Genomic DNA, 72,089 nt, shown 5'->3' with positions numbered 1-72,089 from the left:
AGTTCTCCCCTCGATATGGTTTCCACAGATGTTGAGGTGGATCTCCCGAAGGATATAATCTGCATCTGTTGGTCCCACACATTTTAGTAATGGGGCTGAGAATGATTTTTTAAGCAGCTCCCCTCTAAAGAGATGAATCTTGAGCTGATTCATTTCAGTTTGGAGGCTAAGTTCCGGTCTTCGGGAATTTCTCCTCGAAGTTTGTAAGCTAGGACAGGGTCCATCCAGCTCGGCTCATGTGTGACGCAGCAAACTTCAGGTGCTTTGTCCACACTTCTTTCTCGGTGCAACTCCACATATACGGATAGATTCAGCTCGGTTAAAGTTGAACTTGCGAGTTTAGAGAGTGCATCGGCTGGTACGTTCTGACCCCTTGGGATTAGCTCGACTTCAAAAGTTCTCAGCTTCGCAATTATTGTTTTGATCTTTGCAATGTAAGGTATCATTGAGGGATCTTTGGCCTCATATTTGCCTCGGATTTGATTTGCGACGAGCTGAGAGTCTGTCTTCAAACAGACACGCTCGGCTTCCAAAGATATGCACAACTCTAGGCCAGCAATTGCTGCCTCATATTCTGCCTCATTGTTCGAGGCTTAGAATGAAAATTTTAGTGCATACTCAAATGATTTGCCTTCGAGAAAGGTCAGTACTACCCCTGCCCCTGAACCATTTACGATGGAGGATCCATCCGCAAAAACAGTCTAGATTTTCTTTTCTTCGTCTAGCGTTTTTTTGGTAGGAGCACTCGGCCAGGAAGTCCGCTAGAGCTTGAGCCTTGATGGATGTTCTCAGCTAGTAGCTGATGCTGAACTCGGTGAGCTCAAAGGCCCACTTTGCTAGCCTACCAGATTTTTCAACTTTGCCGAGGACTTTTTCCAATGGTTGATAAGTTAAGACCACTATTTGATGACAATCAAAATACGGCCTCAACTTCCGAGCGGCTACCACTACTGCATATGCAACTTTTTGAGTAGGGGGTAGAAAGTCTCGGCATCCGTCACAGTGTGGCTGACGAAGTAGATCGGCTGTTGAACCTTATCTTCTTCCCTCATCAAGACTGTGCTTATAGTGGCTAGACTGACTGCCACATATAGGTACAATGTTTCTCCTTCGGTTGGGCGAGCCAACGTTGGGAGTTGAGCTAGGTGTTGCCGGATCTACTTGAAGGCTTTTTTTTGCTCGTCTCCCTAGATGAGCTCTTTAGTTATTAGGAGTTTCAGTGCTTTGAAGAAGGGTAGCCCCTTGTCCGAGGCTCTGGAGATGAACCTGGATAGGGCAGCCATTCTTCCTGTGAGGCGCTGAACATCCCTCTTTGTTTTAGGCTCGGGAAGATCGAGAGGTTGTCAGTGCTTTAGCGAGATTGGCATCAACCCCTCTTTTACTGACCATGAAGCCCAAGAACTTGCCTAACTTCACGCTGAAGACACATTTCTTCGAATTCAGCTTCATTTGATGCTTTCTCAAGGTGGCGAAGGTTTCGGTTAGGTCTGCGACATGTTCCTTGTCCTCTTTGCTCTTGACAATAGAATCGTCAACATAGACTTCCATGTTGTGGCCTTTTTGCTCAGCGAAGACCTGATCAACCAGCCTTTGATAAGTTACCCCCGCATTTTTCAATCCGAAGGGCATCATTTTGTAGTTGTACACCCCAGCGTTCGTAACGAATGTCGTTTTTGCTCGGTCGTCGGGGTGCATGAAGATCTGATGATACCCCGAGAATGCGTCCATGAAACTAAGCAGAGCATGTCCACTTGTCGAGTTGACTAGCTGATCGATCCTCAGCGAAGGGTAGAAGTCCTTCGAACAAGCCCTATTTAGGTCCGTGAAGTCAACGCACATTCTCCAAGTGTCATTTGCCTTCTGAACCATCACCACATTAGCAAGTCATTCCGGATATTGGCAGGGTTTGATGAAGCCTGCATCCAGAAGTTTTTTTACTTCGGCTGCGATGTCTCGGTTCTTATTAGTGGAGTAATTTCACTTATTTTGCTTAACTGGCCGACAGGTGAAGTAGACAATAAGCTTGTGAGAGATAAGGTTCGAATCGATCCCAGGCGTGTCTGCTGCCAAGAAAGCAAACACATCCTTGTTGTCCCGAAGGAGTTGGATAAGTTCAACATGTACGATCGGATGGAGTCCAAGCTCGATGCTGACATATTTTTCGTGGTCTCCTTTTGTCAACTCAATTAACTCAGTCTGCTGGTCCAGCTCCATTGCTTTGGAAACGGACTCTTCACAATCTGGCCTGTTGTCGATGTCAGCAGGCTTCCCAGACTTCGGCTGGCGCTCCAAGTCCTTCGGCTCGAACGAAGAACTAGCCTTTTCTTTCCCTTAAGGCTTTTCTTGCGCTGGGGTGCTTTGGGCCGAAGCACTTAAGACTTTTGGCTTCTTTGTGCATCGGTCCCTCTCTTTCTCTTTCTCCTCCTCATCCTCATCGTTGCGGTGACTCTTAGATGGCTTGAGGTAGTTGCATCTTCGGGCCTCCTTTTGGCTGCCCTAAATTCTTTCGGAGTGTCCCTCGTCCAAAACGTATATCATCATTTGATGGTACGTAGATACTACTCCTTGGATCTCGTGAATTATGGGTCTCCCCATAATCACGTTGTATACATATGGAACGTCCATGACCAAATATTCAGCCATGATGTTCCGAGCTGCTCGGTCTCTACCGATGGTGACAGGAAGAGTGATTTTCCCGTCTAGATATGTTGCGGACCCATTGAATCTTGATACCGGGTAGGGTACTGGAGTCAGGTCTTTGGTCCGCAGCTTCAGCTGCTCATATGCCTCCCGAAATATTCGCTCTACTTCCGCCGTCGACGACGGTTCACTAGACGTTGTGGTTTGCAATTCTCGTGATGACTACCACCGGGTCATCATGGGCGTATGCCACCCCCCCCCCCCGGCAGTCTTCGGCTGTGAACATGAAGTTCGGCACCGGAGACTGAGGGCCTCGGATGTTAGCATGGTAGACTTGGTGGGTCAGACCCCTCTAGTGATATTTTCGCTCGTTCCGAGAGCTCGTCCCCTCGAAAATGACAAGTATGTTAAGGTTCACTTTTCCTGCGGCTTGTCTTTTTTCCGGGAGAAGTCCAGCTGCTGCCAAGAGTCTTGCTCGGCTTTTTTCTCTTCGCGGCGGTCCGCCAGATATTTTTTCAGATAACCTTTTCGGACCATATCTTCAATTTGATCTCTCAGCTGGATACAGTCCTCGGTGTGATGTCCAAGAGATTCATGGAATTCGCACCATCGGTCCTTGTTTTTCTACTGATGCCACGTTGGTACTGGCCTCGGTTTCTTATATTTCTGCTCGTCCTTCGTTATGATGTAGATCTTAGCACATGGAAGGGCGAGAGGAGTGTACGATTCATATTTACCCACAATTTGGGTTTTTTCTTTCTTTGGCTCAGTGCCAGATGATGGTTCTGAGGCCTTTGCCTTTGCCTTCCCTTTCCTCTGACCCTGGCTTCGGACTATTGTTCTTTAGGCTTTCCAGTCCCAAATTGAGACTGGGATTTTGTTTTGTTCCACTCTTCGGCTCGAATGTACTTATCCAAAGCATCCAGAGCCTCCTCCAAGGTCTGCGGGGGATGCATGACCATAAAGTCAAGGAACTTGCTAGCTTGCAGCCCATTCCGCAATTGCAAAAACAGCTAGCCCTTGGTCCAGACTTGTAATTATGGACGACTCGTTGCTGAAGCGAATCAGATAGTCTCGGAGGCTTTCATCCTCCCCTTGCTGCAGACTCATCAGTTTTGCAGTTGTTTTCTCCCGGCGGTTTGTCGTGGAAAACTTGCTCTTGAACTTGTTGGAGAGGTCCTTACAACCGATTATTGAGTCTTCCTTTACTCCCTTCGTGATCCACGCTTGTGCAACACCTTTGAGAGTGGTCGGGAAATATTTGCACCAAGTCACTTCGGACCTGGGGTTTAGATACTTATGCCCCTCGTAAGAGGCGATGTGGTCCTTTGGTCTGAAGTACCATCATATGTAATGTGTGCTGGGATCTTCACCGTTGGCACATTCTCTTCCAAAATCTAGTCCTGGAAGGGTGAGCTGGTGGGAACCATCACGGCTTTTCCCTTGTTCCCAGCCGATGGGACCTCGCTCTTCCCTCTCAGAGAGGTGGATGTAGTTTTTGTCCTCGGCTGGGACGGTGCGGGGTAAGGTGCAGTCCCTTCGGGATAAGTGAGGTGACTGTGCACGCTCACCTCCCTTGAGCCGAGACGTCTGTGAACATTTCGACGAGTAGGCTCTCGCCACTCGGAGGTGGTGTTGCTGCTTTTGTAGCTTTGGGTGTTTTGGGTTTAGGAATTCTCGAAGAACTGAGGTTTCTTTTTCCTCACCCATTCAGTCCTCCAAGTGTTCTCTTCCCATTTGTCCCCAAGCTCCTTGAAGGATGGAGCTCGTCCACCTTCCTCTTGGTCGGTCCTCCTTCTCAGGTTTCTCAGCGGAAGAGGCGAGTGGTCACAAGGTGGTGGAAAGTTGCCTCCTTGGGCCTTCATGAGGTCCATGAAGACTGCGACAGCTCTTGCCACTTCCTCTGTAAAGGGCCCCGTTTGAGGAGTCATTCTCGGCTGAGACCAAGAATGTAAACTTCGAGGCAGACTCTTAGCATTAGATTGACTCGGCCGATATGAGCTTGTCGACTGTTGAGAATGGTGAGAAGTTTACCTCTTGGATGAAACCTTTTCTGAAGAGGGTTCCTCCGAAGAGGATGAAGAAGGTTGCGGAGATGGTAGAGAAAGTGGATTCTTCCTCACTGAAATCGGACCTTTCTTTGAGGAAGAAGGACCATTCTTTTTAGTGCTCTTGGCACTCTTACCACTCTTACTCATTTTTGCTAAAATTGGCTGATTTTTGGACTTGTTTTTAAATGTCTTCCCCACAGACGGCGCCAAATTGTTTCGGGTGAAAACAATGGGACCTTCGGAAAGGTCCTTTCCTGTGATCTGAAGACTGGACTCGGCCCAAGTGATGACTGGGACGAGTAGGGTTTCCTGCACAGCAAACACACGTAAACTAGCCTCGGGGGTTGTGCCGAAGAAAGCCCCTCCGATGCCGAAGTCAGTACAGTGTTTAGAGAAAGAGAAATATATGCAAGAGTATTAATTTCTTGAGGCTTTAGTTAAACGAATGTAGAGAGAGAAGATTGAATGCTTTTATACCTTTGCTCAATAAATAAATGGACCTTAAATCAAGTAGGCTTGCCACGTTGACTAGGCCTTGACTGACTTGGAAATTATTTGAAGAGTTGAACCTTGCTTTGGGCTTTGTAATTAAAAAATTTGTGGACCGGCCCAATTGGAGTAAATTAGACCCAAACAGACAGTAATTTATTAGTTATTTTGACATAATCTATAAGTTATTTTGACTTTCTTCCGTGATTTGCATTATAAATACAAAGTAAAAATTAATCACGAAGATTTGTGTTAATATACACTTTCTCCACTCCATTTTATTTGCAATATAAATAATATCACGTTAACCAATGCTTACTTTAAACTAACCATTACTATCTTTAATTGGTACAAATTAAATGAATCCAATAAGATCCCACTTGACTATGTTTTTCTTCGTATAAATCACGATATGATGTAATATTAGAGAGTATGAATAGTGTGAAATTCCTAATGTTGCAAGTATAATACTCCCTCTGTGTTTATTTTATATGCTTTAGTTTGGCCCACACCCTTTCCAATGCGGAACTTTAACAAAAATATATTTAATAAACAAAATTATAAATTATAAAAAAAAAACGGTCTTTTCACCATATAACCCTAAGTTTATTGTTTATTCACTATATACCCATGAAAATTTTCAAATTCACCATATACCCTTGAGTTGTTACAAAAACTCACCATATACCCCTAATGACAACAAGATGAGTAGAATTTGGTTAATTATGCATTGCAACCACCTTAAATCTCTTCCCCCATCCTCAAAACCACTCTTCTCCTTTCTTCAACCCCCGAAACCACTCCAAATCTCCATAACCATATCCGTATGATTGATTTTAAGGATAAGAAAAGGAATTTGGGGTGGTTTTGGGGGTGGGAAAAAGGAATTTGGTTGGTTTCGGAGGTAGGGGAATGTATTAGGGTGGTTTCGGGTCAAAATTAAGCCTAATGACCAAAAAAGTTAATAATCATTAGTCACCAAGGGTATATGGTGTATTTTTTGAAAACTCGGGGGTCTATGATGAATTTAAAAAAGTTCAAGAGTATATGGTGAATAAACAAAATATTCAGCGATATGGTGAAAAAACCGTAAAAAAAAATTGATATTTGAAAACTGTACATTGAGACAATTATAACAAATGTCCATACATAACTATGTTTGATCTTATGCATATAGGAAAAACAATGTTTAAAATGACATTAGCATAAAAAATGATTAAAATGGTATACTACCTCCGTGTTTTAATAAGTGTTACATTTACTAAATGCGGCCGTATTTTAATAAGTAGTGTTACACTTTCTTTTTTGGCAAAAGCTAAATTTTAATATTATAACTTTCTATTTTCATGGTGCCCACCCAAATCCACTACCTTTTTATAATTACTTCCTCCGTTAAATATTAATTGCAACAAAGGGGGTGTTCGCGGACTCCAATGCAAAACTTTTAAGGATTGTTAATTATAAGATAATGGTATGTGATTAAGTAAAAAAAAAAATAGAGAGAGGGAGAGAAAGCAAGTGGGCCTTTTTTTAAAAAAAGTGGAATGAAATCTGATTTTTGGGAGGTTGTACTTTCCCTCCCAAACTTTTCACTAAAATTCAAATTTCTTAGAGGTGATCATTGGGCGGCCCTGGCCAAGCTTCGGGCCGGAATTTTTGTGCTCAAACCCGTCCAAAATGGTCGGGACGTGTGGCTTTTCGGGCCGAGCCTAAAAAATAAACTAAATATGCATAAAAACGTATTCCCAAACCCACCCAAAAAAAATAAATTTTCGGGGTGGGCCGGGCCCAACCCGATTTCGGGCTTAAAAAACCTGCCCAAAATCGGGTTGGGCTAACTTTGATCACCTCTAAAATTTCTCCATTTTTAGCTTTAAATTTTTCCCTCTTTTTATATTTCACATGCAAAGACAGGGTATAAATAGTTCCCATTCCTTTTTTTATTCACCACTTAAAACAAACCATGTTCATTCACTAACCATATTACATCCCAAATTTAACCACCAAAATTAGCACTAATTTTATCCTATTTCCACTTTAATTAACAAAAAACTACTCCTAAATTAAATTAGTGCTAAATTAGTGACAACATCTTCATCTTCATTCTGCAGTAGTTGGTTCAACTTGAGTTGTCCAAACAAATCGCCACCTCCATTTCATCACCATCCTTGTGATCTGAAACAATTCAAGGACAAACAAAAAATGGCAGATTTTTTTTGAAGATTTTTATGGAATTGAGAAATTATTAATGGAAGCATACCTCATGGAAGAGTATGATTCAAGCAGTAATGAAGGGACAAAATATGATGAAGCAGCTGAAAATGCACACAACCAAGGTGCTACACATGCAATAGCTCCACATTATGGCAAAAAAAATCTCACAGTTGAGCAAAAAAGAAAAATTGTTGAATCCATTCTTGTTACCATGCAAAATAGGACATTGCCAATTCAAGGGGATTTTTGACCCAACAAGCCAAAACATTCAGTGTTCACATATCAACATTAACAAGATTATTCAAAGACCTAAAACAACAAATGGCTCAGGAGAATGTTATTGATGTCAGGTCAAAAGAATTGGGAAAAATATATCCTAAACTTAGAGAATATTCAAAGGAGGGGTTGAAGTCAGTCCCTTTATATTTGAGCACCACATAAAGAAGGTATGCAACAGTTTTGAAGATTTCTCATGTCCCATTGCATAATTTAAAGAAAAAGGGCAAGCTCAAGACATAGAAAGTAGCAACCATCCATCCTAACTTCTAACCACAAGATTGCAAGGATTAAGTGGGTTTTAGCTCACATTAATCTCATACCTGCAAATTTAGACCAGAAGACACCTGATTGTATATCCCCAAAAACCAAACCCAGTGATGAGTACCTTTCTTGTCTTTGATTAACGAGTTTGGTAAAGAGTTGAAGAGTCTCGTAAAGTTTACTTAAGCCTTGACTTCATTACCTTTCCTAAAATGTTTTATTCCAAAATCATTTATTTCGTGTCTTTAAACCCAAAATCATTCATTTCGTGTCCAACTCATTAAAACGTCTAAACCATATTATTTTGGTATTTAATCCTGGTCCAATTATTGCTTAGTTGTATGGGGTTTGAACAAAGCTTTACAACGATATATTATAAGCTCAAATCCGACTTAAAACGAATAAGTTATGGCCAAAATACTAAACCGAGCTCAAACCGAACCTAGGTCCACCTTACCTACGACCCAATGATCATGTGAAGGTCGAAATACCTTATTCCCAATCCTAAGCCCATTAGTATTCTTTAGGAACTTCTAGAAGTTCTCTATAAGTTTCTAATATATCCTTTCTGAAAAGATAAATATCAAAGAGTTTTAGATTGAATAAAACTTCTCTTTTAATAATCCTAAACTGACACTGTCCCACTATTTCAATCACATCTTAAATTCTAAAAAAGATATGAATTTTATTCTAAATGGGTTGGAAATTAGACTTCTAGAGCTTTCCAACGATATACTATTTATTTTATTCAAATATCTGGATCAAAAGTTATGATAAAAACAAAAACCGCAAACCTGCAGGACCATCGCACCGCGACAACTCCATCGCGCCGCGATGGACCCTAGTGCACCGCGGTAGGTCTATCGCCCCATGATGAAACCTGTTTTATTCCGATTGAAATTTTGATCTTTTCTGATCGCCTTGACTCTTTTTTTATTATAAATAGAGGTCGTTTCTCCCCGTTTCATATCACCAACCATCATCATCACCTCTAATATTCTTAATCATCTCTTCTCTCTCTTGATCCCATGTTCTAAGCCTTAGCCTAAGCACACCCTAAACACATTCTTGATACTCATCCAAATCAAACACAATACCTCTTTCACGAGACTTGAATACTCCTAGCCATCCTCGACGTTGCCTTCAACCTCGACGTGAAAGGTTGATAGTTCTGAAGGTTTGGTCTCAAATCTATATTTCAATTCATATTTGATTTATTGATTTAACCTTCTTGAAGTTTACTAACGTGTGTATTGTTTTAATAGCAAGAAGCTTGAGGCATCAAAGTGAGTCATTCAATTATCCTTATTATTATTATTTGATTTTGGAGTAGAAATCATGTTTATAATATTATTTTAATTCATAGTATAATGTTTAGGATGTTGATTATGATTTCTAGTATCATGATTAGGATGTTGGTTATGATTTCTAGTATCATGTTTATGATAACTCTCTAATCTTATTATTAGTGACATGCTAGGCTTTGTTATTAATCCGTTTAGTACCATGCCTAGGATCTTACTATTGATGATATTTTGATTATGATGATGATTGTTGTTTAGGGGGTTTTTCCCCACCACGTGGACTAGTCAGCACCTGCCACGTGTTAGCCATGAGGACCAATCAAGGGTTGCCACGTGTCATGCTCCAAGAGGTCCAGCGTGGACCAATCGTGCCACGCCACGTGGCCCACTATCTGCCAACCTGGAAAACGGCCAACTGGGCCCGAATCCTGAGGCAAGCCCAATCAGTCCTAGGTTTACCATTTAACCTAGTATTGGGCACGTACTTCGAGACTATAAATACAGTAATTAGCCTTCATTAAACATATTGAGAAATAATTAATCATCTCACCAAGTGAAGCCTAAACCCTTGTGCATACTACTTGCTAGACCAGACTTAGCACTAATTGCACACCTCGATCACTCCTCCCCGTAGAGGAACCTGATCACCCTTTTTCTTTCCGCACCTTTGACTCCTCAAACACGTTCTAACTTGATCGTCGGAGGCGGAGCTCCCACCAACCGGAGTCTCCGTTGTTTTGCACGAATCCACTCCCGGAATTGTAACTCTCCCGCAGGACATCAAAAAACCCCGAAACATTTTGGCGCTGTTTGTGGGGAGAGTACTTTCGAGATGGAATCACAGTCTGTACCGATTCTAAGTGAGAAGCGTCCCATGGACGACCCCTTGGTTCAGACGGACCAGGATACTGACAATAAAATTGAAGTAGAGACTCATACGGCCTCTGATGGGACCTTAAGAGCTCGACGCACCCATCCCACCGAAAGGAGGGAACGGGAGCACTGCCTGGCTGGATCTAGTAAACCAGCTGGCCAGCCGCTTGATCATCAACAGGCGGCCGAGGGATTTTCCCCCATCACTAGAAACGAACTCATGACCTTCATGAATAGTTTCAAGGGGGAGATCCAGGAGCTTATCAACAAAAAGGCGACCGTTCCACCAAAGGAACAGTCGGCCAGAAGACCCTCTCATTCTGGGAGGAAGAAGCTTGTAAGGGATCGGGAGGCGACTCCTTACCCTAAGCCTAGGGAGAGGGAGGCGCTAGTGATCGACCTAACTAAGTACCGTTTTCCCTCACCAGGGAAGAGAAAGCCCATCCGTCATATTCAGCCGGACGGGTCAAAGAGAACATACTCTGATGCTCGAATGTTGCTCGAGCAGAAGAAGAATGACAGACTATCGGAGTCGGCCTCTACGTCTGATTTTCAAGACAGTCTACATAATACCTCCCTGAGGTATTCAAAATCAAATTATGAGAGCCAGACGGCCGGAGCCTCCTCTCGTTCTAGTTCCCAGAAACATCATGCGGCCCCGTATGTGCCTCCTCAACCATACGTTCCGCAGTCCCAATATTTCGTGTAGCCTACTCTTTTTAGAGGACAGGCGGCAAGGAATTTCCAGCCTTTGGACTGGCAACTTAGGTTGCTCAAACTTGGAGAACAACCCTCCGCCTTCTCTAAGGAATAATAGAGGCCGCCTAGCCGGCCAAAGTAAAAAATGTGTTGGTAGGGGCATATGATGGCACTACCAACCCAGAAGACCACTTGATGGCATATACCAACCTTATGTACCTCCAAGGGTTGGATGACGCCACATGGTGCAAGTGTTTCCCGGCCACATTGAAGGGCGTCGCCCAGCAATGGTTCGGCAACCTGCCGGTCGGGTGTATTAACAATTTCAAGACCCTCGCCTATTTGTTCACATCAAATTTCGCAATGAACATTCCTGCTAAAAAGACCACCCTTGACCTGGGGGCCAAACAGCAGGGAGAGAAGGAAGGACTGCGCTCCTAAATCAAGAGGTTTAATCTGATGAGAATTCAGATACAAGGACTACCTGATGAAGTAGCTTATACAAATTTTTTCAAAGGTCTAACGGACGGGTCGAACTTTAAATTCGATCTCGTCAGAAAGAGGGTGACCACCCTCCAAGAAGCAATGATGGAGGCGGACGCCTACATTCAAGCGATTGACCTCTGCAATGTTGGAAAGCAGTCGGATCACAAAAAGTCCGACAAAAGAGAGAGTCGGCCAATAAAGAAGAGAAAAAGAGAAAAGAAATTTGGGTGGCCGACTCCTCTGAACAGCCGTCCCAGAAGAATAAGAAGGAATTTAAACCATACTCCCCAAAGTATGAGTTTAACCAGGATAGCTATGCCATCCTCAAGGAAATCAAGGACCGACTCTCAATTGAGAAGCCGACCGCCATGAAGAGTTCCGTCAACAATCGGAATAAAGATAAATATTACTATTACCATGAGGACATTGGTCATGACACCAATGAGTGCATCAGCCTCAAGTGCCTCTTGGACCACCTGGCAGACGAAGGAGACCTCAACACCTATGTCAAGAAATCAGAGGGTACCCAACACCCAAAACAGAAACAGGCGGACCGAAAGAGGGCGACACCTGCTGAAAGCTCTGATACTGACGAAGCGCTAATCTATACAATAGCAGGCGGCTTCGCAGGAGGAGGCCCAACTATCCGAGGCAACAAGGACAACATCAGGCGTCTAGATGTTAACTCCGTCGAACAGGGACGGATCTCCAAAAATTCATTTCTAGAAGTTGTTATCACTAAGGAAGACTTCGGGGGAATCAGGGGGCCGCTTGACGACCCCATTGTAATTGAATGCAAGGTGGCCAACCAGAGAGTTGGCCAGATTCTCATAGATACCGGGAGTTCATCTGATCTCATCAGCAACAAGTGCTTGGCAAAGCTCAAGTACAAGCCCGACAGCGTACACCCGGTCTCCCATCCCTTAGTGGGATTTAAAGGAGGAGTCGTACACCCAGTTGGACGGGTGGATCTGCCAATCCGCTTAGGTGAGAAAGGGGTGGGCCGTCACATGGTGGTCCGATTCTTGGTGGTCAAAGAATTGTCGGCCTACAACATGATCTTAGGGCGACCCACCCTGAATAATTCAAAAGTTGTTATCATTCCATCTCTCATGCTTCTCAAGTTAAAGAGAGATGATGGAATAGTCAGCTCCCTAAGGGGAGACCAGAAGATGGCCAGGAATGTTACCTCTCTGATATCAAGCCCACTGTGGTAGCATCCAACCCCAGTGGAGAAACTACGGACCTTGAGCAAGTCAAAAGAGTCAAGCCTCCCCCAATAGCTAAAAGGAATGGTGTCCTCCCAACAAGTGTATTATTCTGATAGAGGGTTCAGAATTATTACAGAGCTAATTCTTCAGTAAGGTCAAGTGATCGGAATGCCTAGGTGGAAACCGCTTCCGATCAGTAATATTAAGGTATAATTAATATTACAGCTTAATCTTAAGTGAACCCTTCGGGTCGAACCCAATCGAACAACCGATCCGAGACGATAAATTAATCTGAAGGATTCAATGAGTCATCGGAGTTTTACGAACACAGACATCGGATATTGAGCCTAGGGCGTCGAAACCGAGCGTCGCAAAATCACAAGCAACAAGTACGAGCATAACCGTAGCATTACATTGGCCTAGCCATGTGAGTGCTAGGCTAGGCTAGTTCATCGCATGCCTAGGCGCACCATGTGTGTGCTAGGCACGCCATGCGTGCTAGGTGCACAAGGCAGCCCATCGCAGCAGCATGCTTGCGTGTGTGCGTGCCCTCGCATGGCACAGCACCACTGCAGCATGCGTGCATGTGTGCCTAGGTGCCATCGCAAGCTATAGCACAAGCCTACGCATAGCACAGCACTATCGCATGGCTAGGCCAGTGCGTATGTGCGTGTGCGTGTAGGCCATCGCAGTAGCAGCAGCACGTTGTGCTTGCTTGCGTGCGTGCCTTCGCATGGCAGCACCAAGCAGCGAGCAGCGTGCAACGTGCTGGCAGCCTCGCACAGCAGCACCATGCCAGGCATCGCCCAGTGCGTGTTCTTTGGCTAGGCAGCAGCAGCACTAGCCTCGCCCAACGCCCAGCACCCAGCAGCATGCGTGGCTCGCTAGCAGCACGCATGTGCTGGCTGTGCTGGCTAGTGCATGATGTGCGTGCTAGCTATGCTAGATGGCTGGTGTGCTGGCGTGCTAGCAGGCAGCCAGCCCAGCCGCTTTTCTTGAGGCGGTTTGAGGAGAGTGGGGACCAAGGCTTAGAGCCATGCCTTGGGGAACAAAGCAATGGTCCCCCCCCAGGGGACATGGTCCTCACCTAACTCTCTCTCTCTCTCCCTTTGACACTTGTTGCATAGTGATTGCTTTGATTAATTATTTAATTTAGAATTAAATAAATTATCACATTTACTCACTCTCCCACATTGGTGGGAGATTGAAATTCAAGGGTTCATTTCCCTATAAATACCAAGGCTTTGGCATTTGGGAAAGAACACACTTGAGTGGAGCTATAAAGGCATCTCCATTGTTGAGAATACCTTAAGTTCGTAAAACTCCAAAGTTTATATTTTGTTTGGGTCCTGACTAACCTTCGGGACTTAGGACGATCGGGTCGGGTTCGAGGGTACGAACCGTCGAAGGCCTTGCATTTGCGAGGTTGAAGTAAGAGCTCTCTTAGCGAGCGAAGCACGCGTCTAGGGTATAATTCTTTATCCCTTCTTCTTTTAATTATGTATTAATTATATTTGCATGCTTTAATTTCTTTAGTTATCGGGGCGGGTCTTGGGGGTTTCTTTCCGCGTAGTGAGGGTCACTACGAAACCCTACAATAGCAGCCGGCAAGAAAAGAAAGGCGACCCATCTGGAGGCCGAGAGAAAAGAAAAACAATAGCAATCACTAGCCAAGGAGCAGTCATATGAATTCCGCCCTCAGCCGGCTGGTGAGCACGTAGACCTCGTCCTGGATGATTCTCGCCCTGAGCGAACTATTAAAGTCGGGACGATTGCTTTTGCTGAACTTGGTGCTGACCTCCACCAATTGTTAAGAGAATTTGAAGATATATTTGCATTTGAAGTTCAAGAGATGCCAGGCATAATCTGGATCTGGCCTTACATAAACTCGCTGTGGATCCAAAAAAGAAGCCGGTCAGGCAAAAAAAGAGGAACCATGGCGAAGAGCGAAGCCAGACAGAAGCCGTCGAGGTTAAGAAACTGCTGGACGCAGGATTCATTCGACAATGTTACTTCCCAGACTAGGTAGCGAATGTAGTACTTGTCAAAAAGTCAAATGGGACCTGGCGCATGTGTGTAGACTACACAGACTTCAACAAGGCATGTCCCAAAGACAGTTACCCGCTCCCAAAGATCGACCACCTGGTCGACTCTACAGTTGGCCATGCCTTGATGAGTTTCATGGACGCCTACTCAGGTTTCCATCAGATACCCCTGTGGAAGAAAGATCAGGAGAAGACGGCCTTCGTCACAGATCAGGGGTTGTTTTGCTATATTGTCATGCCATTCGAACTAAAGAATGCGCCTGCAACCTTCCAAAGAATGATAAATACGGTCTTCTTCAACCAGATTGGAAGGAATGTAGAGGCATTCATAGATGATATGATTGTTAAATCTAAAATCCGGACGGACCACCTAGCTGACCTCCGAGAAACATTCACCACACTCTGGCGGCACCAAGTCATGCTCAATCCCAAGAAATATGTTTTTGGTGTTGAGTTTAGGAAGTTCCTCGGATTTATGATCAATCAAAGGGGGATAGAGGCTAACCCCGAGAAGGTACAGGCGGTCATAGATATGCAGTCGCCCCGCACTATCCGGGAAGTTCAAAGGCTTATGGGGTGCCTGGCGGCATTGGGGAGATTTCTCAGCCGGTAGGGCGACAAGTGTCTTTACTTTTTTCAAGCTATCGAGAAGAAGACCATGTTTGAATGGGGGTCGGATGCAGAGGCGGCCTTCTAAAAATTAAAGCAACATTTGCACTCCTTGCCAAGGCTGGTCAGCCCTCTACCCAAGGAAGTACTATACATGTATTTAGCAGTCTCTGACCATGCTCTTAGTGTTGTCCTTCTTGCTGAGAGGGACGGCTGCCAGCTCCCGGTCTACTTTATTAGTCACGTCCTAAAGAACGTCGAGTTATGGTATCCTATGGTGGAGAAGTTTGGCCTTGCCCTTTTCATGGCAGTTAAAAAATTGAAGCCTTATTTTCTGGCACATCCGGTTGTGGTCTACACTGACTAGCCAATCAAGCGGCCACTAACAACCATGGAGTCGTCAGGCCGGATGATCAAATGGGCCATCGAGATCCAAAGTTTAGAGATCACTTTTGAGCCAAGGAAAGCAGTGAAGGGGCAAGCATTCGCTGACTTTATAGTAGAACTAACCAGGCCGACTGATCCAGAGAACTTTGAGCAAGTCTGGAAAGTCTATGTGGATGGGAGCTCTACAATGAACGGTTGTGGAGCAGGCGTCATATGTCAGTCCCCTGAAGAGGACAGGTACGAGTACGCCCTACTGTTTAAGTTCCAAGCCTCGAACAATGAGGCGGAATATGAAGCCCTTTTGGCTGGCATCCGCATGTGTAAGGCGGTCAGGGCAAGAAAGATAGCCGCTTGTTCTAACTCACAACTGATTGTAAGCCAATACCATGGTGACTATGAACCCACACACATCCGGCTATGATCAAGTACCTACAAGCGGTAAAGCAGTAGGCCGGGACACTTGAAGAATTTCACCTAAATCAAGAGCCCAGGTCTGAGAATAACCAGGTGTATGCCCTCTCTAAATTGGCATCATCAGCTTCCTGCGACACACCAAGGACGGTTTTCTGGGAAGTAATGGATAAACAAATCATCGAGGAGGACCCTATTGGGATCCCAAACAGAAGCTCCACCTGGATGGATGACATACGAGCATACCTAACAGATGGCACCCTGCCGGCTACTCACTCAGAGGCGGTCCTACTGAAAAAACGAGCGTCCAACTTTGAAATGCATAAAGGGGAACTCTTCGAAAAGGGCTATCTCCAACCTCTCTTCAAATGTGTCACCCCGAAAAAGGGGTGAGATATCTTAGAGGACTTGCACTCGGGATACTACGCCTCCCACGTAGCTGGCAGGTCCCTAGCTCGTAGAACCAGCGGCAGGGATATTTCTGGACAACCCTGGAAGCAGACGCTATGGAGATGGTGAAAAAATGCGACAAGTGTCAGAGGTTTGGCAAGCTAATCCAACGTCCGGCCACTGATCTGACGGCCATACATAGCCCCTTACCATTTGCCAAGTGGGGCATGGACGTCTTGGGTCCGTATACACCTGCAACAGGCGGCCGGAGATACATCATGGTAGCAGTCGACTACTTTACCAAATGGGTAGAGGCCGAGGCTATCAAAGGTATCAAGACCAAGGACGTTATCTCATTCATTTGGAGGTACTTCATTATACGATTTGGGGTGCCTATGTCAATGGTCTTTGATAATTGTCCTCAGTTCGAGACGCCTGTTCTCAAGAACTGGTTTGGGGATCAAGGAATCGCATACAACTTTTGCATCAGTTGACCGACCCCAAGCAAACGGCCAGGTAAAAGCGTTTAACAAGATTATCTCTCACGGTATCAAGAAAAGATTGAAAAAGCAGGCGGCCTATGCGCAGACGAACTTCCTCATGTTCTTTGGGCCATAAGGGCGACTGAGAAAGGAGCAACTGGGGAAACCCCATTCCTCCTGACCTATGGGGCAGAAGCTGTTCTACCCATTAAGCATTATGAGCTGACTCTTCGTGTCATGTTGTATGACGAGGAGGCCAATTGGGAATCCATGCGCCTAGCATTGGACTCACTCCCCGAGCGCAGGGGCAACGCAGCCCTACGCCATGAGATCTACAGTCTGAGAATGACCAGAGCTTATAACAAGAAAGTACACGGGCGTCCACTGAGAGTGGGGGACTTTGTACTACGGAAAATGGAAGCAGTCGGTAGGGCTAATGAGTTAGGAAAGCTAACTCCCAACTGGGAAGGACCCTATCGGATCTATAAGGAGGTTAGAGACGGCACCTATCGCCTGGAAACACCAGACGGGCAGCTCTTACCTAGAACATGGAATGTAGATAAGTTGAAGAAGTATTACTTCTGAATGATGTAATTGTACAAGGGTTATTAATAAAACTTGAAATTATTTCAATACTTTGTACTTTTATCAGAGGGGCATACCGCCTGTACATTTGCAGTCGGCTACTCTCCAAAATGTATATTACTCATTTGAGGGGCATGCCGTCTGAAAATACCGTCGGCTACTCTCCATAGAAGAGGGCCGCCTGAACCTAAACAGACAGCTGCTCTCCTATACTCCAGTCTAAGGTAACTTAGCATCTTACGTTCACCATGAACTAAACAAGGCCTATGGCCGGATGATCAGACCAGGCGTTAGGACGACTAATCCTATCTAAAAAATTAAATTAATACGACCTGTCCCAACAATATAGCAGGCGCCCGACGACATCCCTCCGGATGAGATTCGTCGCAGAGAGCAGCTCCCTTTTGGGTGAAATAATGCTCTATAAACCACAAACAAACGGACCCTAAAAACTGTCCTCAAGGACAACCCCGTACCCGTTTACACATGAGACAAAGATAGCTCCACTACTAGCCGAACCAATAGTAGTCAGTTCACATCTGAGTCAGATGACCGCCTGACATTACTTGGGATAAATGCAGGCGGTACCTTTTGAGTTAATAGCCAAGCAAAACTTGGCAAATCAAGGGGGACAGCCGGCCTACGCCGCCTGGTACCTCTACTACTCAAATCAGTCTAGTTTGGAACCTAAAAGGTACAAGAACGTTTGTTTTTTGGCAAACAGAGGTACTTTGCCACTATTCCAACTAGGTCCACTAATACAGGCATAGTTGTACAGTCCAGGCGCCTCGTCCACAAGAACAAGCGACCTGTTTCTACCAAACAACAGTACCCTGTACACTACCGAGACATTTTGGCATAATTTGGGTTAATAGCCAAGCAAAACTTGGCAAATAAAGGAAGTCAAGCGGCCTCCGCAGCTTGACCCTCCTACTACTCAAACAAAAGGAGTATTGACTGGATAACCAGTCGCCCTCCCTAGAATTGAACCAAAAGGTATGAAATGACCGCCTGTTCTTGAAAACAGGCGGCCATTCACTACTGTTCCCTCAAGACCTAATAAGGAAACGTCTGTAGCAAACACAGGCGGATCACATCAAAACAATTAAAATCAGACGACTGTTCCCGTTTACAGACGGCCTGTTTCCATCGAACTTGGAAATTAATTAAAGATAGGTGCCCAATCACCTAGGTAGCGCCCTTATAAGAACAATGCCAGGCCTACTAAAATAGGACGACTATTCCTTAACTAGGCGGCTATCCACAATGGACCAAGACAAACCCTGCTAAGATCTTGGTACTTAGCCCCTCAACTATGCCTGCTACGACCATTGTTCAAAACCCTCAAGACAGCCGCCTGTGCCAGAGCGTGACCAACAGGAAGTCTAGAAAGTCTGCTATCCCAAGCTTTCAAGGGAAGGCCGACTGAACTTATGACCGACTGATTGATAAAGAAACAATCAGTCGTCCAGAGGTAACAATATCAGTCGGTCGCGACACCTACTAAGATGTTCTATACTTAGCAAAATTCAAACATTCAAAAACATTGAAATGGCAAATTTTGACGCAAAAAGGAAGACAACAAGCAAGAACAGTCGGCATGATAAACAAGCGGCTATTGAAGACATTCTACACTTGGAAAAAGGAAATGACAAAATATTGTTGGATAAGACGGCCAAACAGTCGTCACATTCATATATAAACAGCCGGCCAGAAAGACCGGCAAAAATATTCATAGACCCCGACCCCTTGGTCGGGTAAAAAGATACAATAACAAACGGCTCGCAGGGCGAAGGAGAGTTGAAAAAATAAACAGCTTAAGCATTCGAGAGAGGGGTTACATTAACGGCGGCCGCCTGATCAGCTTCAGCAATGGGCGCCTGATCCTCTAGCACATTCTCTTGTGGCTCATTAGCAGGCGCCTGATCTTGATTGGCGTCCGCCTCCTCTTTCTCAGTCTCCCCCTTACCGACGTCCGCCTCATCCTCCTCTTCGTTCCCATCCTCACCATCAGAAGAGGATCCGGCCGCCTCATCCTTCTCTTCATCCTCATCAACCGCCTGCTGCATAACCTTGATATTATATTCTTCAGTGCAGGCGGCGAATTTGGATTCCTATTGCTCATAGTTAAGTCTGGGAAGAGGGCAGTCCAGGTCATCTTCATGATGGCCGAAGAGTCTTCCATCATATCCTAGGCCAGGGCCATCTTCTCGGACTCAGCCTTGGCGCTGAGTTGCTTGGTCAGGGCCACCTCCTAGGTGGACAGGCGCTCCTTGAGCTTCTGGTTCGATATTTTAAGATCTTCGGCCGCATGTTTTGCATGCTTCAACGGCTGCAACTGGTTTTGAAGGTCCTTAACTGCCTTCTCAAGCTGCAAGTTTTTCTTCTTGGCCGCCTCCAATTCGGTTTTGACCTGCAAGGTGGCATTCGCCTGATAATACAGAATGTCAGTTGTCAAAATTTCATTTTGGGCAATCTGAAACATTGCTCGGTCACAATCAGAGGCGGCCATAGCCTTCGCAGCCTTTACCTCCTTGTTCTTTTCGTTGATGGGGCGGCGGAGACCATGAACGCGAAGCAAGGCCTGTGAATCAACAAAACAGGCGTCAAAATTTTCCAAGAAACAGGCGGCACTTAAATGCCAAATGTTGCCCAATGTCGAAGAAAATTCATCAAGTTTACCTCGGAGAGTAGACCCATGATAGAGTCCAAGTCAAGAGTGCCGACTCCCCTGACTGATTCCCTGTCGTCTGAGGGAATAGCCTTAACCATGGACTTGGCCATCTGGACCAAGTCCGGCTCTTGATGGCCGCCTACAATAGGAAGCATGGAAAAATTAGACTAGGTGAAAGCAACAGGCCGCCTGATCTAAGAAAAATTGACAAAGAAATCTAAAATCAATTATACCTCTTGGAGGCCGAGTGTCCCTAGGGACGGTTGTTTGTTTTAACCCACCTTGAGGGGTCCGCACCTGCTTTTCGGCCGGCTGCTTCCTGGCGGAACCAGGCGTACTCCCAGCCGTCTGTTTTCGAACCTTGGGGTTTGGTTGTTGGGAAGGAGAGGATCTGGGTACCCCATCCTGCGACAAGAAGTCAAGTTATTAAGTATGGTAAAAAGGGGGGAAACGCAGAATTTTTACAAGTGTTGGAAGCTCACCTTGGACTTCTCCTTTGAGGGAGAGTCGGTAGAGGGCCACTTCTGGCTAATGATAGTCGTGCGTAGGAGGGCGGCCGCCTTTTTTGAGGCAGTGATTCTGTCCATGGCTTCACCTACAAATAAAGCATCTTAGAGTTAGTCAAAATTCAAGCGAAACAACAAATGCAAGAACATTAAAAAAGGGCCGGCTACCTCTGGTTGTCCGTTCACTACGGCCACAGGCGGCCAAAAAGTACTCGTCATACAGCCAATTGAATTTGGGTATGCAGTTTAAGGGGATTAACTCTCGTACCCCTGTAGCAGAGTTGGCTCTGATCTCCACTTTGAAGAGACCCTGATCAAAGATCTCCTCCTTGGCTTTACGAGGAACAGGCAGCAGGCTAGAGCCGCCTGCGAGGAGAGGTGGATCCCTGTTCCACCTGTTGTACCTCTTATTAAGAAGTTTGTTGGGGCTAGAAACAATGAAGAAGGTGTTCCTCCAGTCCTTCCACTTGTTCTCCTTCCCCCTTGTCATCAAGTAGCCCTTATGGCTGGAAATCTAGTACCACCTGGTACCGCTTACTTTTGGGGTCCGACTCAGATAGTTCATTTGGGCGAACGCTGCAAAATTCGGTTCTACCCCATACATTTCACAGCCGGCCACAAAGCCCAGAATGTTGGACCACGAGTTTAGGGCCAACTGTCAGAGCCCCACCTGGTACCCATCCAGGATTTGTTGAACAGCCGAATGCAAGGGGAATCTTAACCCCGCCTTAATGGCTGCCTCATAGCAGCCAAAACAGGCGTCCCCATAGCTGGCCCCCTCAGGCCAGACTACTGCAACATCCGGCACTGATAGAAAGTAGTCAGGACCCATTACATGGTCCGCCTGAAAGGTCCCTAACCTCTCGGCCATGGCCTTAATTCGGCCTTTGGGACATGACAATAGTAGGGAGTGTTAAACTCCCTATGAGAAGCAGACGGCTCATCCCAGCCGACTCCCTTTTCAACCGCATGAGACGCTCTCGCCTCATGAAGACGAGAATGCCTCTCTTCTGAGTCTGGAGACTATCGGCTGGATGAGCTGGACTCAGAGTCACTTGAGCTCTCAGAGGAGGCCAACTCCTCTTTCTCAGAAAGGACCGGCTCCAGTCCTGGCATATCAACAAGCATGGGAGTGACCCCCTGAACCTCCTCCGATTCTCCCGAAATTGAATCACTCGGAGTGCTTGGGGGACCAGGCGGCTGGTCCGAGAGCTCGCTCATCTGAACATAATATGAGGAGCCGTCCGAATTTGTATATATGGTCGTCCTCTTTGTTCTAGATTCAAAGACAGTCGGACTTGGAGCACAGGGCAGAGATTGGTCCAAAAAGGTGCAGGCGGCACTCCTAGTCCTAGATTCAGCCGTCCCTGGTGACCGACTAATCACTAACCTAGGTCGTGCTGGGTGCTTTTGGGATACCATATCTTCAAAAGAAAAATGTAAAGAAATGAAAAAGAGCAAGAGCATATGGTTACCTCAAGATTGGAAGTTCTTTGAGAAAAGAGATGGAAGTCTAAAGCAGTCGGTCAGCACAAACAGTCGGCTAGCGTAAACAGTCGGATGAATAACAGTCGTCCAGAAATTTCAGAGCTTAAGTTCAGAGGTTCTGAGTTCTCTTGCAAAGTTCACAAAATGTGAACTAGACCTTGGTCAACATGCCCTTATATAGGGTTATTCGAGAATTTGAAGGGTCACACCCTAAATTCGAAAAATAGGCGGGAAAAATCAGACGGCCTACCACAGGCCGACACCCGTCACAGGCTGTCGCCCAGCTACGGGCCGACACCTATCACAGGCATCACGTGATGAGTCACGTGATCCCTGTGAGGGGCAAATGTTTAGGGGGTTTTTCACCACCACGTGGACCAGTCAGCACCTGCCACGTGTTAGCCACGAGGACCAATCAGGGGCTGACATGTGTCATGCTCCAAGAGGTCCGGCGTGGACCAATTGTGCCACGCCACGTGGCCCACTATCTGCCAACCTGGAAAACGGCCAACTGGGCCCGAATCCCGAGGCAAGCCCAATCAGTCCTAGGTTTACCATTTAACCTAGTATTGGGCACGTACTTCGAGGCTATAAATACAGTAATTAGCCTTCATTAAACATATTGAGAAATAATTAATCATCTCACCAAGAGAAGCCTAAACCCTCGTGTATACTACTTGCTAGACCAGACTTAGCACTAATTGCACACCTCGATCACTCCTCCCCGTAGAGGAACCTGATCACCCTTTTTCTTTCTGCACCTTTTACTCCTTAAACACGTTCTAACTTGATCGTCGGAGGCGGAGCTCCCACCAACCGGAGTCTCCGTTGTTTTGCAGGTACAGGCGCATGGATCCAGTCCCAGAATTGTAACTCTCCCGCAGGACATCAAAAAACCCCGAAACAATTGTTTTATTGATCATATGTTGCTTGATTATTCATGATTTATTGTTATTGCTTGATCACGCCCCTTTTTGTAGGTTTAAAGGGAATTTGTACTTGAAATCACGCCTAATAAGATAATTAATAATTTAATTTAGGCTTAACATGATTTTAATTCAAGTGATCATCAATAATAGATTTGATTGTGCATTAATAATTAACCAACGTAGATTAAACAGGTTTAGGATTAATTTGATGTATGTATATTGATCGAAAAGCGCACATAAATATCATAAAAATTAAGTAGAGGCCGATTTAGGGTGGGTTCAATCTCTTTTAGGTTGGATTCGTACCATCATCCCCGAACATCCAGTCATGGTTCCGGACCACTATGGAGTTAGTAATCTCCATGATTCTGAATGGGGTGTAACCTTTACACCCGTGAACGATTTAAAAGTTCCTAAAACTTGTTGGTGACTCTTTTATCTCTAGTTTCCTTCCCTTGGAACGCCTCCATGCCTAAAAGCATGAACATAGTAGGACTCAAGAGTTGGGTTTAAAAAATTCCCTACGAGACCCTATATTATTTTTTATTATTTTTTATATGCAATAATTGATACATATTGATGAGAAATAGTTCTACTTGAACCCAGAGACAAGGAGATTTTATCTCCTTCCAAAAGAGGAAGATCCTTATAGGTGTCAACAATAAAAAAAAAAAGATTCAAGGTCAAGGTAATGTTTATGGGGATGATAGGGAATCCCTTATATGGCATAACAAGGCAGCTACTTCATTCTGGAAAGTATAAGACATTCCCTTTTGTGTTCACCCAAATGGCAAAGAAAAATAAAGCAAGAACAGGGATGCTAGGACTCTGGAAACAAAGGTTGTACAAAGTGTGCACAGTGGCATGAAAGTCTACCAAAAGATGTGATCATTTATTGGGATAATGCTAAGCCTCATCAAATCCCACAGGATGATGAGGAGTTCAAAGCAACATGTCAAGCAAAAAGATTCAACATACAAATAGTTTATCAACCAGCACAGAGTCCATATTTGAATGTCTTAGACTTAGGATTGTTTAGAGTGATTCAGTCTTTATAGATAGTACCACTCCTTCCCTAAGAATTTAGATGAGCTTATTGAGAAAGTAAAAGAAGTGTATGGCTTGCTTGTTTGATCCTACTCTTAACAAGTACATATAGATAAGTATCCAATCCTAGAGGAGGATGGTGGTAATAACTTCTACCCTCCACATATGGGGAAGAAGAAGTTAGACAGGTTGGGCATTCTTCTTAAACAATTGTAGGTACCAAGGGAGCTCATTGAACATGTTGTTAATTACCTCAACATACTTTTCATACCAACATCGGAAAGGCAATGTTGAGGACACACAAATTAAATGGAGGTGGCTGTTTACTGAACACGGTCTTGGTCAACAAAAAAGCAACAAAGGGACTGCCACACATAACTAGTCAACTATTTTGCAGGTAATTGTAACATATTAGCCAAGTACTCTGTTTTAGAAGTGTCTTTTGATTTTTTTTTTTTTTTTTTTTTTTTTAAGTGATTATGTGTATTTTGTTAATCAATATGTGTATGGTCTAAGACAGCCATATAAGAGGACTTTTAAAGTAATTAGGGTGATATGAAAGAACAAATCTGTTGCTCTCATTGAACTCTTATAAAAGTTTAGAAAACATTTATACTCCAGCACGAAGAGTGTTTATTTTCATTATAAATGTACAAGTTGCTACCTCAACAACAATTTCTTTTTGAATTTGTTTGAGCAAATCAAACTATGCCATGTATTTTCAAATGAGTCCCTTCGTCCTTTGGAGTTTTGCAAACATTAAAACTAGGGGACTCATATCATATAACTATATGGGGAAACCAGCAAGGCAATCACATAAGGGACTCAAATCATATAAGGACTGGTGAGAAGTATCCACACCAAACAAAAAGAGTTCTCTCCAATGATAGTCATTGAAAACACAAAAAAGGGGACAAACCATTCATCAATTATTGTCAATGAGAAGACGAAATGAACACACATAGCACTGTCAAATTTCAAATCGAAACCGATTAACTTTTCGAAACCAACCGAAATAAGAACCGAATCAATTAAAAACCGATTTTTTAAAACCGAAAATCGATCCAAATCGTCTTTTAGTAAACCCGAAACCAAACCAAACTCGTTAAGGAACCGAACCCGTTCTAAACTGAACTCAATGAAAACCGAACCGAAAAAGAACCAAACCGTATCTAGCCCGAAATCGTTCCAACCGCGATAAAAACAGTTTACACCACAACCTGTTTGCACCGAACCGGGTACAAACCGAACTGTTTACAAACCGCTTACTATAAAGGAAGATTAAAATCACATTTAAATGAATTTTATATGAAATCTAATTATGCACACATATTTACTACAGCTACGAAGTACATTATTGTTTTCACTGACTTTTTTATGTAATTATTGATCAAGCAAAAATAATCTTTGTCTTTTCATTAAACAACATCATCAAAATGCTAAATATATATTGTGCTCAGAATTATATTAGACTAAAGCTGGCCTAATCAAATTCTTATGATGTACTCCTATTATTGTAATTCTCAAAAATTTTAGAATAGATGATTGCATCCTTTGATCTTTCAAAAACAAATTAAAGTCAATACAAAAATTATAATAAAGAATATGATTAATTAATTCATCAATTGAAAAAGAAACTCGAAAAATTCTAGCTTGAAACCAACCGGCCCAAATTAGAACCGAACCGATTAAAAATCGAATTTTTGAAATAGAAATCTAACTCGAACCATATTTTAGTAAATCCGAAACCGAACCGATCTGAGTAATGTTAAACCGTATAAGAACCGAACACGTTAACGAACCGAATTGAAAAAAACCGAACCGAAATAGAATCAAACCGTTTCTAACCCAAAGCCGTTAGAACCAAGATAAAAACGTCCACATCAAACTGTTAACAAACTGCAACCCGTCTGCACCAACCGTTTACTACCCGAAACGAATTAAAACCGCTTAAGAAAAAACCGAAACCGAACCGATAATAATTTGAACCGATCCAAAACCGACCCGTAAGAAACTTGAACCGATTTCAAACCGACCCATTTTCAAACCGACCCATTTTCAAACCGAACTGGTTTCAAACAGAATCGAAACCAAACTTGGTTTGACAGCGCTATTACACACAAGATCATCATCCATCAACCCAACATTCCCCTGGCCATTCTAATATCCAACATACATTTGTATCCAAGGCCATCAAACAACAAGTAATCAACCAACAACAACATTACACAATCAACCAAGATCAGGTAAACCATTCAACCATGTCTATTAAGGGACTCAATCCAGGATACGTATGGTACATAACAATGACCCATAAATATATTTGGGTTAGATGATAGTTACGCTGCTTAATCAGTTGTCAGGAAACATTTCTCGGTGAAACTCCTTCAGAAAAGCAAGATAGCCTTCATCGATGTTGTCCATATCAACAGGGTAGCCAGATCGAACCCTTTTGGTTCCAAAAATAGGACCCTTGCTCTGCTGCTTTGCAGGAGCAGATTTAGCAGCCTCAAGGTCATGATTTTTAGGAACTGAAGGGGAATAAACAGCGAGAGGGGACTTCCCTTTCAGATCTGCAACCACCACAGGAGCATCAGACTTAGCTACGACCTCTTTGCCCAGATCTTGCATAGTACCCTTCTCAGATTCAACTTCCGTCACTAGATCAGATACGGTCTCCTCGTCATCGGAGACATACTCAGTCAGCTTAGCACCACCACCTTTGATGAATCTCTCCCAGCGCAAACAAGTACGGCGAATTGGTTTCATTTTACCAGTTCCTCGCTTGCATTTGTAGCGTTTGTACCCAGAAGGGACTGCATCTTCTCGTCCTTTTCTACACCCAGATTCTCATAACAGAACATACCTTCTTTTTCGTTTGGGGAACTCATATTTTTGAAGGGAAGTGAGAAGATCTGAGAAATTTGAAGTTCGAAGATTAGAGGAGAGAAAGAGCAGAGAATTTGAGGAGAGTGATAGAAGCTAGAGTGTGGAAAACGAGTGAGGGGCCAGGTGGTGGTGGTGACAGATCTAGGTTGGGGTTTGGATCCAGGTGGTTGAAGGTTGCAATAAATGTTGTAGGTGGGAAGTTGAATCAGTTTGTGGGGAAATCTGAATGAAAGAGAATGAATAAGGGACTGGGATCTAATTTTCTTTTTTTTTTTTGGTGGGAATGGTTAGATGGTAAAGTTAGATTAGAATTTTAATTGATTTTGGTTATGTGTATAAGTAGATGTTGATCAAAATATAATCAGGGTATATTGGTCATTTTGATATAAAAAACTACTAAAAAAGGAAAGGAAAAAATTTGTTGTAATGAATGCTTAGCATCCAAATATAGTAATTGTTGCAATTAATATTTAACGGGGGAAGTATTTCTTTTCTCTCACATTCATTATTTTTTAATAAATTATTAAACCCACTATATTTTTAATACTCTAACTACCTCACTTATTGTGAATCGCTAAATATTGCCCGCAAATCTCCACATAAAGCCCACAAATATGTGTTGAAGTGACTTTATTGCCCTTTTCTTTTTAAAAAAAAACACTCTCTACTTCTCTCTAAAAAAAATCAGAAAATCTACCTCTCTTAAAAAAATTAATTACGACCATGTCGAGGCGGCAAGGGAAAGAGGTGGCGGCAGCGACGTCGGAGGAAAGGCGGCGACCTGGTGGCAAGGTAATTATTTAATTATTATTTTTTTTAAAAAAAAAAAGGCGAAGGTGTTGCGTGGTGGGGCGTCAGGTCCAGCAGCCAACGCCGGTGGCGTGGCGTCTGGCTTGGAAGCCCAGCCACCGGACATGCGTCCAAACCAGAAGCCAGCCCATTGGCTGTGGCGTCCAGATCTGGCGTCTGTGCCTATGGGTGGGCGTCCAGTTCAGGCGCCTGCCCACTGGCTCTGGCTGCGGTTGCCGGAGCTGGCGCCACCGTCAGTGGGTGGGCGTCCTGGCAGGCGCCCCACCCTTTTTTTTTTTTATTTTGCAAAATCAGAAATTTATTTTTATTTAAAATAATTTTGTTTTATGTCTAATTTTTTTTGTTAATGTGTTTTATTTTTTTTAAAATATTTATCAACTTTATGTGTTTTTTTTATAAATCGTGTATATTTTATTTTTATAAAATAAGATTTTTTTTTTGTGTTAATGTTTTATTTTTTTTATGTTTGATGTTTAAACATTTTTTATGCCTTAATTGATGTAGTATGTGGAAATTGTTTGTGTTAATGTGTAATTGTTTTTTTTATTTAAAATGTGTAATACATTAGGGTATTATGTGCGTATTTGTGTATGTGTAATATATTTGTTTTTTATTTTTTATGTTTAATTATTTGAAATAATTTTTATTTTTTTTTTTGGAAATCCTAAATTTTGTAATATATTAGGGTATTATGTGTGTATTTGTGTATGCCGTATAATATTTTTCTATGTTTAATTAGTTTAAATAATTTGAAATTTTTGTTTTGTGTCCTATTTATTTATTATGTCTTTGATTTTTTATAATCTTTATTAATATTATGTTTATAAACATGACGATATGTTGGAAGTGTTAGTATTTTGTATCTGTAGGTAGTTATTTATTTTTCTAAAAAACTTTTGTATGTTTATATATTTTTTAATTTTTTGTAGAATTCACTAGGTCGTCATGGTGCGGGGAAGAATGTAGATCTTCTTAGTAGAAGCTATTCGGTGGAGAGGTCGGGGCATAGACATGTTAGATCACGTGGTATTTCGGCCTCGGCTCGTAGAGAACGGATCCACCGTCGGGATGACGATGACGATGATGATGCTGAGGAGGGTGACCAGGAGGAGGAGCAGGAGGAGGACGCATATGAGGATGAGGATGTGGACGATGGGAGTGGACCGTATGATGATTACGGTCCATTCAGTCAGAGGGTTGATGACATGTACGAGACACATATGGTGGAGGTGCGTAAGGGTAGGGGTGGTAGGTTTGTTAGTAGATCTGGCACATCATCTGCGTCCACTGTATCTAGGGCAAGCAGGAAACGGTCGAGGGCCGTTAATGATTCTTGGGTTGTTAAGAGTGAGGTGCCCGGTGGGCCTGTTGACGGGAGTGTGATTCCTAGCTTTCTAGGACACATAGTTGCCCGAATTTGGGAGGACCAGGAGAGGCCTTCAGTTACGGGGTTGTTGAAATGTCATACCCGGGAAAAGACTTGTAGCTTTTTGCGTACATGGGCTGAGGCTTGGCCGCCGGAGAGCGAGATGTTCGAGCGACTGGAGGGCACTGGGGTGAATCACGTTCCTGCCACCATGCACGATAAGATTGACAGTACGCTGATCACGGCTTTCGTTGAGCGATGGCAGCCAGATACAAACTCTTTCCACCTTCCGTTCGGTGAGATGACGATCATGTTACATGACGTCGAGGCCATTCTGGGGATTCGTGTTGAGGGTAAACGACTTTGTGCTCTGAACTCACACCCGCAACCTTTCCAACCTTTACTCTGAACTCACACCCGCAACCTTTCCGCTTTGTATCAATCCGAGTGGCTGTACGAAAATCTCTTTCTTCTCTTTTGCAATAACGGTCACTGTTTTGGGGTTTTCTGATGTCCTGCGGGAGAGCTACAATTCCGAGACTGGAACCGGACGCCTGTACCTGCAAAATAACGGAGACTCCTGAGAGCTCCGCCTCCAACGGTCAAGTTAGTACCTGATTAAGGAGTAATTAATACAGAAATTAAAGTAATAAGGTCTCTCTAGGTGAGAGTATTTAATGTAGGTAATCTGCTTTGCTAGCGAGATCAGCCGGTTATTAGTGTGTTCCGTAATGTTTCTCCTCCGTTCCGTTAATTATTCGGTCCCTTGATTAATGAGGATTAATCGAGTATTTATAGCCTGGGGAAGCGTGCAACTCTCTAGGTTTAAGGTAAACCTAGGGCCGATCGGGCTTCTAGACTGAAATGGGCCTTGATGGCCGGTTGTCCCATTTGGCATGGGTGGACACGTGGCGTGTCTTAAGTGGTCCGTGGAGGACGCGTGGCGGAACCTGGCTGGTCCACTTGTCAAACGGCGCTTGGTGGATAAAAATCCCCTAATCATTTGCCCCTCACAGGTGGCACGCGACTGGTCACGTGTCGCCTGTGACAGGTGTCGCACGGTGACAGGCGACGGCCCGTTACAGGTGTCACCTTGCAGACGGCCGGGAGATTCTCCCGCCCAAATTTGAATTCGGAAGCGACCCTTCGCCTTCTCATTTTGCCTATAAAAGGAAGTGCTGACTTCGGTCATTTTCACATTTGAGAATTTTTGCGAGAACATTCGGACCCCTGAACTTGCTCTGACATTTTCGGACTTTTTCTGCCTACCGCCTGTTCTGACAAGCCGACTGACCCGAACTTTCAGGACTTCATCAACTGTCATCCGTTCAGGTAACTCAGTTCTCTTACTCTTAATTTTCTTTTTATTTTTTGAAATGGCACCATGGAAGCACACGACACGCCCTAAGTTAGTGATCAGCCGGTCACCGGGGACGGCTGAATCTAGGACTAGGAGTGCCGCCTGCCCTTTTCTGGACCCATCTTTGCCCTTTATACAAAGTCCGACTGAATCTGTGTCTATGCAGAACGTGATGGCCAGAACAAAAAAGACTGCTAGAATATCAAACTCAGACGGCTCCTCCCAAAGGGTACTCCTTAGCGAAACATCTGACCAGGCGCCAGATGTGGAACGAGGCGACTGTCAAGCTGACAGTTCTGAGAGAGGGACCAAGGTGTTCCCTCCTCATCTAACCGTGGACATGTCTAATTTACCTTCTGCTCCTTCTAAGGGAGAGGAGGCGGGCCCCTCTAGGAGAGGGGAGGCGTCGTCCTCTTCGGACTCGTCAGGGGACGAGTCCGATTCCAGCTCTTCTGACCATAGTTCTTCTGACCATAGTTCTTCTGACTCAGAAGAAAAACATAACCGCCTACAAGAGGCGAGAAGTTCCCATGCAGTGGAGAAGGGGGATAATTGGGCAGAGCCGTCCGCCTCTTACAGAGAGGAAAACACCCCCTACTACTGCAGGGTGCCCCGGGGCCGGATCGCAACCATGCGAGACAACGTGGCGAGCTTTATTGCTAACCACAAAATGGGCCCGGAGTATTTACTGTTTGTGCCGGATCCAGAAGATACTGTCGTCTGGCCGGCTGGTACCAGCTATGGTGACGGCTGTTTTGGCTGCTATGTGGCGGCCATCAAAGCTGGTCTGCGCTTCCCATTACATCCGGCTGTTCAGCGGATTTTAGATGGGTATGATCTGGGGTTATGGCAGTTAGCCCCCAACTCTTGGGTAAACGTACTCGGCTATGTGGCCGGGTGCGAACTGAACGGGGTGGAGCCAAGTTTTGAGGCTTTCGCCCACATGAACTATCTCAGCCGGACCCCTAAGTCGGGAGGTACCGGCTGGTATCAACTAACAAGCCACAGGGGTTACCTCATGACGAGAGGTAAGGCAAACAAATGGAAGGATTGGCGGAACACCTTCCTTATTATCGAGAGTTCAGACACGGAGCTGAACAAACGTTTTAACAAGTGGAACAGGGATCCGCCTCTTCTTGCAGGCGGCCGCAGCATGCCGCCTGTTCCCCCAAAGGCTAAAAGAGAGATCCTAGACAAAGGACTCTTCAAAGTAGAGACTAGGGTGAACTCTACTTCAGGGGTACGAGAGCAAGTACCCCTACACTGCGTCCCGAGCTTCAAGTGGCTCTATGATGAGTACTTCTTGGCCGCCTGTGGCCTCGGCAGTCGGTGCTCTAGAGGTAGCCGGCCTGACGAATACTCTGTTTTTTCACGCCTTGTTTACTTGGGATTTTTACTAACTTTGCTGTTTATTTCTTTCAGCCGACGCCATGAGTAAAATAACAGCATCTAAGACTGCGGCGGCCATGCTGCGGGTTTCGCTAATGAAGCAGTCGTACGCCGACTCCCCCAGCAAGGAGGCACCCTTGGTAAGCTTTGAAAACTCTTCCCCTTTAAGTTGTATTATGCATATACTAACTCTTTTTGTTTTCAGTCTGGCACTCCAAGGGCTTCTTCCTCGCAACAGCCGGACCCCAAGGCCCGGAGAACGACTGTTGCAAGCTCTCCTGGGTCTTCCAGGAAAACAGTGGCGGCTGAGAAGCAGCCGGCCACTTCTTCAAAAACCCAGGCGGGGCCGCCTAGATGTATGGACACTTGCTTGTAAAAACTCACTCTTGCTTCCTTCTTGATTAGGTCTAACTTGTTTTTCCTTCTGCTTAATGCAGCCGGCCCCCAGGGACTTGACTTGGTTGAGGTAGCCAAGTCAATGGTTAAAGTAGTTCCTCCCTCTGACAGGGAGGCGGTCAAGGGTGCCGGCACCCTTGACCTCGATGGAATTTCGGGGATCCTAGCTGAGGTATACCCTTTTGAAGTTCCAGGACGCCTGTTAACCCTTATGATTGGAAACTGACGCCTGTTTTTCTTTGTACTTAGGCCCTGCTCCGAGTCAACAGCCTTCGCAAGCCGATTGATCGGAAAAACAAAGAGGTAAAGGCCGCAAAGGCTATGGCCGCCTCCAGCTGTGATAAAGCAATGTTTCAAATTGCCCAAAATGAAGTACTGACCATTGATCTTCTTTATTATCAGGCGCAGGCGACCGCCGCTGTTCGGGCTCAGCTAGAGGCGGCCCAAAAGAAGGTTGACGAGCTGGAGGGGACCGTCACCAAATTTAAAGCCGAGCTGAAACCCCTTCGCCAGAAAATGCACTCTTACGAAGCCATGGAGAAATCTTTGGCTAACGTAAAAGAACGCCTGGTGAACCAGGAGAAGAGTCTTACCCAAGAGCTCTCGGACAAGGCCGAGCAAGAAAAACAAGAGCTCGTCCGGGAGATGGTGGAAGACTCCGCCCAAATCCAACGCATGACCTGGGAACGACTGTTCCCCAGTGCCGACTTTGCCTCATGGGAAAGAACGTACCGCCAGTGTTCGGAAATATATAATCAACAGATCCTGGCGGCTGCTGAAGAAGAGGCGATGGACGTTGCGTTGGAGGAGGAAGAGCCTGTTGTGGCGCTTGTGCCACTTGGGGGAAGGGCATCAAAAGATGATGCAGCGAAGGCCGAGTCCAGCAAGAAGAGTGCTGACCAGGCGGCTGCTGCTGATACTGAACTGCCCCCTTCTTAAGCTTTAAGTATATTTTTTCTTTTCACGGCCTGCGTGCCGTTTGCTTTGTAATTACCCGGCCAGGGGGCCGGGGTTTTGAATATTCTGCTGGTCTTTTATGGCCGGCTCATTTTAATCAAATTTTTTGTTTTTGTTCAAATTTGTCTAAGTATTTGAAATTTGCTCACTAGACAGACTGTTGTGTATGGCCGAACGTTAAGACAGGTACAAATAGTAAGTATGCCGCCTATGCCCCTGGACGACTGGTTGTCTGTTTCCAGGATAGATGATCAGTCGGCCATTTAATCAATCGGTATTCGAACTCTTTATTCAATTTGACCAAGTAAATAGAATTACCAAGTAGCCAAGGAATTTAAGTAGGAAAACAAGCGGCGGGTACCGGTTGTTTCCCTTTATTGCCAATGTTGGCCTCTAATTTGTTATTTGTTAACCTAGCAAGAGTATTGGTTGAGAGCCTTTGTTTATTAAAAACAAGTGGACGACTCGTACCTTTTAGGCTCAGTACTAAGTTTGAGTGACTATTAAGTTAACATAGGAGTTACTTAGTCTTCGTCACAATCTTGATTGAGTAGTAAAGGTATCAGGCGGCGTAGGCCGGCTAGACCCCTTGATTTACCAATGTTTGTTGGCTATTTACTCAATAGGTTATCCAGTAGGAATAGGGGTTCGAGTGCCCTTGTTTGTATAAAACAGGCGGACGACCCAAACTTTTTAGGTTCCATACCAAATTTGAAGGAGTGACTATGAGTTAACTTTGGAGTTACTCAGTCGCCGTCACTTTTGTTTGAGAAGTAGAGGTACCAGGCGGCGTAGGCCGGCTAGACCCCTTGATTCGCCAATGTTTGTTGGCTATTAACTCAATAGGTACCCCCTGCATTTATCCCAAGTAATACAGGCGGTCATCTGACTCAGATGTCAACTGCTACCACTGGTTTGGTTAGTGATAGAGTTATCCTTGTCTCAAAAACGGCTACGTGGTTGCCCTTTGGGACAGTCGTATAGGTGCCGTGTAATTAGTTTATAGAACAATGTTCCACCCAAAAGGGAGCTGCTCTCTGCGACGAATTTCATCCGAATGGATGCCGCCGGACGCCTGCTATAATGTTGGGACAGGTCGGATTAGTTTTTAAAAGTTAGATCAGTTGACTAGGCGCCTGGTCTGATCATTCGGCCAGTGGCCTTGGTACGTTTTTGGTGAACGTATGTGCTAAGTAAAAGAAGGGTAGCCGCCTGTTAGTTACAGGATCGGCCAGGCCCTAAACTTTTTAGCTAAGTATTGTGAGTAAAATACTCGAGGGAGAGTAGCCGACTGTAATGGAACAGACGGCATGCCCCTGTAAAGATAAAGAGTGAAACTCAATGGAGAGTAGCCGACTGTAAAGGTACAGACGGTATGCCCCTCGTAATACAAAATTGAATAGTAAGTGCCAACTTTATTAAGTAGCTCTTTACTTTACATCATTCAAAAGAAATATTTCTTGAGGTTATCTACATTCCAAGTTCGAGGCAACGGTTGTCCGTCTGGTGTTTCCAGACGGTAGGTACCGTCCCTGACTTCCGCATAGATTCGGTAGGGTCCTTCCCAGTTGGGAGTTAGTTTGCCAGACTCGTTAGCCCTACCAACTGCTTCCATTTTTCTAAGTACAAAGTCCCCTACTTTGAGTGGACGCCTGTGCACTTTTTTGTTGTATGATCTAGTCATTCTCAGGCGGTAGATTTCATGGCGCAAAACAGCATTGCCCCTCTTTTCAGGAAGTGAGTCTAATGCCAGGCGCATAGCTTCCCAGTTTGCCTCTTCGTCATATAGCATTACTCGAAGAGTCGGCTCGTAGTGTTCTATTGGAAGAACAGCTTATGCACCATAAGTTAGGAGGAATGGAGTTTCTCCAGTCGCCCCTTTTTCAGTCGTCCTAATGGCCCAAAGAACATGTGGTAGTTCATCTGCCCATAGGCCGCCTGCTCGTTCAATTTTTTCCTTGAGACCGTCTGAGATGATTTTATTAAAGGCTTCTACCTGGCCGTTTGCTTGTGGACGGCCGACAGATGCAAAGTAATGTCCAATTCCTTGGTCTCCCAACCAGCTTTTGAGAACAGGCGTCTCAAATTGGGGACCATTATCAAAAACCATAGACATGGGAACCCCGAACCGAGTGATGACGTTTTTCCAAATGAATGAAATTACATCTTTCGTCTTGATTCCCTTTACAGCCTCCGCCTCTACCCATTTAGTGAAGTAGTCAACGGCAACAAGTATATACCTTCTGCCGCCTGTAGCAGGCGTATATGGACCCAGAATGTCCATGCCCCACTTAGCAAACGGTAGTGGGCTGTGAATGGTAGTGAGGTCAGTAGCCGGACGGTGAATTAATTTGCCAAACCTTTGGCACTTGTCACATTTTTTCACCATCTCCATTGCATCTGCTTCCAAAGTAGGCCAAAAGTAGCCCTGCCGCCTTGCCCTTTGAGCAAGCATCCTACCACCTATATGGGAAGCACAGAAACCAGAGTGAAGATCATCTAGTATCTCTCGTCCCTTTTCAGGAGTAACACACTTTAAGAAGGGTTGAAGGTGCCCCCTCTTGTGCAGTTCCCCCTGTATCATTTCAAAACAGGAGGCTCGTTTTTTCAGTGATGCCGCCTGTTGAGGATCATCCGGCAGTGTACCGTTTGTCAGATATGCCCTGATTGAATCCATCCAGGTTGAGCTTCTGTCTAGAATTCCAATAGGATTTTCCTCGATGCTTCTCTTCTCCATTACTTCCCAAAACACAGTTCGAGGAGTATCGGAGGAGGCGGATGATGCTAATTTCGAGAGTGCATCTGCCTGGTTGTTTTCTGATCTCGGTACTTGGATCAGATGGAAATCCTCAAGGGAGCCGACTGCTTGTCGGACCGCCTGTAAATATTTGATCATGGCCGGATGTGTTGCTTCGTATTCGCCATTGTACTGACTCACTATCAGTTGTGAATCAGAACAGGCGTCTATTTTCCTTGCCCCGGCCGCCTTACACATGCGGATCCCGGCTAGTAAAGCTTCATATTCTGCCTCATTGTTTGAAGCCTGGAAACTGAAGCGTAGAGCATACTCGAACCTGTCGCCCTCTGGAGATTGACATACGACGCCTGCTCCACAACCGTTTGAAGTAGAGCTTCCGTCCACATATACCTTCCAGACTTGGTCTGGAACTTGAGAGTCAGGAGGACGAGTCATCTCTACAATAAAGTCAGCAAAGGCTTGCCCCTTCACTGCTTTTCTAGGCTCGAAAGTAACTTCGAGACTCTGCATTTCTATGGCCCATTTGATCATTCGTCCGGAGGACTCCATGGTGGTAAGGGGCCGTTTGATCGGTTGGTCGGTATACACGACGACTGCATGTGCCAGAAAGTAGGGCTTCAATTTTTTAACAGCCATGAAGAGTGCAAGACCAAATTTCTCCACTAGGGGATACCTCAACTCGGCATTTTTCAGTACGTGACTGACAAAGTAGACCGGAAGTTGACAGCCGTCCCTTTCAGCAAGGAGCACCGCGCTTAACGCATGATCAGAGACGGCCAGGTACATGTAGAGATTTTCTTTGGGCAAAGGGCTGACCAGCCTTGGCAAGGAATGCAAGTGAACCTTTAATTTCTGGAAGGCGGCCTCAGCATCCGGCCCCCATTCAAACCTTGCCTTTTTCTTAATTGCCTGGAAAAAGTATAGGCATTTGTCGCCTGATCGGCTTAGAAATCTTCCCAAGGCCGCCAGACAACCTGTTAACTTCTGAACCTCTCGGACGGTACGAGGCGACTGCATGTCAACGACCGCCTGTACCTTCTCAGGGTTCGCCTCTATTCCTCTCTGGTTGATAAGGAATCCGAGAAATTTCCCAGACTCAACTCCAAATACACATTTCTTGGGATTGAGCATGACATGGTGCCGCCTGAGTGTGGCGAAAGTTTCTCGGAGGTCCGTCAGATGATCTTTCTGAAGTTTAGTCTTAACAATCATATCATCAATGTATGCCTCGACGTTTCTCCCAATCTGATCAAAGAACACTGTGTTTATCATTCGTTGGAATGTAGCCGGGGCATTCTTAAGACCAAACGGCATGACCGTATAACAGTATAATCCCTGATCAGTGACGAAGGCCGTCTTCTCCTGATCTTTCTTCCACAAAGGAATTTGATGAAAACCAGAATAGGCGTCCATAAAACTCATCAAGGCATGGCCGGCTGTTGAGTCGACCAGGTTATCAATTTTGGGCAGAGGGTAACTGTCTTTGGGGCACGCCTTGTTCAAGTCTGTGTAGTCTACACACATTCGCCAGGTGCCATTCGGCTTTTTAACAAGTACCACATTTGCAACCCAATCTGGGAAGTAACATTGCCGAATGAACCCTGCATCAAGTAATTTTTTGACTTCGGCGGCGGCCGCCTGACCTCTTTCTTCACCATGGTTCCGCTTCTTTTGCCGTACCGGCTTCTTTTTCGGATCCACAGCGAGTTTGTGTACTGCCAGATCAGGACTAATGCCTGGAATTTCATGGACTTCAAATGCAAAGATGTCCTTGTATTCTTTCAACAGGTTGTGAAAGTCATCACCAAGGTTTCTCAGAGCAGTCGTCCCAACTTTGACTGTTCGGTCAGGGCGGGAGTCGTCTAATATCAGGTCCGTATGCTCACCAGCCGGCTGAGGGCGGAACTCATCCGGCCGGTCCTCTGCCAATGATTGCTATTTTCTTGCCTTTCTGGCGGACTCTGTCTGGGACGCCTTTCTTTTTCTGTCGCCTGTTTCTTGAACAGGCGCACTTTCCTTGACATTGTCAAGGTCTGTTTTTTCTCCACTTGACCCAGTGGCCTTAGCAGTGGGTTTGACATCCGAGAGATAGCACTCTCGGGCCATCCTCTGATCTCCCCTTAGGGAGCCGACTGTTCCATTGTCCCTTTCAAACTTAAGCAGCATAAGTGACGGGATTATAACAGCCTTGGCACTATTCAGGGTTGGGCGACCCAGAATCATGTTGTAGGCAGAGAGTTCCTCTACAACTAGGAATCGGACTACCATGTGTCGTCCTTCCCCTTTTTCGCCCAGGCGGACGGGTAGATCAACTCGTCCCAGTGGGTGGACGACTCCTCCTCCAAACCCTATTAAAGGGTGGGAGGCCGGATGTATGTAGTCCGTCTGATATTTCAGTTTTGACAGACATTTGCTGCTGATGAGATCTGAAGAGCTCCCAGTATCTATGAGGATTCGACCAACTCTCTGGTTGGCCACTTTACATTCAATAACGAGAGGGTCGTCATGCGGCCCCCTTATTCCTCCTAGATCCTCTTCAGTGATGACAATCTCAGGAAATGTATATTTGGACGGTCGTTCTTGGTGAACGGAATTTACATCTAACCGCCTTATATTATCTTTGTTGCCCCTAATAGTGGGGCCGCCTCCTGAGAAGCCGCCTGCAATGGTGTAGACGACTGCATCATCTGTATCGGAACTGTCGGCCTGTTGATTCTTTTTGGCCGACTGCTTTTTTGAGGAAGTATTCCCCGTAGATTTCTTGACATAAGTGTCAAGATCACCTTGATCAGCCAAGCGGTCTAGGTACCGCATGAGACTAATGCAGTCGTTGGTGTGATGACCAATGTCATCATGATAAGCACAGATTTTGTCTTGGTTCCGGTTGCTCGCAGAACCCTTCATGGGGAGCGGTTTCTCAATTGAGAGCCGTCCCTTTATTTCTTTTAGGATAAACTGGTTATCCTTGTTAAACACATACTTTGGGGAGTATGGTTTGAATTCCTTTTTCTTCTTGGCCGGCTGTTTAGAGGAATCAGCCGCCCAGACCCCTTTTCTTTTTTCATCTTTGTTGGACGACTGTTTCTGTCGTCCTTCTCTATTGTCGAACCTCTTCCCGTCCGACTGTTTCATTGTACACAGATCAGTCGCCTGTATATAGGCTTCTGCTTCAATCAAGGCCTCTTGAAGAGTCGCCACCCTTTTTCGAACTAAATCAAATTTGAAGGTAGACCCGTCTTTGAGACCTCTAAAAAAGTCAGTATAAGCTACCTCATCCGGTAACCCTTGAATCTGTATTCTCATCAGGTTGAACCGCCTGATGTAGGAACGAAGCCCCTCCTTTTCACCCTGCTGAATTGTTCCCAAATCAAGGGTCGTTTTCTTCGCAGGGATGTTCATTGCAAAGTTGGAGGCAAATAAGTAAGCAAGCGTCCTGAAACTGTTTACACAACCAGTCGGCAGGTTGCCGAACCATTGCTGTGCAATTCCCTTGAGAGTTGCTGGGAAACACTTGCACCAAGTGGGATCATCCAACCCTTGAAGGTACATCAGGTTGGTGAATGCCATCAGATGGTCTTCCGGGTTAGTAGTGCCATCATAGGCGCCTACTAAAACATTTTTTACTTTGGCCGGCTGAGCGGCTTCAGTAATTTCCTTGGAGAAGGCCGACGGCTGTTCACCAAGTCTAAGCAGCCGTAGCTGCCAGTCCATAGGTTGGACGTTTTTTGCTGCAGGTCCACCAAATGGAGGTGGCTGCATAAAATATTGTTGTTGCGGCACAAATGGTAAATTTGGTACCGCCTGCGCACTATGAAAGCCAGACTGACGGGAGGTGCCGCCTGACTGACTCTCATGGTACGACTGAGTTGGCCTCATCGAGGCATTTCGCAAACTGTCCTGAAAATTTGAAGTAGAAGCCGACTCTGATAATCGGTCACTCTTCTTCTGCTCTAGCAGGTGCCGAGCATCTGTGAACGTTTGCTTTGACCCGTCCGCCTGAATATGACGAACCGGTTTCCTATTTCCCGTAGGATAACGGAGTTTTGTGAAATCAAGAGCAGACGGCTCCCGCTTCTTAGATTTAGGATGGGGAGTCGCCTCTCGCCCTTGAACTGGCTTCCTCTTCAGTGAAGTGGAAGGTTTTTTGGCCGCCTGCTCTTTGACTGAAGCAGGCGGTTTTTTGTTGATCAACTCTTGGATCTCTCCCTTGAATCCCCTCATGAAGGTCATGAGTTCGTTCCTTGTGATGGGAGCAGACCCATCAGTCGGCTGTTGCCGAGCAAGCGGTGCGCCTGCTGGCTCGCTTCCTGTTTGAAGATACTCCCGTTCCCTTATTTCAGTATGACGGGTACGGCGGGCCCTTAGGGTCCCGTCTGGAGCTGTATGAGTTTCAACTTCAAATTCACTTTCGGTATCATGGTCCGACTGAACTTGAGGGTCGTCTAGGGGACGCCTCTCTTCTGGGGTCGGTACAGACTTGGATGCCATCTCTGAAGTACTCTCCCCACAGACGGCGCCAAATGTTTTGGGGTTTTCTGATGTCCTGCGGGAGAGCTACAATTCCGAGACTGGAACCGGACGCCTGTACCTGCAAAATAACGGAGACTCCTGAGAGCTCCGCCTCCAACGGTCAAGTTAGTACCTGATTAAGGAGTAATTAATACAGAAATTAAAGTAATAAGGTCTCTCTAGGTGAGAGTATTTAATGTAGGTAATCTGCTTTGCTAGCGAGATCAGCCGGTTATTAGTGTGTTCCGTAATGTTTCTCCTCCGTTCCGTTAATTATTCGGTCCCTTGATTAATGAGGATTAATCGAGTATTTATAGCCTGGGGAAGCGTGCAACTCTCTAGGTTTAAGGTAAACCTAGGGCCGATCGGGCTTCTAGACTGAAATGGGCCTTGATGGCCGGTTGTCCCATTTGGCATGGGTGGACACGTGGCGTGTCTTAAGTGGTCCGTGGAGGACGCGTGGCGGAACCTGGCTGGTCCACTTGTCAAACGGCGCTTGGTGGATAAAAATCCCCTAATCAGTCACATCTCAAAATGCGATCCATTCTACCATCCCGTTGAGATTTATGAGTTACTACTACCAAGCAAAATCCAGCTGCAATTGCAACCTGTTTTGCCCAATCAATCGCTTGTTGAGCTTCTTCGAATGGACCATCATGTCCAAATATCCCACTGTAATCATTTCCGTCTCTACCATAATCCTGCATCAATTATATATTATAATAAATACATTTAACGGATAATACATTTAATTTCTATATTTACACAGAATTAACACAAAAAAAAAACATAATTATGTATAATATTATTCATACACATACACATACAAATTTTAAACACAATCATTTATAAAAGTCACATAAACAATTAAATATTTTGGTATACATTAACACAAATCTACTCACTACATAAATAAAAACATTAAATTATTAAACATAATTTAAAAAAAACATCGTTTTGAATTTTCAATTTGAAATAAATTAAAAAAAAAATAAAAAAAAAACCATTTCCAATTTTTTTTAATACAATTTCGAATTGTCAAACTTAATTTTAAGAAAAAAACCTTTCTCAACAATCAAACTTAATTTTTAAAAAACCCATTTCGAATTTTCAAACTTAATTTAAAAAAATACCATTTCGAATTTTCAAACTTAATTTTAAAAAAAACCTATTTCGAATTTTCAAACTTAATTTTAAAAAAACCTATTTCGAATTTTTTAAAAAAATCATTTTCGATTTTTAAAAGAAAAATTAAAAAATAAAAAATAAAAAAAAAAACAACAACAAAATCAAAAAAGAAAAAAAGAAAAAGAAAAAGGGGTGGCGTCTGCCAGGGACTGGACTGGCGCTTGGCAGGGCCGCCTCAGCCAATGGACTAGCGCCTGGCCAGGACGCCTGTCTGGTGGTCTGGGCGTCTGGGCTGGACGCTGGTGTGGTGGTTCTGGCGTCTGGCTTGGACGTCCATGCTACGGTTAGGGCGTCCATCCTAGGCGCCGGAGCCACTGCTACGGTAAACCGTAAATTTTAACGATGACTTACCTCGTTTTCCGTCGACGACGACGTACCTCCGGCGTCCCCCGCATCTCCGGCCTGCCCTCCGGTCTCCCCTGGCGAGCCAGTACGGCTCCACATTTTTTAAATCGAGATTTGTTCAATTTTAGAAAATGGGCATAATTGTCATACCAAGTCATATTTGTGGGCTTTATATGGTAATTTGCGGGCGATGTTTAACAAATCCCCACTTATTTACCTATTATTTTATTTAAGTCAATTAAATTGTTTAAAATTATTTATAGGTTAAATTGTAACAATATTAATACGGAGGGAGTATGAGAACAGCGTAAGATCAAATTAGAACATTTAACAAAAAATATATAGAGGAATAACCTCCTTTTGGACCGCTGCAAAAAAAGATAAATGAAAAGAAAAAAAATCCTCAAAGTATTGTAGTTTTAATTGGCAAATGTAAAGTCATACAATGGATGGACAAAAGTAATTAAATCAATACTATTGTTTTAAAATAGGAAGTTGGAAGGACACTTGTCCTCTTTCTGTTTTTCCTGTTTTAAAATAATTTATTTTAATTACAAAAAAAAAAAAAAATCATACATCTCTTCCATCCCAATCCCGTAATCATGTCCATTCAAGAAAATATTAAAAACAAAAAAAAAAATCATACATCTCTTCCATCTCATTCTCCTAATCATGCCTATTCAAGAAAATATTTTTATTTTTTATTTTTTTTAAAAAAAAAATCATACATCTTTTCCATCCCAATCCCCTAATCATGCCTATTTCAGAAAATAATTTTTTCATCAAAAAAAATTATTAAAACAAATTTAGTGTTTTATCTCAAAAGAAGTTAATTGTTCATCAAAAACCCACCACTGAAAAACAGTAAATCCTTTTCTATTTCTATTTCCATTTCACTATATTTAAAGTTTCGCTTATGTATGATCAAAATTTGTTTTCCACATTTAAAAGAATTGCTATGTTTGATTTGCAGAAAGGTCATTGTGGACCAAATGACTAATAGTGAGTGAAGTTCAAATTGGGCTACAAATTCTCTTTTGGTAAGCATGTTTCTTCTATTTTATGTATATTGTAGAACAATGAATAAGAAAAATAAATTTGTCGAACAACATTTATAAATTGTAACTCTTATAGATGACAAATTGTTTAAATTTGACAGACTTTTAAGTGTATTGTATATTAAAAATGCTAACCTAATACTATTGTTATAATATTGCCTATTACTATAAGATTAGATAGTAATGTTTATATATTAAAAAATATATACTCCCTCGGCCCACAATTATCTGCAAGATTTGCCATAAATGGGTGCTCTTTATTATGTGCAACAAATTTTTTTCTTTGTAAATTTTAAAGAGTAAAAAGACCATCTTACCCTTACTTTTATTTTTAACTTTGTTTAACATCTTATAATTACACTTACTTACCAACTAATTACCACCTTACCCCAGCCACTTCGCCGCCCCGAGCACCAGAACCACCGCGACAAGACCCCAAATCGTCGCGCAATTCTCCAACCATCCCCTACCCCTTTCTGTCGCCACTAATCCACCACAACCAATAATCTGAGTTTGTGGATTTCGGTGGTTTGAGTTCGTAGGTTTCGTGGTGGGTTCCGATTCTAGATCTGGGTTTCGTGGGTTTGATGGTGGGTTTCGAAAGTCTGAGTTCGTGGGTTATGTTGGTTTGAGTTTCGTTGGTTACGGTGGTTTGAGTTTCGTGAGTTCGTGGGTTACGGTGATTTGGGTTTCGTGGGTTTGGTGGTGGGTTTCGATTCCAGATCTGGGGTCGTGGGTTTTGTGGTGGGTTCCGTTGTGGGTGCCGTCGTGGGTTTCGTAGTGGGTTGCGTAAGTGGTGGTTCTGCGTCCATGAGTGGTGGTTGTTCTCCAATGTTTAACTGTTTTATTTTTTTATTTTTTTTGGATTAATTATCCCTTCTCTCTCCTCTTAATTTTCAATAATCTTGTTTAAGATATTTTGCCTAAGAGTCCGCAAAAAGGACGTTTGGTGCAGATAATTGTGGGCGGAGAGAACATATATTAACCCATTATGTATAAAGTTGAGATCCTATATATTTTATTGATGTTTATTATTTTTTTTTAAAAAAATTACAATACAATAAACCGCCGTGCGATGCACGGATTAAAGAATAGTTGAATTTAAATACTATCCTTAAATTTACCACCAAAATATCTTTCCTCTTTAGAATTTTTTAATTATTCAAAACATCCTTTCCTTCCCATTCCATTTCTCCAAGTTTCGGTGCATTCACTGAACCCAACCAACACAGACACAAAAAAAAAATCAACAAAACTTCTTCATCACTCATTTTTTTCTGGTTTCCAGAATCTCTCTGTAACTCCACCATTTTATTTTCTCTCTCCTAGGGTTTTGCATAAATTGTTTAATCAAACATGAAAATTCAATGTAATGTCTGTGAGACGGCGGAGGCCACGGTGCTTTGCTGCGCCGATGAAGCCGCTTTGTGCCGTGATTGTGATGAGAAGGTTCATGCTGCTAATAAGCTTGCTAGCAAGCATCAGCGTGTTTCTTTGTCTAACTCTTCCTCTCACATGCCTAATTGCGATATTTGCCAGGTTTCTTTTTTCTTTCTCGGATTGATTTTTGTTGTTGTTCTTGTTATTTTTGATGATATGATTTGCTTTAATTATTGATTTCATTCTTTTTGATTTCTGCTAGTTAAATTTTTTTCGGTATCTTATTATGAATATTTCCCCCCAATTTTGAATTGGGTGGTGGAGAAAAATAGTAGTGCTGTAAATCAGGATAATTTATTCTCTATGTTCTTCCTGATAATTTTTGCAGTTACCAACGCAAATTTCAAATATAAATGTTTTTAATCAAGAAAAATTAGTATAAAAAATATGCATTGAGACGAACTTTTGGAGATCCCACATGATAATGTTTTATTTATTTATTTATTACTCCGGATCATATCTACGGATTAATATTTAGGCGAGGGTTAATAAAGTATGGTTTTGTAATCGCGTCCTTCTGTTCAGGAATAACAAATAGGGACAAAGGTAGTATGATTATATAGATAATTTTTGGATCATGTGTTAAGGTACAAAATGACCTAGGAAATTGCTTTATTCACAATCACATTTGTTTGTTATTTTAATCACATGAAGATATTTTTTTTTTTTGACAAAAAAGATGGTGTTACTATAACAAAAGTATCATTCTCTCCGTCCCTAAGTACTCAGGCCATATTTGATTAAGGGTCGTTTTTAAAATTGGATTGGTATACGATAATTATCCTTATAAATTTAAAAAACTTACATCTTTTTTGTGTCACAAGCGCACAATGTAGTTCGTAAGGATTTATTTATTTATTTATTTTTAAATTATTAAGGGTAACATGGACAAATTAGTTTTCCGGTTTAAATTTAGAAAGTTGAATGCTATTTCCAGACATTCCAAATAGAAATGTGGCCTATATTTAGGAACAGAAGGAATAGCTTTTATGGCAATTTTATTATGGTAATTGTTTTTGAATTGTGCAATATGTAGTTGATGTCAAAATATCCAAATAACACTAATATTGCAGCTCCATGTCTACTCAAACCATTTAAATTTGAGAAATATTGTTTTTGGTTTTTTTCTGAAGTACATTACTTTGAAAGGTAGGGATTAGATATTTAGAAGAATTATCATATTGTATTAAAAAAATCGGAAATGTTGATCAAATTTTGGATGTCAAATCTTTCATATTTGCTTCCAATATTAATATCAACTAGCAGCATCAATTTGATATTGATAATCAGTTGTAAATAATTTACACTTTATATAAATTTAATCAGCACTGTAATCTTAAATCAGCTCTGTGTTATGGGGATTATAAGAAGGAAGGCAATGTATGACATGACTTATGGATGATGTGATTAGTATATATATCAAGAGATGTATCAGTTTAAGGAAGGGATATTTGGATCTATGAAGTAAGACATCGTTGATGTCATGATGTGTACCTTAAGGGAGTCCAACCTTGGTAAATGTGATTCGCAAATATTTGGTTGCATCAGTATCAGGTCATATGGCCTTGTCGTTCGTATACTATTTTTGCCGTTTTTTTGTTCACTGCATTTCCCCTCTATACTTTATTTGTTATGATGCGGCGTGGAATGTATTGCAGGAAACAGTTGGCTACTTCTTTTGCCTTGAAGACCGAGCTTTACTTTGCAGGAAGTGTGATATTTCCATCCACACTGCAAATGCCTTTGTCTCAACCCATCAAAGATTTCTGTTAACTGGAGTAAAAGTGGGACTTGAGCCCACAGAACCTGGTTCTTCTTCTTCTGTAGGGAAAAGTCATTCTGGAGAGAAAGTCTCAGATGGTGAAAATCGTGCTACACTAAAGAGGAGTGCTCCTGCATCAACCACTAATGAATTTGCCAAAGCTGACCCTGTTCAAAGAGGAATTGAGGCAGTTATGCCTTTCAAGAGGAGCATGACAAAGCTGGTGGCCAGTGAATTTCCCAAAATTCAACCTGTCCAAAGTGGTGCTCTTGAGGACATAACTCAATCTAGAATGACTGTTGCCGGTGGTTCTGCTGCAGGAACCCTTCCTCAGTGGCCCATGGATGAATTTCTTGGACTGAATGACTTCCAATTAAATTATAGTTTCCCCGACAATGGATCATCAAAGGTATGCGTATAGTTACTTTCATCAAATATCATGCTTAACCCCATGTTTTGGCCTCTGCGGGCTCTGCCCCCTAAGAAGTTACAATGCAAGGTATCCATTGATCCGACGAATTAAAGAGTGTATTTATTTGGGGAGGGGTTGGGTGGATAAATAGTGATAATAATTATTTCAAGGTTGTGTTTCCTGGGTTTGTTGATGCTTGGTGTCATGTTTGATTATTATTTACAAGCGTAGTTTTCATCATTCTGAGCGAGTATTTGACATTCTGGTACTTGGGTTGTCACAAAGGTGTCCTTAGCTGGTGGTAGTGATTGAATCGATGACAAACTAATGACTAGACAATATGGTACAATTTCTGTCATACTCACGGTGTCACGGCAACGCTTAAGGTTTAAACAGTAGTGGACCTCCTGTTCTTTACTATATCTCTTCAACTTCTTAATAGACAAGACTATTCAATGGTAGGTCTCTCTCCCTCCCCCAGGAAGAAAGATGCTTTGTGAGAGTCCCTCCTTTGCAAGATCCCTTGGAAATGTCTTCAAATTTTTTGCCTCGTTCTCTTAAGACAACTACCTTTTGTCAAGTTACAAAACTTCCTTTAATGTGGCCAACATCTCCCCTGCTTTTAATTACCTTCCTTTCCAATTTTCAAATTCTTTTTCTATTTAAAACCCCCACACTGTTGCTTTATATCTCATGCTCAAAATCTATCATAATATAACATCCAAGCAACAAATTGATTATGGGGCTCACTATAGGTAAATTATCCCTTTCTTTAAGCTGTAATTACTAACCAATTTCTCATGTTAGGGATTTTTGATTACTGGGATTGATTACAAATAAGGTTTTTTAATTGGTGGCAACTGTCCAATACTCCATAAGAAGGCTTCAATTGGGGTAATTGTTCATTAATTTAGATATTGGTTTTTAAATCAGGGATTTTGGTTGATGAATATACTGAAGTAATCTATGTCGGAGAATGAGTAATAAAGTAAGAACTGAAGAACATTTGCAACAAAAAATCTCATTTACTATTCATTTCCAAACAATCACCTAGCACATCAAGTACTTTTATAGGCTCATAAAAATATACTACGTACTGCATTATTAAAATTAAGCACCATGACTAGAATGCAGAAATAGCCCAGTAATTCATAAACAGCTGGCAATAATCATGTCCCTATAAGGACCATTACTTTCATCTCACTCTACTGCAAAAAATGTTAAAACTATGAAGCACTTCTCTTTTATATGTCATGCACTTCTGACCACTTGCACAGTTTTGTTGATGCACATTATCACCTAGCATCATATCTTTGGAGCACTTCTCTCCATGCTTGATTCACTTTCTATATCTTCATTTTTTTTTATCCAACCTCACTTTCCATGGTGGTTTTGCTCTTCATTTATTTGATAGGTCATTGTCTCCTCATTTATTTCATCATTGTGTTTGTTCTTGATTGTCCGCAAACCTGAGAGGATGGATAATAAAATACGAAGTTAAGAACATTTGCTACAAAATAACTTTGTTACTATTCATTTTCAAATAATTACATTTATAAGCTCATACAAGTATACAACATACTTCATTACTAAAAATAAGCATTATAACTAGATTGTGGAATAGCCTACTAACTCAATAACGTCCACTAATGCACATTAACAATACTCATAAATTATCATGTCCCGATAATTAAGGTTCATTATCAGACGGGTCAAGTCCTTGGTCTGCTCTATCTTGCCTACCAAGATTTCCAACAAGCAACGCCCCACATTCCAAAAGTTCCAGAAAACTGAGGGAGGGAAAAGGATTAATGATTCGCAGGATAGAAATTGAGTATAAGATTGGAAAGGAGGAGAGAGAGAGAGAGAGAGAAAGATTGATGATGATCATAGGAGAGTAATTGAGTATTAGACAGGATTTACTGTTACAAAAATCAGACGTGCAGTCCTTTTGATGATTGTTTGTTATTGTTTTGTTTCTCTTAAGGTGTTGTTTGGTTGCACATTAAAAATGGCGGAATTGAAAATTCCCATGAATTTGGAAATAAGGGGCTTGTTTGGTAGACCATAAAAAGTGGAGAATGTGGGAAGGGTAAAATCATGGAAATTTCCAATTCTCGCAAAACATGGGAATTTAATTACGAAGGTCCCCCTTGGTAACTCAAAATTCCCATGATTTGTAAATACCCATATATCAACCAAACAAGTTTAGTTAATTCCTAGGAAGTTTGATATGGGATTTTAATTCCCATGAAATACAAATGCCCATAGGAAATTAATTCCTTTGTTAACCAAACAATACCTTAAATAATTCGAATCTTCCTTCATATGGCCACAACATAAATGTTTTCAGTCCTTGGCTGTGCAGACCATTAATCCACATCCATTTGTTTGAGTTCCGTCAATTGATGATATTGAGCTCCCTCCATCATCAACATTTCTGAAACTCTGTTATCTTAGGCCATTAAAGGAGAAAAGTAAATTCCTGATTCAAACCTCAATGAGCAAGTTGCATTTAACTGGAAACCTTTCTTAAACTCTGGCTTTGTTAGCAAGCTTCTTGGCCAAGATCAACTGTACAAAGAATCTGGTCAAACAGGTACTACATTCTTAAGAGCTACTTCAGGAAAATTCCCTCTCAGTTTTACACAGCTTAGATAAAGAAATTACTATACTTCAACACCGAAGACCAAGTTTTCTCTGTGTTAATAACTTATCTACCTGTATTGATATGTCCTTTTCCCTGGGTTCTTGCCCCGAGACATCTGTTGAGCCAATATTGCTGTGTAATACGATAGCCATGGACCTGCCATGTTAAAAGAAATTTTTGAGGACTAGGTGATGTAACCAAAACCTGTATATGAAACATTAATGTATAAAGATACAAATCAAAAAATTCAGGCCACCTGATACATTGGCTAACACGCATTGTTATGGGCAGGCTCTTTTAATTACGATTGCTCCCAAAATTGGGAAGCATTTCTTTCAACTTTAATGAATTTGGCCCTGATAATTTATCTTATGCAACTTTCTTGGTATGTAAACCATGGCTTGATTTGGTCTCTTTGCATTCCAGCCTGAGACTTCTGTTGAGCCAATGTTGCTGTCTAATATGATAGCTATGGACCTGCCATATATAAAGAATTTTTTTAGGACTAAGAGATACACTCATAACCTATATTTTAAACCTTATTATATATAGACACAAATCATACCATTCAGGGCACCTGACACATTGGCTAACAGCATAACACACATTATTATGGGTAACTAAAGCTCTTTTAAATTTTACAATTGCTCTGATATCTGTAAGAAAGCCCTCCAACTTTGAAGAATTTGGCCTGATAAGTTATCTTACGTAACTTTATTGGTAGTAAATCTTTCTTAGGCCTTCTGGCATATCTGATATAGGCTCTACACTTCTGCATACATTAGTTTTGGTATTCTTGGACTATTGCTGGAGGTTTATCTATGTTCTGTCTGACTTGTACTCTCAAATTGGTAAGTCTTTTTACTCTTCACTCCCTTGTTCATTCATCATAATCTTTTCTAATTTTTTACAGGCTGATAGTGGCAAGCTCGGAGAGTCCGACTCTTCAATCCTAAGGTCCATAGAAGATGATTTGGATAGCGATGATCGGTTGGGCCAGGTTCCAGATGTTTCTTGGACAGTGCCCCAGGTGCCATCACCACCCACCGCATCAGGACTGTATTGGCCCAAAACGTCTCAGCACATGGTTGACAATGCTGTGTTTGTGCCCGATATATGCTGGCCACAGGGGCCAAATTACTTCCAGTAAACGCCGTGAAGGTAAAAATGCAGTGCTAGCCAACCTATTTAGGTTTATACTATTTAAATCTAGCAGGTCGACCTAGTGGTTTAGGTATCAACATAGTTTAGTGTAATATTCTCGTGGTGTACTCAAATGTACTAGGGATTTGTTAATATTTCAAAAATGTCTGACAATGGTTGGGACTTCACAATATAATGTATCTTTATAACTTATTCATAAGGGGGAAAAAATACAATAGAATCTGTATTTGAAGTGGAAGAAGCAAATAGGCCACAAGACTGGAAAGACCTGTTAATATTGTGAGAACAATTTTATTTTTTTGCTTTAAGGTTTTTTTTTTTTTTTTTTTTTTTTTTTTTTGTTGTTCATTTATTTTTTTGCTTTTAAGTTTTTTTTTTGTTTTTTTTTTGAACAAATTTTGCTTTAAGTCTATCTGCTTAATTAATTTTTATTTATTTATTTTAGAAATTGCTACATCTATTATTTGATTATCTTAATAAATAGGTTAATGCTCATTCAATGCACGGATTTGTTCTTCAATATATTTCCAACTAGATTAGTATTTGTGTGATGTACGAATGCACGATAGTAATAATTTTTTTCCCATAATTAATTATGATATAATATAAAAATAAGGCAACTTATGTGGAATAAACAAATGTAATGCATATAGAAAAATAAAATAATAAGGCAACATATATAAAAACTACAATTGAGAAAAAAAAAATATAATATTTGATTAGTTGTGTTGAAAATATTTTAAAGTAGTGTATATACATTATATTACATTAATTATGCATATTATTCCCAATAAAACTATACAATCTAGTGACTATATGACTAAAAACTTATTTATAAATGTCTTTTAGTAAACATGAAAATATTAATCAAACAACGAAAATATTTTAGGTAAATGTTTATGGAAGAATATAATAAAAAACACGAAATAAAAAGAAATACATTTTATGTACAGATATTATATAATATTTGGAATAATATTATTATAGTTATGTTATACAAATATTCCAAAAATAAAAGATTATTATTTGATAAAAGGGGAGGGGGAGTTTTGGAGGGAAAAAACAGTACCATGAAATGACACGTGTCAATCCTGGTGTTTGTTTTAGTATTATGTTATTGATTGAGATTGGTGCAAGTCTCTGTTGCCAGACAGAGACCTTAAAAAACCAAAAATTATTACGTAAAGTTGTATATTATTAAAATCAAAACATTTTGTGTGAGACTGGACTCACAGTGAGTCCAACCCTCAGCAACAAAAGCCCAGTAACAATTGTAAAAAGGCACGGGTAGAGGTGATCAAAGTTAGCCCAACCCGATTTTGGGCAGAATTTTTTGGCCAGAAATCGAGTTGGGTCCGGCCCGGCCCGAAAATTTATTTTTTTTTGGCCCGATTTGGGAATGCGTTTTTATGCATATTTAGTTGATTTTTTAGGCCCGGCCCGAAAGCCTGCACGGCTTAACCATTTTGGGCACAAAAATTTCGGCCCAAAACTTGACCCGGTCCGGCCCAATAAGCGGGCACAATTTTTTAACTTCGGCCCGACCCGAACCCGACCCCGTCCGCCTAATGATCACCTCTAATCATGGGCTAATAACCCGATCTAGGCCAGCGAGAACTCAAAACATGCAAAATGCATGTTATAAACTAGTGCAAAAATGCAATAATTGAGGCGTCGTTTTTCATCAACTTCCGAAAAAGAAATTTAAAAGCTTGTGAAATTGTCATTAATGGAGGAACCAAACAAGTTGATGATCATCAACGAAGAATCGAACTCACCTATTGAATCAATTTTGAGTTCAATTACGCCAGGTGCGAATTGTTATATTTATTACGATAAATTTCATACGAATTCAATTTTCCATTTCATTTAAAGTATAAAAAAGCATGAATTATTAATTTTGATAAAATTTTGAAGCAAATTTAATATCATAGAGTATTGGATTATAACTATAAATTCTGATAAAATTTCATGTAAAATCAGTTTTAGATTGCATTTCAAATAGGAAAATGTAGAAAATGCAGAAATTATAAATTTTGATTCATGCAAATTTAATTTCGTAGCGCATTAATTTCATACAAATGCAGAATTTAAATTAGAAAACGCATAAAATGCAGAAATTATAAATTTTGATTCTTGCAAATTTAATCTTGTATTGCATTTAATTTCAATTACGAAAATGCAGAAATAATAAATTATTCATGCAAATTTAATTTCGTATCGTATTTTATCAAATTCAAATGCAGCAAGTAAAATAGTAACACAATGATGATGAAGAAGAAGATGAAGATGCTGCAAATATACTTAGTATGTCTATTTGAAGTTTTGAATATCCAACTTCTAATATGTGACACTAAGAATTTAATATATGACACTTTAGATTTAACATCAAACAAAAGTAACATAATATCTGATTAATAATGTATTAACTTAGAAAAATAAAATAATGCCTAACTATAGTAATCTATTATTCAACAAAACTAACATAATACCTGACTATAATTATCTATTATCAAACATAAGTAAAATAATTCTAGACTATAACAAATTAATATCAAATGAAACTAACATAATACCAAACTATTGTAATGTATTACCAAATAGAATTAACATAATACCTGACAATCAAACTACTACTTAAATATCTAAATAAAATAAATTTAATAGTGTTATTCATAATTTTATCGTAGACGATTACAAATACGACAGAGATGAAAATATAAACAAATGCCTAGTAAGCTACACAATTACGATGATGGATCCAAAGCACATTCAAGATCAATTGGATTCAGTGTTAGAAAATCAACACAAAGAAGAGATAATGATAGTATTCTCTATGAATTTTATTTTAGATGCTCTAAAGAAGGGTAAACAAAAAATAAAATAAAGGCTTTGGAAGAAAATTTAGTTGAAGTCCCAATATTAAGTAAAACGGGTGAAAAGATGAGAAAAGAAAGGGAAGTAAATGAGACAAGGACCGGATGCAAAGCTATTATTCGTTTAAAAAAGTGGAGAAGATTCAGTACAAGTAGTTACCCATAAGTTGGAACATAATAATGAAATGGTGAAAACAATTCAACGCCGTCATCTGAGATAAGAAAGACAAATATTACCGCAAATGGGTGAGCTAATTGAGAATATGATAGAGAGTGGAATTAAACCAATGAATGCTTACAATTACATAAACAATAAAGCTGGAGGAGAAGAAAATGTGGGTCATACTAAGGTAGATCACCCGAATCATGTATCAAGGGTGAAACTGAGTATGGTTGAAGGTGGGGACATGCCGAATGTATTGTATTGGACACAGTGCAAGAAAGAGAAGATAAAGATCCTTCATTTTTTTATAGACTGAAATTTGGAGAGGAAAATAATGCGGTGAACTATTTTTGGCGTGACTCGCAAATGCTTGAAGATTTCAAAGCTTATGGGGATGTTTTAATCTTTGACACAACATACAAAACAAACAAATATGGTCTGATATATGCACCATTTGTTGGTATAAATAACCATTGGAGAACAACAATATTTGGATGTGCCTTCATAACTGATGAGAAAACTGCAACATTTGTTTGGTTGCTTTCAATCTTCAAAGAACCAATGTGTGGAACTCAACAAAAAAAAAAAAAAAAACAATCTTCACAAATCAAAATCTTGCAATTGGCAATGCCATACAAGAGGTAACCATGTATAGCTTTATAATATCCTGTATAGAGTCTGTGATATTTTTATTAAATTAATTAGTATTATCTGATAAATATTATTAAAATCTGACTATATTAATTCACTATCTGACAATGTTAATATACTATTGACAAAAATGAAATAATACCTGTAGAAAAACATATTATCAAACAATAGCAAAGTAATACCTGACTATGAAAAACTATTATCAAACAAAGTATTATAATATATAACTATACTTAACTATTATCAAACAAAAAAAAAAATAAAAAAACTCACACATTACAAAAATTTAATGTTTAATATCTGATTTTAGTATATTATTATTATTATTATTATTATTTTTTTTTTTTCCTGTTGAAGGTTTATCCAAATTCAAGACATAGGTTGTGTTTGTGGCACCTATGGAAAATTTTTGTCTCACACTTTGGAACTCTAAAAAGCAATCCTGAATTCAAGAATATGTTCCACAAATGGTAAAGTGGTTGTGATTCAGAATCAGAATTTGAAGAATGTTGGCACAAAATGGTGCACAAACATGGATTGGAAAAAAAAAAAGAATGGTTTGATAGATTATATGGACTACGAGAAAAATGGTGCACAACCTTAAGTAAAGACATATTCTCAGCTGAAATTCTTTCATCTCAAAGAGTAGAAGTATAAAAAAAGAGCAATTTCATTTAAGGCTAATAGAACCACTAGCTTGTTTGAGTTTTTCACACATTTGAACGAACTGTAAAAATTAAAGGTGGAGAAGCACTGAAATGAGTGACAACTTTAGATGTACTACCGAGAAACCAAAAACAACAAAGATATTAAGACATGCTGCTGAAGTTTATACTCAAAACTTATACAAAGATTTTAAGTTGGAATTTGAAACAAGTCTGGGAGCATATGCAAGAAAAAAAGTTTGTTCAATACAAAACGTGAAATTCTTTGATGTTTCTCTTAAAGAAGATTATAAACATAGCTATCAAGTCATATATTACTGCCACAACCACGAGTTCGTATGTTCTTGTATGTGCTTCAGTGAGACTGGATTGTTGTGCTTTCATATTTTCAAAATAATGCAAATGTACAGAAACATTGGACAAAACTAGCAAAATTAATAATATGGGACGACAATGAAACGGGTACGCACATACTTCTTTCAACAAAACTTATTATGTGTTAATTATTATACATACATACATACACACACATATATATGTATATATATGTATGTATGTATGTATGTATATATATATATATATTATGTATATATATATATATGTATGTGTATATATATATTATGTACACACACACACACACACACACACACACATATATATATATATGGTCGGGATTCTGTGAGAACCACCCTTTATGTGAGAACACTATTATATATGAGAACTCATCACAACCATTAGATACTATAAGATCCAACTGCTGAGATTGTTCAACTAGTAATGGCAATAATGTAATTTTAAAAACAAAAACATCAGCCCCAATTACGTATATTTGTATACTCCTCTTTCTCTCTTTATAAAACTTGAAGGTGGGATTTCAATGGAGACAACTGAAGATCGACAATTTCTCTCTCCTCTTGTTCACTGCTACATAATTTCAATTAGTACTTTTCAGATTTTTCTTAATTTAATTTTAATTTTGATAATTTCAATTGAATTCCCAATCTTCTTGTTCAGATTTTTGTAATTTTGATGATTTCAAATCATCTCGTTCGAATTTGGATGAATTCAAATCAACTTGTTCGAATTTTAAGAATCAACAAGCTTCATAGATTATACAGGTAAATAATCAACAAAAGTTATGTCATTTTTTTCCGAATATAATTTTCTTAATTTTTTTCGGTATTTTCGAATTTACGCAGTGTTGTTGTTTATCATTATCTTGTTTATGTTGACAGGATCCTTTTACTTAGTTGATTAATTTTTGTTATGAATTCTGTAATTGCATGTGTTGCAATTAAAACTTGGTTTAAAATGGGTTATTGGTGCATTTTTATGATACTTATGAATATTTTGATAGTGCATACAAGGTGTTTGATAATATGCTTTTTAGAAATCTTGTGACTTGGTACTCTATTATTAATAAGTTTGTTTTGAATATCCTTATAGTGCATACAAGGTGTTTGACAAAATGCTTGTTAGAAATCTTGTGACTTGGTACTCTATTATCAATGAGTTTGTTTTGAGTGAGTTCGTAGTAATAGTTCGGATACTTTTGATGCGGAAAATGAACTGCCCTTTTTTATGAATTCTTTTACCCTTTATTTTGTAATTATTTGATAAATTCAATAGAAGATATGTAAAATGAGCAAACATAATTAAAATGAGCAAACTAAATATGAAAATTAATATAGTGAAAATAAAATAAGCGAACAAAAATAACATGAGCAAAAAGAATTAAAATGAGCAACAATTATTTGCTCATTTATCAAATGAGCGACAATTATTTGCTCATTTATCAAATGAGCAAACAGTGAGTGAACATTTGTATGTTGTGTAAACTGTGAAGTGTAATGTTCATACTAAACTTAGCCTTTTGTACTCAAATTACCCCATTTCTAAAAACTCATTTCTATATACTGGTGGAGCTAGTAATAGTCTCGAATTACCCCATTTCTAACTGTATAAACTGGTGGAGCTAGTAATAGTCTCAAATTACCCCATTTCTAACTGTATAAACTGGTTGAGCTAGTAGTAGTCTCATTTCTAACGGTGTAAACAACTGTTTTGGCCTTTTGTACTCAAATTACCCCAATTCTAAAAACTCATTTCTATAAACTGGTGGAGCTAGTAATAGCTTGAAAGATGGAATGTAGGAATTTAATTGAAACATAGGACATAGAATATAGAATTCTTGTTATATCTATATTGTGAATGAGGTGAACTGGGAAGTAATCATCTAGTGTGAATTTTTGGTTTTGATTGGATTTTAGAGTAAAACTAGCAAAGATGGTTTTATACTTTTTAGTTTATACTATATAATGCTGTGACTATATAACGCTGAAAGGAATTTATATTAATTTTTCTGTAGGGACCTGTCATACTATCAGCTTACTGGGGAGATTCCATTCAACATAGGGTTTTTGCAAGTTGCAACCTTGTATGAAGATGCAATATCTCTGACTTTTTAATTAATTAAAAATCGTTTTCTTCTAAAATAACCTCTAACCAACACTACAAGAAATAGGCCGAATTCCGACGGACAGTTTCCGACGGACACGTATTTCGGTCGAAAAATTCAGAAATTCCGACGGATTTATATTTCGTAGGAAATCCGTCGGAAATTTCCGACGGAATATAAATCCGTCAGAGTATATGGGCCTTTCGACGGAATATTTCGTCGGAATAATTATTTCCGACGGAAATAAAATCTGTCGGAAAATTCTGACGAAATATTCCATCGGAAAATTAAATTTCCAACGGAAATAAAATCCGTCGGAAAATTTAATTTTCGACGAAATATTCCATCGGAATATAATTATATAATAAAAAAAAACAAACCTGTAAAACCCTAGATCTACCGCCCTCCCCCTTTATTTCATCAATTCTCTTTCTCTCTCCTTCTACTGATTCTCTCTCCTCCTCCTCCTCCTTTCTCATTTCATCTTTTCTCTCTCCTCCTTCTCTTCCTTTACGCCCCTTCTTTTCCTCTCCTTTCCTCTCGTTCTCCTTCTCCCTCCTCTTCTCCTCTCTCGTTCTTCTTCTCTTTCTCTCCTCTTCTTACCCCTCTTTCGTTTTTGCCATTTTCGTCAACAACATCAACAAAAAATTTTGCCATTTTCGCCATCAACATCAACAACAAAACGCCGACATTAACAACAACAAATTTCCGTCATTTTCGCTATCAACAACATCAACAACACAAGTTTTTTAAGTCAAATTCGACCATGAAAACCCTAGGGTTTTCATGGTCGAATTGGGCCTGGTAAACCCAATTTCGAGGTTTTGTGCGGCGAAATCAAGGTATGTATCTCTTTTTTTTTTTTTTAATTTGTTTGTTGTTTTTTTCGGATTTTTTTTTGCTATTTATGGTGGTGGTGGGTGGTGGCTGTTGGAGTACGACTTTTGGGGGGGCTGGCGAGGTGGAAATACGGGTTAGGGTGGGTTTCTAGGGTTAGGATCTGGGTCGTCGTGGGTATTTTAAAGATCTGGGCTAGGTGGGTTAGGGTTCGGTGGTGGTCGTGGTGGGTTAGGGTTCGATGGTGGTCGTGGTGGGTTAGGGGGTGGGTTAAGGGTGTGGGGTGGGGTGGGTTAGGGTGGGGTTATGGTGGTACGGTTCCGGTGGGTTGTGGCTAATGGGGTTACGGTGATGGGGTGGGGTTACGGTGGTACGGTTCTGGTGGGTGGGGGTTAAGGGTTAGGGGGTAGGTTGGGGTGGTGAGCAGGGGTGTGGTGGGTTGGGGTGGTGAGCAGGGGTGTGGGCAGTGGTGGATCTGGGTGGGGTAAGGGTTAGGGGTGGGGTTGTTTTTTTTTTTTATTAACTTTACCGACGGAAATTTTCGTCGAAAGGAAGTAGCTTACGATGGAATATTTCGTTGGAAGGGTGTAATAACGACGGAAATTTCTATCGGAAACTACTTCCTTCCGACGGAAATTTCCGTCGGAAACCACTTCAACTCCGACAGAAAATTCCGCCGGAAGAGGTATATTGCGACGGAATCTTTTCCGTCGGAAAATTGCGACGGACTCTCGATTAAAGTCAAAAACAGCGCCGACAGAAATAAACCCGTCAGAAATTTGGTCGGAAATTGGTCTTCCGACGAAAATAAGGTCGAATTTCCTACAAAGGGTTTTGCGACAGAACATTCCGACGGAATTCCGTCGGAAGACCAATTTCCGACGGAATTTCAACTGTTTCCGACGGATTTTTTTTGTCGGAATCAAGCTGTTTTCTAGTATTGCAAATGATCCTTCTATTAATGCATAGGTCATTGCAAGGAAATAAAATGTGTGGGGGAATTCCTTCTGTTATTGGCTTGATGCAGGCACTTGCAGTATTGTAAGTCTTCCTTTAAGTGACTCTGTTGCTCCAGGAGTCCTAACAAGTGTTTTATGTTCATGCTAGGATCACACAACTTGCATAATAAAACTTAAACCTATCTCTTGAATCTTGATTTAGTTTCCCCACTGATCACTCTTTCATGCTTAGTTTGTTGCCTTTTTCCCCAGAGATTTACGTTTCAATCATTTGACTGGGACGATCCCTCCAATATTAAGGAATTTGAGCTATACTGAAAAACTATTAGTACCCACTCAACTTTTTAAATTTGTATCTTTTACTTATATTGTAATGTTTCTGGCTAGTTCATGTTTGTCAATATTTATCTGCTTTATGGGTTACACTGTCACAGTATTATATAGTATAAACTAAAAAGTATTAAACCATACTTTGAATTATTTCAGGTTTATTTCCTTGCCTCCTAACTTTAGGAAAGCTCAAAGTATAAGAATAAAATTTAGAACATAAAGAAAAGCTCACAGTATAAGAATAAAATTTAGAACATAGAAAATGGTTTAAAACATATGATAAAACCTATTAGCTCAATTGGTAGAGCACTATTCAAATGCATAGGGGATGTAGGTTCAATTCCTACATAGGTTATCTTTATAAACAAAATTAATTAAAAAAAAAATCAAATTCGTACTAATCATATGAGCAAAAAATGGTTTGAAATGATTTATAACTATATAAACTTTGTTACAATTAAACTCTCATACAAACTTGTGTCTCCACATTATAAAAATGAACCTACGTGGGATTCGAACCCACATCTTTTGTGCATTTGCACAATGCTCTACCCTTGAGCTAGTAAGCTAACGTATTTAAAACATTTAAACACACTCACAAATGAGCATTAATTTGACAAAATGAGCAAGAATCATTTGCTCATTTGACAAATGAGCATTAAAGAGTTTGCTCATTTGACAAAGGAGCATTGAATTTTTTTGCTCATTTGACAAATGAGCAAAAAATAATTGCTCATTTGACAAATGAGCAAAAAATTAGTTGCTCATTTGTCAAATGAGCAAAAAATTAGTTGCTCATTTGTCAAATGAGCAAATAATTAGTTGCTCATTTGTTAAATGAGCAAAAAATTATTTGCACATTTTATCAATATAAAATGTGTTTCCTAATATCAATATTCTTACATTCATTATTAACAACTAACCAAATTTTACTTACAACGAAACAAATTATTCTGCTGTTTAGAAGGTATAGGAACTTCAAAGTCCATGTTCGCTTATTGTTTTTCCTGAGTGGTTGAAAATTATACGTAGTACTATGTAATTAAAAGTTGAAATTTATATAGCAAATCATGAAACACTGCTGGTGCAATGACAAATTTCCGAAGTTATATGCTCAGAACAGCTAAAGTATGTTAACAAGAAACCACAGTAGAATAGTAGATCCAACATTACTGCTATTAAGGCAATAAATTATGATAGTTCTACATGACATATCAAACATCTACAAAAATGCTCCAAGGAAAAAATATGACATCAGAACATACATCAGCAACAATCAAATTTGTAACTTGGAATTAATTTACCATGTCCTTGACTGGGCAGGCTGGGGTTGTAAGCTCTAAGCGAAATGACACCTGAAATCAGAGGTTCAAAGCTCAGAGAATAATGATAAATTACAAAGATACAAGAGCACAATATTATTTAGATGACTTCTCTTGAAGTTTTATCAATTTGTAGATCCTTCACAAAGCCACAAGAAACAATGTCGGTTCCAAAGTCTGGATCTATGATTTGAGACAATGCTTTGAGGACATCACTCTCAGCTTCTTTAATTGAAGATGTTGAAGCGCCCATTGAGTGTCAAAAAATAAATACATGTTGACATACATGACTATATGAGTGAGTAGACAGAGAGGTATTAGGCACAAGTTTTTGATCTTGACAATTAAAGAACATTCTATTAATTTAGATTTGAAAATGGGAATTGAAATTATACTGCAAGTTAGCTTAAGCTGCTGCAAGGCAGTTCACTAACAGGATACCTTTTCTATTTAATAACTGATATCCATTTGATCATATATTGAACCAGAAATCAAAGGTCAAATATCATATAGCAAGAAAAATAGAGTAAAAATTCTAAAACACCCAAACCAGCTAGTGTTCAAAGACACCATGAGGACAACAAGCCTCATACATCAATAGGAAACAAAACTTAAAGACACATGTAAGACAACCCACAATCAATACAACCGTAGAAATTGATGCTGAAAATGTCACAACACCTAGAAGCTAGAAGCCGAGACTCAATACAATCTTGGGGAATATTAATTAAGAAGATCATCAATTAAATATGTACTACATTTGAAATTGATAAAATAATAGGATTCATTGGGGAATATTGTCAAATACTTAGTGAGCATCAAAATTTAAGCACAAATTAGTGAAATGCAAGTACCAGAATTGACAAAATCAATCTCTATAACCATTCATAACCTCAGAAATTATAAATAAAAGTTCGAATTACACTATAAAGAACCCTAAATTAACAAATGAAGCAAAATTAAAACTAAAATCAACTAATAAGTACTCAAATAGAAATCGAATAGAAAGAAATCGAACAGAAATTGAACCGAAAATCGCCAAAAATCGCAAAAAATTGACAAAAACCTTAAGTAATCAAACTAAAGTCAACGAAAATCAAACTTTAATCAAACTAAAATCAACGAAAATCAAACTAAAATCAACGAAAATTACCTTGACAAAGAATCAATGAAGTTAGAAGCAGAATTGATGAAGAATCAAAGCAAAGGAAGAGAACAGTAAGAAGGGAGCAGAGAAATTGAAGGAGGAGAGAGAAAAATGGCGCGTCGAATGAAGGAGGAGAGAGAAAACGCTGGAAAATTGTATTTGAAATTACATTTAATTGGGATAAATTGTAGCCATTGGATGCAATTGATCCAACGGTTGTAATATATCCTCACATATAATAGGGTTCTCACATAAGGGGGGTGGCTTCATATGATCTTATTTCTATATATATATATATATATGTATATATATATATATATATACATATATATATATATACATATATATATATATATATATATATACATATATATACATATATATATATATATATAATTTTTTTTCCCTTTTTGGTAGTTACTCCAATTACTGCTCATTCATGTATAAATACTCCTTGAAGGCAGTTAATAACAAGAAATTTTTACAACCTCGTAACAATATGTCAAGGGAATGAGGATGCAACAAAATCTATGCTAATGCTTTGGAATAAAAGTACAAATCTATAAGGAAAGTGTTCCAACCAAATGAAGAAAAAATTTGTGAACTTGATGAAGAAGAAGAGACAAGGAATATAATAAATGATCCAAAATAACCCAAAAAGAACAAAAGAATTAAAGGACATTTTGAAAGGAAAAAGGCAGTAACAAGAGATCCAAATGAATTTGGTACAAAAACACCAAATCCATAACTTATACTTAATATAGGGTGAATATCAAAATAATTTTTTTCTGATTTTTTTTTTAATATTGAATATATGTATGAAAAATACTATTTATATGTATATTGAATATTTTTTCGGAAAAATAGGTAAAAATAATCCCAACTTTTGCCCATTCGCTCAAAATAATCCCAACTGTGGATTATTTTTAAATAATCCGAACTTTGGGGTCATTCGCTTTTAACAGTCCCAATCGGTCACCCAACCTGTAATAATAGCCTCAATAGGTTATGGGACACGTATCACCACGTGATTGGTTGAAAAAAAAATTAAAAAAAGGAAAAACTAAAAACAATTAAAAGAAACCTAGCCAACACACAACCACCCTCCCTACCACCACCCAGATTCCGGCGCCAACACTTCCTTCCACTACCATCGCTGCACCCAGACCCTCCATCCCTCGCATCGTCGCCGACACTTCCTTCCCCTACCCCCTAAATCACCTAACCCCCACCCAAACTAAATTTAACACCCCAAAACCCGTAAAAAAAACCAAGTCCCATCGCAAAAACAACACAATCAACCCTCCCCCACACTCGAAACCCTAATTGCTAGGGTACCGGGGGTGGGGGAGGGCCGATTGTGGTGTTTGTGCAGTGGGGTTGGGTTTTTTTAGGGGTTTCGGGTTTAGGTTAGGAGGTTTTGGGGTGGGGGTTTTGCCGTTTTGGTGGTTTAAGGGGTAGGGGAAGGGCAGCGCCGGAGCCGGCGCCAGGGCCAGCGCAGGAGAGGGGGGTTCGAGTTCGAAGGCAGTTAGGGGCGTGTAACTCCCTGGGCGCTGGGAGGTGGGGCTACCGGAAAGTTGGTGGTGGGATTTTTTTTTTTTTTTTTTTTTTTAGTTTAGTAATTTTCCAATTAATTTTTTTATAACCAATCACGTGGTAACACATGTACCTAAAATGAAAAAAAAAACTTCTTTAACATGTTATCGGTCACTTGAGACCTGTTTCGGGGTTTTCTGATGTCCTGCGGGAGAGTTACAATTCCGAGACTGGAACCGGACGCCTGTACCTGCAAAATAACGGAGACTCCTGTGAGCTCCGCCTCCAACGGTCAAGTTAGTACCTGATTAAAGAGTAATTAATGCGGAAATTAAAGTAATAAGGTCTCTCTAGGTGAGAATGTTTAATGTAGGTAATCTGCTTTGTTAGCGAGATCAGCCGGTTATTAGTGTGTTCCGTAATGTTTTTAGCGTGTCGTTTTTGTCCCCCCCCCCTTAATGAGGATTAAGGGAGGTATTTATAACCTTGGGAAACGTGCCCATCCTAGGTTTAGGTAAACCTAGGGCCGATTGGGCTTCCCTCGGAAGTTGGGCCTGGGTGGCCGGTTTCTCCATTAGGCATGGAGTATGCCACATGTCGTGACATAACAGGTCCAAGGTGGACGAATAAGCGCGTGCCACGTGGCAAGCCCTGACAGTTCCAACTAGGGGACACTTGGCAGGTCCTGATTGGCCCACGTGGCGCATTCCGATTGGTAGGAGCAAAATCCCCTAATCATTTGCCCCTCACAGGTGGCACGTGATTGGTCACGTGTTACCTGTGACAGGTGTCGCACTGTAACGGGCGACGGCCTGCTACAGGTGTCAGTTGGCGAATGAACGAGAGATTTTCCCGCCCAAATTTTGAATTCTGGAAGTGACCCTTCGCCTTCTCACTTCGCCTATATAAGGGAGAGTTGCCTTGAGTCATTTTCACACTTTGAGAACTATTTGAGAACATTCGGACCCCTGAACTTGCTCTGACGTTTTGGACTTTTTCTGCCTACCGCCTATTCTGACAAGCCGACTGCACCGGATTTCCAGAACTTCATCAACCGTCACTCGTTCAGGTAACTCAGTTCTCTTACTCTTAATTTTCTTTTTATTTTCTGAAATGGCACCACGGAAGCACACGACACGACCTAGGTTAGTGATCAGCCGGTCACCGGGGAAGGCTGAATCTAGGACTAGGAGTGCCGCCTGCCCTTTTCCGGACCCATCTTTGCCCTTTATACAAAGTCCGACTGTATCTGTGTCTATGCAGAGCAGGATGGCCAGAACAAAAAAGACAGCTAGGATCTCAAATTCAGACGGCTCCTCCCACAGGGTGCCGATTAGTGAAACATCTGACCAGGCGCGAGATGTTGAAGTGAGACAAGGCGGCCTGGATGCCGGCAATTCTGTGGGGGGAGTCATAGTGACCCCTTCCAATTTAACAGTTAACAAATCTGCTCCTTTTCAAAGAGAGGAGGCGGGCCCCTCCGGGAGAGGGGAGGAGTCGTCCTCTTCAGACTCGTCCGAGGACGATTCCTCTTCAAGCTCTTCTGGCCATGCTTCTTTGGGTACAGAAGAGAAAAACAGCCGCCTGCAAGAGGCGAGACTTTCTCACACAGTTGAGAAGGGGGACAATTGGGCGGAACCATCCGCCTCTTACCGAGAGCTAAATACCCCCTACTACTGCACGGTACCTCGGGGCCGAATCACAGCCATGCAAGAGAAAATGGAGAGCTTTATTGCAAACCACACCATGGGTCCTGACTTTCTAGTGTTTGTGCCGGATCCAGAAGACACAGTCGTTTGGCCGGCTGGTTCCAGTTATGATAGCGCCTGCTTTGGCTGCTACGAGGCGGCGATCAAGGCAGGGCTGCGCTTCCCATTACATCCGGCTGTTCAGCGGATTTTGGATGGATATGAGTTGGGGTTATGGCAGTTAGCCCCAAACTCCTGGGTCAACGTACTCGGCTATGTGGCCGGGTGCGAACTGCACGGGGTGGAGCCGAGCTTCGAGGCTTTCGCCCATATGAACTATCTCAGCCGGACCCCTAAGACAGGCGGTACCGGCTGGTATCAATTAACAAGCCACAGGGGCTACCTCATGACGAGAGGTAAAGCAAACAAGTGGAAGGACTGGCGGAGCACCTTCCTCATCATTGAGAGTTCAGACATTGAGCTGAACAAGCGCTTCAATAGGTGGAACAGGAATCCGCCCCTTCTTGCAGGCGGCCGTAGCATGCCGCCTGTTCCCCCCAAGGCTAAGAAAGAGATCCTTGACAAAGGACTCTTTAAAGTGGAGTCGAGGGTCGACTCTACTTCAGGGGTACGAGAGCAAGTACCCCTGCACTGCGTCCCGAGCTTCAAGTGGCTCTATGACGAGTACTTTTTGGCCGCCTGTGGCCTCAGCAGTCGGTGCTCAAGAGGTAGTCGGCCTGTCGAATACTCTGTTGTTTCATACATTTGTTGTTTATCTTTTATTAACTTTGCCGTTTGTTTTTGCAGCTGACGCCATGAGCAAAATCACCGCCTCCAAGACTGCGGCGGCCATGTTGAGGGCCTCTATTATGCAACAAGCTTCAACCGACTCCCCCAAAAAGGGGGCACCCTTGGTGAGCTCCGAACCTTTCACCCTCTTTTTGGAGTGTTTATGCATATACTGACTTTTTTCTTCTGTTTTAGACGGGTGCTCCAAGAGCTTCATCTTCCCAACAGCCGGACCCCAAGGCCCGGAAGACGACTGTTGGGAGCTCTCCTGGTTCTGCCAGGAAACAGGTGGCGGCTGAGAAACAGCCGGCCACTTCTTCTAAAGCTCCAACTGGGCCGCCTAGAGGTATGAAGTTATCCTTGTAAATTTTAGACTTGCTCTCTTTTTTTTTTTTTTTTTTTTTTTTTTTTTTTACTAAGTCTAATCCGTTTGTTTATGCTTGATGCAGCCGGCCCCCAGGGGCCTGACTTGGTAGAGATGGCCAAGTCTATGATCAGGGCAGTTCCTCCGTCTGAAAGGGAGGCGGTCAGGGGTGTCAGCTCCCTTGACCTTGACGGGATTGCAGGGGTCCTTGCTGAGGTATACTTAGCATATTTTTGAGTATTTGAATATTCTGGACGCCTGTTTTCTTTTTTGTTTGGAAACTGACGCCTGTTTTTTTTGTTTTTTGCTTAGGCCCTGCTCCGAGTTAACGGCCTTCGCAAGCCGCTTGATCGGAGAAACAAAGAGGTAAAGGCTGCAAAAGCTATGGCCGCCTCTGACTGTGACAAGGCAATGTTTCAAATTGCCCAAAATGAAGTACTGACCATTGATATTCTTTATTATCAGGCGCAGGCTACCGCCGCTGTTCGGGCTCAGTTAGAGGCGGCCCAGAAGAAGAATGACGAGCTGGAGGCGACCATCACAAATCTCCAGGCCGAGCTGAAACCTCTTCGCCTAAAAATGTACTCTTACGAAGCCATGGAGAAATCCTTGGCCAGCGTAAAAGAACGCCTGGTGAGCCAAGAGAAGAGTCTTACCAAGGAGCTCTCGGAAAAGGCCGAGCAAGAGAAGAAAGAGCTCGTCCGGGAGATGATGGAAGACTCCGCTCAAATCCAGCGCATGACCTGGGGCCGCCTCTTCCCCAGTGCCGACTTTGCCTTTTGGGAAAGAACGTACCGCCAGTGTTCGGAAACATATAATCAAGAGATCCTGGCGGCTGCTGAAGAAGAGGCGTTGGGAGAAGCGTTGGAGGAGGAGGAGGAGCCGGTTGTGGCGCTTGTGCCACTTGGGGGTAAGGCATCAAAAAAGGATGCAACTGAAGCCGAGTCCAGCAAGAAGAGTGCTGACCAGGCGCCAGCTGCTAATACTGAACTGCCCCCTTCTTAAGCTTAATGTATTCTTTCCACGGCCTGCGTGCCGTTTGCTTTGTATTTACCCGGCCAGGGGGCCGGGGCTTTGAATATTTTGCTGGTCTTTAATGACCGGCTTATTTTTAATGAATTTTTGTTTTGCTTCAAATTTGTCCAAGTATTCCATATCTAATATCCCATTGTTTACTAGACCGACTGTTGTACATGGCCGAACGTTGCAGACAGGTACGGATAGTTAGTACGCCGCCTATGCCCCTGGACGACTGGTTGTCTGTTTCCAGGATAGACGATCAGTCGGCCATTTATTCAATCGGTATTCGAACTATTTTGTCCGGATCCTTTTTAGGCAGGCGGGCCTGTCTTTTTGTAATTTTAACCAAGTAGGAAAGTGGTCTGACCAAGTAAATAACATATTACCTAGTCGTCAAGGAATTGAGTAGTAGAGAAAACAAGCGGCGGGCACCGGTTGTTTCCCTTTATTGCCAATGTTGTTGGCTTTTAACTCATAATTTTTTAACCTAGCAAGAGTAGTGATTGAGGGCCTCTGCTTGTTAAAACAGGCAGACGACTCATACCTTTTAGGCTCCATACTAAGTTTGAGTGACTATTATCATAGGAGTTACTTAGTCTTCGTCACAATCTAGATTGAGTAGTAGAGGTACCAGGCGGCGGAGGCCGGCTAGACCCCTTGATTCGCCAATGTTTGTTGGCTATTAACTCAATAGGTTGTTAACCTAGCAGGAGTAGTGGTTGAGAGCCCCTGTTTGCTACAGGCGGACGACTCATACCTTTTAGGCTCCATACTAAGTTTGAGAGAGTGACTATGAGTTAACTTTGGAGTTACTCAGTCGCCGTCACTCCTGTTTGAGAAGTAGAGGTACCAGGCGGCGTAGGCCGGCTAGACCCCTTGATTCGCCAATGTTTGTTGGCTATTAACTCAATAGGTACCCCCTGCATTTATCCCCAGTAATAAAGGCGGTCATCTGACTCAGATGTCAACTGCTACCACTGGTTTGGTTAGTGATAGAGTTATCCTTGTCTCAAAAAGCTACGTGGTTGCCCTTGGGGATAGTCGTATAGGTGCCGTGTAATTAGTTTATAGAACAATGTTCCACCCAAAAGGGAGCTTCTCTCTGCGACGAATTTCATCCGGAGGGATGCCGTCGGACGCCTGCTATGATGTTTGGACAGGTCGTATTAGTTTTGTAGATTTGATCAGTTGGCTTGACGCCTGGTCTGATCATTCGGCCTGTGGCCTTGGTAAGTTCTTGGTGAACGTAGGTGCTAAATAAAAGGAGGGTAGCCGCCTGTTAGGCACAGGGTCGGCCAGACCCTAATCTTTTTAGCTAAGTATTAGGGGGTGGCTATGTGTTTGGAACCAGTCGGCCATCTTCTTATGGAGAGTAGCCGACTATATTCCCAGGCGACATGCCCCTATTGTGAGTGAAATACTCAATGGAGAGTAGCCGACTGTAAGGGTACAGACGGCATGCCCCTCTGAAGATAGAGTGTAAAACTCAATGGAGAGTAGCCGACTGTAAAGGTACAGACGGCATGCCCCTCGTAGTACAAAATTGAATAGTAAGTGCAAACTTTTATTAAGTAGCTCTTTACTTTACATCATTCAAAAGAAATATTTCTTAAGATTATCTACATTCCAAGTTCGAGGCAACGGTTGTCCGTCTGGTGTTTCCAGACGGTAGGTACCGTCCCTGACTGCCTCATAGATTCGGTAGGGTCCTTCCCAGTTGGGAGTTAGTTTTCCAGACTCATTAGCCCTACCAACTGCTTCCATTTTTCTAAGTACAAAGTCCCCTACTTTGAGTGGACGCCTGTGTACTTTTTTGTTGTATGATCTAGTCATTCTCAGGCGATAGATCTCATGGCGCAAGACAGCATTGCCCCTCTTTTCAGGAAGTGAGTCTAATGCCAGGCGCATGGCTTCCCAGTTTGCCTCTTCGTCATATAGCATCACTCGAAGAGTCGGCTCGTAGTGTTCTATTGGAAGAACAACTTCCGCGCCGTAAGTTAGGAGGAATGGAGTTTCTCCAGTCGCCCCTTTTTCAGTCGTCCTAATGGCCCAGAGAATATGTGGTAGTTCATCCGCCCATAGGCCGCCTGCTCGTTCAATCTTTTTCTTGAGACCGTCTGAGATGATTTTATTAAAGGCTTCTACCTGGCCGTTTGCTTGTGGACGGGCGACAGATGCAAAGTAGTTTGCAATTCCTTGGTCACCCAACCAGCTTTTGAGAACAGGCGTCTCAAATTGGGGACCATTATCAAAAACCATAGACATGGGAACCCCGAACCGAGTGATGACATTTTTCCAAATGAATGAAATTACATCTTTCGTCTTGATTCCCTTTACCGCCTCCGCCTCTACCCATTTAGTGAAGTAGTCAACGGCAACAAGTATGTACCTTCTGCCGCCTGTAGCAGGCGTATATGGACCCAGAATGTCCATGCCCCACTTAGCAAACGGTAGTGGGCTGTGAATGGTAGTGAGGTCAGTAGCCGGACGGTGAATTAGTTTGTCAAACCTTTGGCACTTGTCACATTTTTTCACCATCTCCATTGCATCTGCTTCCAAAGTAGGCCAAAAGTAGCCCTGCCGCCTTGCCCTTTGAGCAAGCGTCCTACCGCCTATATGAGAAGCACAGTAACCAGAGTGAAGATCGTCTAGTATCTCTCGTCCTTTTTCTGGAGTAACACACTTTAAGAAGGGTTGAAGGTACCCCCTCTTGTGAAGTTCTCCCTTTATCATTTCAAAACAGGAGGCTCGTTTTTTCAGTGCTGCCGCCTGTTGAGGATCATCCGGCAGTGTACCGTTTGTCAGATATGCCCTGATTGAATCCATCCAGGTTGAGCTTCTGTCTAGGATTCCAATAGGGTTTTCCTCGATGCTTCTCTTCTCCATTACTTCCCAAAAAACAGTTCGAGGAGTATCAGAGGAGGCGGATGATGCTAATTTTGACAGCGCATCCGCCTGGTTGTTTTCTGATCTCGGCACTTGGATCAGATGGAAATCCTCAAGGGAGCCGACTGCTTGTCGGACCGCCTGTAAATACTTGATCATGGCCGGATGGGTTGCTTCGTATTCGCCATTGTACTGACTCACTATCAATTGTGAATCGGAACAGGCGTCTATTTTTCTTGCCCCTGCCGCCTTGCACATGCGGATCCCGGCTAGTAAAGCTTCATATTCTGCCTCATTGTTTGAAGCCTGAAAACTGAAGCGTAGAGCATACTCGAACCTGTCGCCCTCTGGCGACTGACATATGACGCCTGCTCCACAACCATTTGAAGTAGAGCTTCCGTCCACATATACCTTCCATACTTGGTCTGGAACTTGAGAGTCAGGAGGACGAGTCATCTCTACAATAAAGTCAGCAAAGGCTTGCCCCTTCACTGCTTTTCTAGGCTCGAAAGTAACTTCGAGGCTCTGTATTTCTATGGCCCATTTGATCATTCGGCCTGACGACTCCATGATGGTCAGCGGCCGCTTGATAGGTTGGTCTGTATACACGATGATTGTATGTGCCAAAAAGTAGGGCTTCAATTTTTTAACAGCAATGAAGAGTGCAAGACCAAATTTCTCCACTAGGGGATACCTCAACTCGGCATTTTTCAGTACGTGACTGACAAAGTAGACCGGGAGCTGACAGCCGTCCCTTTCAGCAAGGAGAACAGCGCTTAACGCATGATCAGAGACGGCCAGGTACATGTAGAGAACCTCTTTGGGCAAAGGGCTGACCAGCCTCGGCAAGGAATGCAAGTGAACTTTTAATTTCTGGAAGGCGGCCTCAGCATCCGGCCCCCATTCAAACCTTGCCTTTTTCTTAATTGCCTGGAAAAAGTATAGGCATTTGTCGCCTGATCGGCTTAGAAATCTTCCCAAGGCCGCCAAACAACCTGTTAACTTCTGAACCTCTCGGATGGTACGAGGCGACTGCATGTCAATGACCGCCTGCACCTTCTCAGGGTTCGCTTCTATTCCTCTCTGATTGATAAGGAATCCGAGAAATTTCCCAGACTCAACTCCAAATACACATTTCTTGGGATTGAGCATGACATGGTGCCGCCTGAGTGTGGCGAAAGTTTCTCGGAGGTCCGACAGATGATCTTTCTGAAGTTTAGTCTTGACAATCATATCATCAATATATGCCTCGACGTTTCTCCCAATCTGATCAAAGAACACAGTGTTTATCATTCGTTGGAAGGTAGCCGGGGCATTCTTAAGACCAAACGGCATGACCGTGTAACAATATAACCCCTGATCAGTGACGAAGGCCGTCTTCTCCTGATCTTTCTTCCATAAGGGAATTTGATGGAAACCAGAATAGGCGTCCATGAAACTCATCAAGGCATGGCCGGCTGTTGAGTCGACCAGGTTATCAATTTTAGGCAGAGGATAATTGTCTTTGGGGCACGCCTTGTTTAAGTCTGTGTAGTCTACACACATTCGCCAGGTGCCATTCGGCTTTTTAACAAGCACCACATTTGCAACCCAGTCTGGGAAGTAACATTGCCGAATGAACCCTGCATCAAGTAATTTTTTAACTTCGGCGGCTGCCGCCTGACTTCTTTCTTCGCCATGGTTCCGCTTCTTTTGCCGTACCGGCTTCTTTTTCGGATCCACGGCGAGTTTATGTACCGCCAGATCAGGACTAATGCCTGGCATTTCATGGACTTCAAATGCAAAGATGTCCTTGTATTCTTTCAATAGGTTGTGAAAGCCGTCACCAAGGTTTCTCAGAGCAGTCGTCCCAACTTTGACTGTTCGGTCAGGACGTGAGTCGTCT

The 72,089-nt window shown here is 41.9% G+C and overlaps 1 protein-coding gene across 1 annotated transcript; it reads left to right on the top strand.

Annotated features, from left to right (window-relative positions):
• The first annotated feature begins 43,658 nt into the window (after positions 1 to 43,658).
• On the top strand, positions 43,659 to 50,821 carry LOC110737854 (B-box zinc finger protein 22-like). Its single transcript, XM_021918198.1, has 3 exons — positions 43,659 to 44,624; positions 46,184 to 46,696; positions 50,263 to 50,821. The coding sequence occupies exons 1-3, from the start codon at positions 44,442 to 44,444 to the stop codon at positions 50,497 to 50,499; spliced, it is 933 nt and encodes a 310-aa protein (XP_021773890.1). The 5' UTR covers positions 43,659 to 44,441; the 3' UTR covers positions 50,500 to 50,821.
• The last annotated feature ends 21,268 nt before the right edge of the window (positions 50,822 to 72,089 follow it).

The sequence above is a fragment of the Chenopodium quinoa genome, unplaced genomic scaffold, assembly GCF_001683475.1.
Source record: "Chenopodium quinoa cultivar QQ74 unplaced genomic scaffold, ASM168347v1, whole genome shotgun sequence".
NCBI classification, from domain to species: Eukaryota; Viridiplantae; Streptophyta; class Magnoliopsida; order Caryophyllales; family Amaranthaceae; genus Chenopodium; species Chenopodium quinoa.
Note: the sequence above shows the minus strand (reverse complement) of the source record. Positions and strands in the feature narration are given on the sequence as shown.

Excerpts from the sequence above, each read along its gene's own strand:
- LOC110737854 (XM_021918198.1), top strand. The coding sequence starts at position 44,442 with ATGAAAATTCAATGTAATGTCTGTGAGACGGCGGAGGCCACGGTGCTT. Across the intron at positions 44,625-46,183 it reads CTAATTGCGATATTTGCCAG|GAAACAGTTGGCTACTTCTT; the intron begins GTTTCTTTTTTC and ends AATGTATTGCAG. Across the intron at positions 46,697-50,262 it reads CCGACAATGGATCATCAAAG|GCTGATAGTGGCAAGCTCGG; the intron begins GTATGCGTATAG and ends AATTTTTTACAG.